Here is a 72,089-nt window from a genome sequence, read left to right on the forward strand (position 1 = left end):
ATTCATCATATCCCTTTGGGACTCTAGCACTTGGTCCCTCATATCTTGCTGGATTTTTGCTAGTTGCTCTTGCATTTGCATTTGCAGCAGGTCTTGCGTCTCTTTTTGAAGTTGTTCAAGTATTTCCAATATTTGATCCATACCTTGTATCCTTTTCCGTGTACCGTAAAGATGCCTAGTCGTTTGACTTTTATCGGTTCCCAGGTTAACTGAAATAATTTTACCTAATTAGGGTCATTTAGTGAAAGTCTAATGCAAATGATGTTATGCAATGCAAATGCATGGAATGAATGTAAAAGAAAGGAAGACGTTGATTCTGAATTCAATTTCATTGGAACAATTTTTCTTGAAAACAAATTCCTTTACATAAAACAGATTACATATACGGCCTTTCTCTTATATTCCAAGCGAAGACACCTATCTTCCTCTTCATATCCGGATATTATGGTCGAGTTTTGCGAATTCTCCAAAAGATGTCCATATTAACTCCTTTTTGCTTGATCTAGGCCACGACTCATTGATCACTTATCCCACAATACTCGTCAACTCCTTTAAGAAAGTCAAGACTTGACGGCTCTCAAATAATCTTTGTCAGCTTGAATCCTCAGGCAATGAAACAAAGTTTTGTATTACTCCGCAGACTATCAGCCTTCTTTCGTTGTGTTTACTTGGACCATATTCGGATGGCCGTATTATATTCCACTTTATCAAGAAATCTATTTTCTTATGACAAGCTCTTCTATTTAGCAATCGAATATGAATCAACACCTTTTTTCTATGATGATGTAATGCAATGCAATCACAACAAGAGAAAACATGTTAGCACAGGAGAAATAAACTAAATAGAATACCTATCTGGGTGACCACTAGGGGTTCGGAGTGGCTCTACCTAGGGAGGGCTCTTAAGGCTCGCTATATGGTGCTCGGTTCTAAAGTAAAGGTACCTAAACCAGCAAATTCCTCGATCCTCATCCATTATAAGCTCATATAGATCTCACAGAATACATAGCACAGCAAGTTATCCCGAAAGCGATCCATATCTACACGGAGGTGAAAACCTCACAGGAATAGTTTCTCATCCACTTAAAGGGTGCACCATGTATTATGCAAGCATGTGCATATAACAAAAAAGCTCAAGCAGAAGAAATTGAATTAAATATGAAGATTGTACACACAAACGGAGAATGAAGAGAAAGATCGTATATCAAAAACTAATTTTTATTTTCACAAAAAGACAAAAGTTAATCAACTTGTGCTTAACTCTCTTATTGGGTCCCCAATGGAGTTGCCAAGCTGTCGAAACCATCTTTTGAAAAAACGAAAATTGGCTTTGGTTTTGAAAATGAAAACGAAAAAACGAGAGTCGCCACCCAATCCTTTTTGATGAGGTGTGATACCGAATCACCTCAAATTAATCGTTTTAATAAATTAAGATTTACTAAGACGATAATTTTTGTCTACGAAAATCAGAAAATGAGTTCGGGAGTCGTTACGCACGAGGAAGATAGCACCCTCGATACGCCCAAAAATGTACCTAGTGGTTAATTAGTGTCTTAGTGTCGAAAATTAAAAAACTTGAAAACTTGAAATACGATCCCTCTTTGTAAAAAACGCTCAAATGTTAAAGACCTTCTCGTCTCAAAGTGATTAAATGTCACATCCAATAAGTTAGAACTGACATCTCGAACTTTGAAAATAAGCCTCCCTTTACTTAAAATCATGTATTTTAACCCCCTTTTAAAAAGATATTCGGTATTAGGGTAAACGAGAAAAATTGAAACCCAGTAAGTTAGGCACGATCTCTCGAACTTCCAAATACTGAATATTGCCTTTATTTATTTTATTTTTTTTAAAAAAAATCTTATCTCGAAGTGACAAGATGTCATACCCGGTAAGTTAGGCACAACGTCTCGAATCTCCAAGAGTAAGCATTTATTCGAAATCATATTGCAATTTAAATGAATATTCTGTATTTAGGTTAAACGAGAAAACGAAACCCAGTAAGTTAGGGCACGATTTCTCGAATCTCGAAATACAAAATATTTCTTATTTAAAATAATATTTTATGTATCGAGTAAAAATATATGACATGATTTATAGTGAAATATAAAGCAAATTATAGTACTAATACGTATAATAACATAATAATAGTGCGACAGTGTCAATAACAATAATATGACAATTATAAAAAGATAAATAAAGCAAGGCTAGGAATATAAAAATATAAACAAATGCATAAGAAAATGAAATAAGCAAATACATAAAAATATAAAACATGACAAAATAAAAATGACAATGATAATAATAATAATAATAATAATAATAATAGTAATAATAATAATAATAATAGTAATAATAATACTAATGATAATAATAATATAATAATAAGAATATTAATATAGTAATATAATATAAAGTAATAGAAAAAAAAATAATATATGATATAATAAAGTAATAAAGTAATTAATAGTAATGTAATAGAATAATAATGTAATAATAAATATAATATAACAATAAACAAATAATAAATAATCTAAAGTTAATTATTTACAAAATATAATAAAAAAATGATGAAATGATAATAATAAGAGTAATATATATAAACAAATAAGTGGCTAAAAATATATATATAAATTAGTTGATATAAAATAATAATGTATAAGTAAATACAAAATATAATAAAATATAATAATACAATAGTAATAATAATAATAACAAAAATAGTAATAATAATGTATTTGTACAGGCCAATTTGGCCACCCCAAAACCCAATAACTAACCTACTTAAACCCCATACCCATCTCATCCTAAACAACCCACTAAACCAAACAACCCAATAACCCGTCAGCCCAACTAACCTGAACCCATTACAAATTAAACCCAGATACATTACATTCATAGCCCAAAACCCCAAAACCCTAATCAGCCGAACCACTCGCCGTTGCCCCATGTGCGCGATCACTCAGCCCCCACTCGAGCTGCCAGACCACTCCTCCTCTGCCCGAGACCTGGCACTGCCATACCGGTCTGACACTCCCACCACCAACACCGGCCATGCCCTGCAAAAACAACAGACAAGCAAAGCAAAGCAAGAATAGAAAAAAATAATAACAAAGTATGTAACAAAATAGGCTATAAAAGCCGAAAAAAATTGAGAGGGGACCCTTTTTTTTTCTTCTCTCTTTCGATTTCTAACCAAAAAGCAAACAATTGATATCCGAAATACTACGATCTTAACATCAAAGGCAGAGATTCGAACACCCAAAATCAGTGAATCAACAAGTCAAAAATCAGAACCGAAAACCTAAGGTGATTGTGAATCTATTCTTGTTTTGTCTTCTCTTCTATTTTCCCATATATATACTAAAATATATAAAAATAATATAATACAAACAATAAAAAAAAGAAAAATTGACCTTTCGAATTTCCGGCCACCGTGCACGTGGCCGCGCCGGCGCCGGTGAGACTCCGGTGACCGGACCGGTGACCGGCCCGTGGCCGGAGCTCCCTCTTCTCCCCTCTTCTTTCTTCCCTCTCCCCTTCTCTCCTTTTTTTTCTCTCCACGGTACAAAATGAATTTTTTTTAGAAAATTTTGACTTATATAGGGGTCCAAAACGCACCGTTTTGGACCCCCTTTGTTTAGACTAAAAACGACGCCGTTTTGGACGCGGGTCGGGTCGACCCGACCCGCACCAGGTCAAATCCGCGTGTTTTTTAATTCAATGGTATATTTGCGCATTAGATCCTTCCGCATTTCCAGTGTTTTAAATCAGGTTTATTTTGTTTATAATCTGGCCCTAAAATTTAATCTGACTTGCAATCTACTCCCTGTTGATGCGCTGCGCTTTGATAGAATGGGAATATTACTGATTCCGTCCCCCATGTTTCACGCGCGTACAATTAAGTCCATTTTCTTTGTTTTCATTTCAAATCGTCCCCACAACTTTGTTTTTAATTCAATTTTAGTCCTTTTTTTTCGTTTATTTTTATATCTTTATTAAATATCCTTGTTATTTTTATATTATTAGTATTATTAGTATTACTATTATTATTATTATGTATTAGTATATATTTTTATTATGTACATGTATACATATATATTTTCATATTTAATATTTTTATTTCACTTTATTTTAATATTTTATTAATGTTATGTTTGTTTCTTTTATATTCCAATGTTATCATTATTATTATTATTATTATTATTGTTATTTTTATTAGTTTATGCTTTGTTATATATTTATATATTTATAATACGTATATATACTTGATATTTGTATATACCTCGGTAATATTATTACTAGTTTTTTTAATATACGCATATATTACCTAAATATTTTAGTATTATGTATATTCTTCATGTATTATATATATGTGTTCTAAATACTATACTTTATTTGTGTCATGTTTTTATGTTGTATTATTATATTTTAATATTATATTATATAATTATATATACATATATCTTTATATATATTATCATTGTATATATTTTAGTATTATTAGTTATATTTTTTCTTTTACACTATTGTACACATATTTCTAATATTATATTGTATATACTATTGTTTATATATCTATATATATGTGTATGTATTTATGTAGTGTACAAAATAGTTTTATTATTATTCTTATCATTTCTAAGGTATGCATATACTGTATATGTTCTATGCGTGTTGTATGGATTTTTAATATTGCTAAATATACATATATCATCTTACGCACGCATTCTTAATATTATTATTACGTGTATACATTCATTATTTTCATTTCGTGTTCAATTCCATTATACCTTCATCTTTTCTAATATTATTGTCACCTCGATTATCTATTTTAATATATTCCTAGCTCTTTCATTTATTGATTTTTATTTCATATTATTTTACTTTGCATTATGTCGAAAATATTCTTATTCATGATTTAAATCAATAATCAAGGTAATATACCGATTTAACATTAAGTCATCGAGTTCATCGCTATGTTGGGTGAACGTCAATTGACTCATGTTAAAGCGATATACCCTTAAAAAAACGAAATAAACCAAAATTTCTCGTTCTTTTAATCGGATTATGATTAAATTTTATATTGAACTCGTATTTTGTGAAAATCAAGACAACACATGTTTATGAGATACCAATTTTGGGCGTCGCGAGGGTGCTAATACCTTCCTCGCGCGTAACCGACTCCCGAACCCTAATTTTTCTCTGGCTTTTAACGTAGACCTAAATTCAGCCTTCCTTTTGTTTTAAAAAATGAATCTAATAGGTGTCCGATCACACCTAGGAAAAAGGATCGGTGGCGACTCCCTCTTTATTTTAAAATCGAACTTCAGTTTCCAAACTTTTTCACTAGATTGCCACAATTAGCGACCCCGAAATCAATTTTTACGTCGCTACAGCTGGCGACTCCACTGGGGATAGCCTTGTTGAGAGTCGTGTCTGGAATTAAACATATTTTGTCAAAATTTTCAAATTTCCTTGTTCAAAGTAAATATTTGGTCATGATCCGAAAATCTCGTTTTCAAAATTCATGCATTTGTATCGTGCTGTAAATATTTCTTCTAACTTGCTTATTTGGTTGTTTCTCAGTGTTTCAATTTTTATGGTTTTAATTTTGGTTTAGTTTCTTTAAGTGAAACGTAAAGGTTTATGAGTTGTTCCCCACACACCGTGTACTTGCATTTTCGTATAACATGAGCTCTCTACCCGGGCTCCGTCCGTTTAAGTGAAAGTAAACGCTACGCCTTCGTGAGTTAACTCGTCCCTCCGCACAGGCTAGTGAATACTTTCGGGTTACATATGACTTATGCTTTCGTGAGTTAACTTGTCCCTCCGCATAGGCATAAGTAAATGTAATCCCTCGAATTGAACTCGTGAGCCTGTGATAGGTTATGACCGAGGCTTCGTGCTGATCTTAGCAGATGATAGTACGAGCAATTCGAGTACCTGTCTAGAACCGAGACTGCATATAACAAACCATACGAGCTATCCAATTAGAGCCATGCCGAACCTCTGTCCGCTTATAGTCATCAAAATAAGTACACAGGGAAAATGCCTTTTGCCTTTCATTTACACTGTTTATGCAAAATTATTGGATTGGGTAGTTTATTTGTTTTTCAAATTATATTTGTTGTGTTTACTAACCAAGTTTGTTTGTTTTTACTTTTATTTTCATCATGCATCATAGGCATCATATTAGGAAGGTGTTGATTAAAAGTTGGTTGCCAAAAAAAAACGGGTTTCTGATGGAGGAGTTAATTACACAATAACCGAGAAGATGTCGTGATTCGGGACTGGTCTCTAAAAATTCAGAGAGAAAAGGGGATAGTCTAGTGGAAGGGTGTGTCGCCAATTTGCCCGACCATATAACTGTAAATGTTCGCCAAAATAACTTTGAGGATTTGGTTCGAATTTGGAATCAGTGAGATTCAGACACTAGAGACATTTTCACTGAGAGGTATGGAGATATAGCTCACCTGATCACCATCCGTGTAGACGAACAGTTGATTCAAGCCATGGTTCGGTTCTGGGACCCAGCTATCAGTGTTCACCTTCAATCAAGAAGACTGACTCCAACATAGAAGAGTATGTGCTTTACTTCGCATGACAATGTACAATCGGCAAAATATATGTGAAGGAGCCTAAGCGATGACATTCAAGAAAAGTAGTGAGACTGACAGACATGATGATGCATGGGCCGAAAAAAGATAAAGAAGAAGAATGAAACCATTTGCATTCATGGTCCTCCCTACGAGATTGGCTTGAACCATCCAACATGCTGAAAGGGTAATCTATTCGCTTTGGCCATTTACGGTTTGGTCATTTTCCCAAAAGTTCTCGGACATCTCGAAGTTGCAGTAGTTGATTTCTTTCGAAAGGTTAAAACAAGGAATCAACCCTGTCCCGACCATCCTAGCCGAGACCTTCAGGTCCCTAAGTAGTTGTCGAAGAAAAGGGGAGGGACGATTTATCGGATGCGCGCAGTTGCTCAATGTTTGGATTTTGAGTCACTTTGGAAGGTAGAGCGTACTCCGTTCCTTATGTTTTCTAAAAATTCTCCCCGCTAGGCTAAAAGATGGCGAGGAAGTCACCGAGCAATTGGGTATCAGTTTTCAGATCTTCGCGCGGTTATATGGGACACCTGGATCCGTCCAGTTGCCTGTGGGAGTGGGTTTTCGGGTTATGGGGGATTGGATTGCCCGCTATGTCCAAAGGCATTTTTTCGACAATCCTGCAACTGAGGATTAGCACAGTTCGAGTTCACTTTCGCGGTGAAGGATATATGAAGAGAGTCCGAGACACTGCAAAGTATTGGAAGGAAATTCATTTCATGAAATTAGCTTTGTATGTTGATACCCTTACCCCAAGATACGACATATGGAGGAAGCAAACGGGTAAATAGTCAGCAAATCCATCAACAAACTACACCATTCACAATCCTTTCTCGGAGGAAACGCCATCTGAGCTAGAAATGGCAAGACAAGATTCGAACGAGAAAGGCCAAGATGTCTCGGGACCTTAGTGCCCTTCAGAAGAAAACTATCAACTGAAGATTGAAGTTCAGGTTGAAAGGTCCAGGACTGAAAAAGTACAAAGAGAAGCGGAGATTGTGAGAAACGACTTAAGGGACCTTCATTGGAAAACAAGAAATTAAGAAACACTATAAAGGAATAGCGGGTTGGGCAAGTCGACAGCAGAATGGAAGGAAGAAATTAGCAATATCAAAGGGAGGAATGGAGTTTTCATGGGAAGAAGAATTGAAAAATGCAACGATTGATCAGATGAGAAGAACGCCGAATGTTCTCAGTTGGGAACTAGTCAATTCCCTCCGCAGCCAAAGATCGAGCATATCAGAGTTTTTAGAGCAAGTAAAGAACAAGGCAATGTGGCTAGGAAATTGTGTAACTGTTGGAAAAATGAGAACTTTGTTAATAGACTATGTGATAAATGAATGCCTAAATATGGGGCTATCTTGAAATCAACACCAATTTCTTGCATTTCATTCATAACTACATTCATTTGACATTCATGCATTCATTCATGCATCAATTCATTCATTGCATATCCCATACTCGTTCGCTGAGTTAAAATGTACAATTGCAGTTGCAGACTTCAAGACTGGAACCACGTCATCCGTATAAAACGCGCCGACAAGCTAGAGTAATGGAGAATAATTTCAATGAGAGAATTGAAATGGATGGAAACAGGGGCTCCAAAAGGGGAATATTATCCAAGAGCAAATCTGGCCAAATCCTGCAAATAAAGAAGACAAAAGATAAAGAACATAATGTTGCATTGAAATAATGATAGTGAACTAAAATATCTTCACAAATGAAGTTTTGCATATTACTCTGAAAATTTCTGGATAATACAAGAAACTGAAACAAGACAATTGTTTAGGAATTCACATATGTATGGGTTGGAAATACTCGGAGAGATTTTCTTCTTCAGTCCAAAAGGTGGTTGGACGTTTTAACAATATTGATCTTAAGAAAGGATCATTTTATAAACATCTTTAGTGGGGTAGTAACATTCGGGGAATGGTACGGTAGACCAAATTGAGGAGAAGATTCGAGGTATACGAGTAGAGTATGATTGATATGTCCGAAGGAAGATGAGGTGGGAGCTCGATAGATGAATGAGTGATGACGTCCGAAATAGGAGTTATTCATAAACATTTTGCATCATAATATGTCTAATTAGGAGCATTTGACTCATTTCGATCATGGCATCTTAATATTGGCATAAGCATAAATTCCAGGAAATCAATTCTACAAGTGGATTCCCCATGGACATGTAGCAAGATTGATTGAAATACAATTTAACGCCTAATCCCTAAGCAGTGGGACGGTCAAAATTGCGAATCTTATCTCCCTAAGCAGTAGTGGAGCAGATCCAAGATGCGACTTAACCCCCTAAGCAGTAGGGTAACAGGTTAAAATATAGCAGATCTGGCCTTCAGGTGTTCACGCTGAAGCAGATCCAAGATGATTTGCGTCTCTGTATTGTCAGAGAACAAATCGAAGAAACAGATTTGGCATCTCCATATTCGACGGAGAGCAAATCGAAGACATAGCTGATTTGGCTTTCACGTGCTTACGATGAAGCAAATCTAAGATGATTTGGCATCTCTGTATTGTCAGAGAACAAATCGAAGTTTGGCGTCTCCATATTCGACGGAGGGCAGACACATAGCAGATTTGGCCTTCAGATGTTTATACTGAAGCAAGATCCAAGATGGTTTAGCATCCTTGTGCTTACAAGGAACAAATCGAAGGCATAGTTGATTTGGCTTTCACGTGTTTACGTTGAAGCAAGTCTAAGATGATTTGGCATCTCTGTATTGTCAGAGAACAAATCGAAGTTTGGCGTCTCCATATTCGACGGAGGCAGACACATAGCAGATCTGGCCTTCAGATGTTTATACTGAAGCAAGATCCAAGATGGTTTGGCATCCTTGTGCTTACAAGGAACAAATCAAGACATGGCTGATTTGGCTTTCCCGTGTTTACGTTGAAGCAAGTCTAAGATGATTTGGCATCTTTGTATTGTCAGAGAACAAATCGAAGTTTGGCGTCTCCATATTCAACGGAGGACAGACATATAGCAGATCTAACCTTCAGATGATTAGACTGAAGCAGATCCAAGATGGTTTGGTATCCTTGTGCTTACAAGAGCAAATCGAAGACATAGCTGATTTGGCTTTCGCGTGTTTACGCTGAAGCAAATCTAAGATGATTTGGCATCTCTGTATTGTCAGGGAACAAATTGAAGAAGCAGATTTGGCGTCTCTGTGTTCGATGGAGAGCAGATCGAAGATATCAACATGACAGTTATAGTTTGCAAGAAGCAGATTGAAGTCGTCAAGAGGCCATATAAAGAAGATCAAGACTCAAGACTCGACAAGACCGGGCAAAATTGGTCTTTTTATAGTCTTTGTTCTATTCCTGTTACACAGCAATGAGCAAAGAGGGGTAGTTGTAGACACTCAATTTGCCCGGGCCTAAAATAAGTCCAAAACAAAAATAATAAACCCCCAAAAAAACGAAGTCCAAGTTCAGTCCAGAATTACAAATATAATTTGGCCCGATCGGAATGACCCATTACTTGAAAAGATTTAAGGTCCATCTACAAGTTTGACTCATATGGAAATATAATCTTCAATGATATGCAATCTTAGATGTGATATGCAATCTTAGATATGATACAATCTTAGATATGATTGCAATCTTAGATATGATACAATCTTAGATATGATTGCAATCTTAGATATGATATACAATCTTAGAAGATATGATTTGTAATCTTGAAGATTTAATTGTAGATATCCTTTAATCTTAACCGTTGATGTAATTGATCTGTACCGTTGGATTTGGGGAGGCTTAACTATAAATAGAGGCCTCTCCCTCATTGTAAAACAACTTGACTTCACTTGAGTTTTGGGAAGCAATAAGAATTCTTGAGAGCATTCACTCAAATTTCTCTCCCTCTCGCGTTCTTATTTTCTACGGTTTGTTCTTATTTATTCTTTGTTCATCTTCGTTTTCAACCTTTGTTATTTAATCCCTATCTCCTTGATTTTTTAATTCTCTTTTATATTTTATTTTTTAATAATTTAGTATTATATCAAATTATTTTTTATTAAATTCTATATTATGCATTGTTTTAAAAAATATATTTCATTTAATTGAAAAAGTTTTTTTTTCTTAAATAAGGCAATGTTTGGTGTTTGGAAATTCGGGAAATAGTGCCTTAACATGCTGGGTTGCGATTTTTCGTTTGACTAAATAACAAATATCCTTTTAATAAATTTTCAAAATTATAAGATAATTTAATTACGAGGATTTAAAACATCGTGTCCTAACATGCTGGATGTAATGTTTGTATACTTTCGGAACAAAGGAATCTCAAGTTTCAACTTTAAATTGTTCAAGTTTAAAATCTTTTCAAATTTCGACATTAGGACAATAAATAATCAACTCGGTACCAATTTGGGCGTTACGAGGGTGCTAATCCTTCCTTGTGCGTAACTGGCTCCCGAACCTATTTTATTGAATTCGTAAACCAAAATGTTTATAAAGGTGATCTAATCATACCTAAAAGGTTGGTGGCGACCCCCATTTTCAGTTTTCAAAAAGTCGAACCCCGTTTTTCAAACCCCTTTAAAAATGGTTTTGACAAATATGAAGGAGAACTCACATATTTATATAGAATAAGAATTAAACTTAAAATTTTAAAAATTTCAAAGCCTTAACATTATCATTTCAACTCAGGTTTTTTCTTAAATATTGAAGTATGTCAGTAGAGTATTGAGTTGTGATTAAAATAGGTAAAAATAAAAGTTGACGCACCCTATCTCATTCCCATGCTTGGTCATTATAAATATGCTAACAAGTTAGATTTCGGTTTTTAAAATTAAAATAAATTTTTCACTCTAAAATTAAGTAATCATTTAAGTATTTTTTGAAAATAAAATATATGGTTTGTAATGAATGATTGTTCTAATATTGGAATTGATTTGCTAACATTAGAACTTTCAAACAAGTGATTTTAAATGTGAATTCTGGGTTTTAATAAGTGTTTTCGAACTTGAATTTTCTAAATATCTATGGGAGTTTTGTCAAAATTTTATGTTTTCAAACATGCATTGAGTTTGATTTAAATCGAAGCTTTGAACGGATTGATGTAATTCCTCAGTATTCGATCATAACTTCTAGGAAGGGTTTAAGCTGTTACATTTAGTGATATCATAGTTGAGTTGAAAAACTCAGGCTATGATTTTTGGGTTTAAAATGAGTTTTTGATTTATATTATTTAAAAAAGCTAAGTTTTTTAAATAGTTTTTGCAATAAATAATTATATTGATTTTTGTATAAAAAGTAGAGTTAGAAGTTTATTTTTCTTTTGTTTCATTCTCCAAGTGTATCAAATATAAAAAATGATATTCAAATCCTACCTCATTTAATTTATTTGATTCTTTTTTGAGTCTTACGGATTAATTGTTGTAATAATAAGATTGAGTATGATAAATAAGATTAAAAATAATGGTGATCATATATATCACGATAATAAATATATTAAAAGAAATTGAAAAAATAATTTGAGTAGTTAATTTTTTGCAATATATTTACAGCTAAACCTATCCATTTTGATTGCGAATCAATTTAGGTTTTTAAGTTATAATTATATTAATATAGTGAAAAAGTTAATTTTTTTTAAAAGTATTAAAATTAAGTTGTATAATTTTATGAAAAATAAAATATAAATTTAAAATTTTAAAAGATTAAATTATAATTTTATTATTTTTAGGAGTCAATTTTTTTTTGTTGATATTTAAGAGTCAAATTTAAGTTTCTAATTTTACAATGTCGGACCGTTGCCGACAGGATGGCCCCTTGCTGCCGCTCTTGTATTAACATTTCAAATAATTACTTATTATAAATAGTACAGTAAATAATTAACTTAACAATTATAAATTGAATAACTTGAAATTAAATATAATAAATAATAAATATGAAATACAACTCACATATTATAAAAAGTTTCATTATTATTTTTTAAAATAGTATGAAATATATGAGGATTGTTATGTGAGCTACTATGTTTAAAAATTAACAGTTTATTTCCATTAAAAAATATTAATTCAACTTTTTTTAAAGATTTATGGTCAAATATGATTTTTTATAGAAAAAGATTAAGAACCAAATTTAACTCTAGAAAAAGGGGTCAAATTGACAAAAAAAATTAACTGTTGAGTACTAATTTTGATGTTATGCCAATTCTAATTAGTTTTTAAACTTCAAATTACGTTAATTGGGTCTTTAAAATATCAGCATAGCTAGTAGTTAATCTAAGTGTTAAACGTCAATTAGGTTATGATGTGGAACATACTTAAACACGCGGATTAAATTAGAAACTTATGTATATCTATCACATGAAAAATTTAGATTTGACATATTGAAAAAAAAATGTCAATTAAATTTGATCTATGCAGTAGATATATATGTCTTTCCAATTTGATCTATAAACACACTTCAACTCAAATTTGAATTGGCATCTAATATCTAAGGTAATTGTATGGAATGACTTGATTGATATGATACTAATACCTTGAGGACTGAATTAAGATATTTTAAAAATTGAAGATGAATTTTAAATCTGTATAGATTGAGAACATTAGGCCGTAAATTAATGTGTTTATTGTCAATTAGTCACTAGAATAGTATAGTAGTAAACAAGTTACGTTGCTTAGTCCTTGTTCCAACCTATAAATACATGCAAAAGTTGCACTCTTATCCTCACAGATTTTGTGCCAAATTTCTCATATTAAGCTTTTGAATATTTGCTTTTGATCAATCGAAATGGCTTCACAAGTTTCTCAAATGCCTTCTTCATCACCCCTTTCTTTCAATAAGGATGAAATGCGTCCCAAAGCCGATTTTCCGCCTAGCATTTGGGGAGATTTCTTCCACAACTGTCCCGACAAGGTATACGTACATATAAGCATATTGATATATAATCTTAACATATTATTTGTTTAATTATTTAGTGATTCAATGCGAAGAAAATTTTCATTATTTTGAGCAGAATATTGATGCTGAAACTGAAAAACGCCACCAACAATTGAAAGAAGAAGTGAGGAAGATGATTGTGGCACCAATGGCTAATTCAACCCAAAAGTTAACCTTCATTGATTCAGTTCAAAGACTGGGTGTGAGTTACCATTTCACCAAGGAGATCGAAGATGAACTAGAGAACATCTACCATAACAACAATGATGCCGAGAACGACCTCTACACTACATCTCTTAGATTTCGAATACTCCGAGAGCATGGATTCAATGTTTCATGCAGTAATTATTTGAACAACAACATATTGTTTTTAAGTTTCTTGAGTATATCATAGCATGGAATGTTTGATAACGATATTTCATTTTGGTTAATTTGATCTCAGACGCATTCAACAAGTTTAACGACGAGCAAGGGAATTTCAAGTCATCTGTGACAAACGATGTTCAAGGATTGTTGGAACTTTACGAGGCCTCCTATTTGAGGGTTCATGGAGAAGATATATTGGATGAAGCAATATCTTTCTCCGCCAACCATTTAAGCCTTGCGGTGGCATCTTTGGACTATCCTTTGCCCGAACAGGTTTCTCATGCTTTGAAACAATCAATTCGAAGAGGCTTGCCAAGGGTTGAGGCAAGGCACTATCTTTCAGTATACCAAGATATTGAGTCCCATAATAAGGCTTTGTTGGAGTTTGCCAAGATCGATTTCAACATGTTACAACTTTTGCATAGGAAAGAGCTAAGTGAGATTTTTAGGTATGTTTTATTAATATTTTTCACCTCTTCTTTTTTTTCTTTTTCATCTATTTTAATTTTTGGGTGGATGGAGTTGAATTTATAGGAGGCATCATCCTCAATATAGGAGACTAGTTGCAAATGCTAATATTTGAATTTTAAACGTATTAAATAGCAATAGTTAAAAGTGACGACATGAACCTTAGATTCATCTTTTTCACCTATTTCATTCTAGTTATATATATTTTAAAATTTGAGATTGCCAATTGAATCAAGAATCTAACCATTTACTCATCCAAAACATGAATGTGAAACTAATTAAACCTTTAAAGATTCATTTTTTAGGTGGTGGAAGGATTTAGACTTTCGAAGAAAGTTGCCATATACAAGAGAAAGAGTCGTTGAATGCTATTTTTGGATCTTGGGAGTGTACTTTGAGCCCCAATATTCACTTGGTAGAAAGATGATGGCAAAAGTGATAATAATGACATCTATTTTAGATGATACATATGACTCATATGCAACATATGATGAGCTCATTCTCTATACAAGTGCTATTGAGAGGTATGTTTTTAATTTTTTTAATAGGTTAGATTTCTTTAATTGGAGATTAACATTCAAATATTTATTATGACAAATGATCGAATATAACGATGAAGTTGGATTCAGGTGGGAGATCAAATGCATATACCAACTTCCAGAATATATGAAACTGAGCTACAAGGCACTATTAGATGTTTATGAAGAAATGGAACAACTGGTGGTTGAGCATGGGAGACAATATCGTGTCGAATATGCGAAAAATGCAGTATGTATCCAGACAAACATTTATTTGGTACAAAAGAGATAAGATACTAGCTAAATTCTAGATTTGAAAAAAACAATTAACTTGAATAACAATATATAGTCATTTAAATATTATTATAGAATTTGATTTGATATTAGTGATAATTGTTAGGATTTTGTTGCCTCAGATTATACGACTTGCTCAATCCTACTTTGTGGAGGCCAAATGGACTCTTCAAAACTACAAACCATCATTCGAGGAATTTAAGATTAATGCATTGTCATCTTGTGGTTATGCCATGCTTGCTATTACATCTTTCGTCGGTATGGGAGATATCGTAACACCAGAGACCTTTAAATGGGCAACCAGTGAACCTAAGATCATTCAAGCTTCCACAATTATTTGTAGGTTTATGGATGATATTGCTGAACACAAGGTATAATAATATGTTTATATAATCACAAGAAATCAAACTCTAACTCAATAATTAAATATCTTTTTACTGAAATCAAACGATGGTTTTTATCCTGATCTGAAACAAATGAAGTTTAATGTTTATATGTCAAATGTTTAGTCCAATAAGAAAAAAAAACTAGTTTTATTTTAGGGTTTATGTGAGGAAGTATTGTCAATAGAGGTATTTTATCATCACTATACAAATAAAGTTTAATATATTGACAAATTTTAGGGTATATATTGATAGAATAATTTTGATTTATTACGGATGCAGTTTAAGCATAGGAGAGAAGACGATTGGTCAGTAATCGACTATTACATGGAAGAATATAGCGTAACAGCACAAGAGGCATACGATGTATTCAACAAATATATTGAGAGTGCTTGGAAAGATATGAATCAAGAGCTTTTAAAACCAACAGAAATGCCAACAGAGGTTATGAATCGTAGCCTAAACCTTTCAAGGGTAATGGATGTGCTTTACAAGGAAGGAGATGGTTATACATATGTTAGAAAATCGATCAAAGATGCAATCACTTCGTTGTTGGTTGAGCCAATCACACTTTGAAATTATATTAAGCTTGTTGTTTAAGGGATGGATATTAAGTTTTAACTAATAATGTCTTATAATATTTATACAATAAAAGAAAGTACAAGTCGATTGTCTTTCTACTTATAGCCTTAATAAATCAATAAAGTTCTTTTCAAGCTTTTCGTTGTGAAAATTTTTCTATTTTATTTAATTATGTTTCATATATTTCTTTTGGGTATAAAAGAATATGTAATATAAAAATAGGATGAGTTATAAATACAAGAATTAAGATAAAAAGACCCACTAATCATTACCAAGAAAGGATTGTATGAAACAGTGACGCCACGTCATCTGTATCCCTTTCCAATAATTTTATGCCATATCAATATTCTTATCCTGAATTTCAGGATTTTATCCTGAATTTTAGTATTTTAATTTGGATTTGATTTTTTTTAGGATAAAATCCTGAAATTCAGGATAAAAGTACTGATGTGGCATAAAACTATTGGAAAGGGATACAGATGATGTGGCATCACTGTTTCATACAATCTTTTTCCATCATTACCACTTGAAGTCTATTGAGATAAATTTTGAATTCTTTATTAAATTAATTTTGTAATTGATTAATTACCAATTAAAACCTCAAATTTATAGCCAATCCCAAAGGATTACTAGTCAATTTCAAATTTGTGTACATGTAATAAATTTTTTAAAAAGATAATATATTTTGTAATGAAACAATTCAATACAAATAATATTATGTAGGTGATAAAAAATATTGTAATCAAATAAAATATATTATAATTTATGTTATACAATGTGGAGACACATGCTTTTCAGGGCGGTAATCAGGAAATTGGGGACGATGTTGTGTCTCAAGAGTTGCCAAGAGAGGCTTAATCTGTATATGTGGGTTGAGGGTTTGTGATTGAACAACTTTTTCGAATGAGACCGAGTTAGTGAAAGAGATTAATCACTTAGAGAGCGAGGAAAAGGGAAAGGACTAAGTACGAAATAAGAGGAGTTCTAGTCCTACTGACTTGAATTTTTAATCTAGGAAACATGACATAATAGTTAGGTCTCAAAGGGTTGAGGCATTTGTGAGCATGTGTTAGGTTTCGATTTGTGTTTTTGTGATAAGAGTCGTCGGGCGAATGTTAGCAAAAAACGAGAGCATGTTTTAGATGTAAATCTGTTGAGCACCATGTTAGGGATTATTCATGACATTCTTTTAGCCAGTTGCAAGCTTCGGCTTAGAGTGGGAATCAAAGACTGATTTGTGCAATTAGGTGTCAAGAGGATCGAGATGCATCTGGCTGCAATACAGATACATTTGCAATTCATGTCAAATGTACCTTGCATTGATTAAGTGTTTGGTAGTACTTAAGCGTTTGATTGTCATTGGAGTTTCAGTGACTTTGAGATTGCGGAATCGTTAGTGCTATTTCTGTAAAAAGTTTCTGGAGACAAACCGAGTAATTGAGTAAGGAGTTTGTTAGAAATATTTTCTGGATTGGGAGTGAAATATAGCAAGTTTCATTGGAATCAGAGTTGTGCAGCGATAGCGTGGTAATCAGTGCGAATGAGAAAATTTTAAATTTGGTGTTTAAGTATATGGTGTGCATTGTAATTAGAGTTGTGCAGCGATAGCGTGGTGATCAGTGTGAATGAGGAAATTTTAAATTAGGTGTTTAAGTATATGGTGTGACAACGTGAATTTCGAGGACGAAATTCTTTTAAGGAGGGGAGAGTTTCCACATCCCAAAAATTAGGTTAGAAGAAATTGGGTGGTCACGTCTTAATTTTTAGTTAAGATTGTGAAAATTTTGTTAAGTGAATTAATTTGGTTCAGTGATTAAGTATTGTGTTTGTGTGTAAAAGATTTTGGGTTTGAAACATTTTCCTTGTATTTTTGCTATTTTTTCCCTAAACACTTATGTCGAAACCATTTTTTTGAAAGACGGGGTCAACTTTATTTTGGAAATGAAAACGAGAAAATGGGAGTCGCCACCGATCTTTATTAGGTGTGATCGGATCACCTTTGTTTTAATAAAACAATTTTAGTTTACTAAAACAGCATTTTGGTCTACGAAATTCAAGAGAACAAGCTCGGGAGTCGGTTACGTGCAAGGATTAGCACCCTCGACACGCCCAAAAATTGGTACCGAATTGATTAGTTAGTGTCTTAATGTCGAAAATTGAAAATCGAGAATGGATTTAAAATACAATCCTTTTTTATTAACGTCGATTTTTTAAAAAATGCTTGAATTAGATCAAAAGATTGCTAAAGATTCCTTCGTCTCGAGATATCGAAGTATCACATCCCGTAAGTTAGGACACAATACCACAAACTCCCAAACGCAAGTTTGTCTTTAATTTTAATTAGAAATCCATGTATTTTAAAACTCAAAAGGGTATTTGGCAATCTAGAATCAACAAGAAAACCGAAACCCCGTAAGTTAGGGCACAATTCTTCGATGCTCCAAATGCAAAACATTGCCTTATTTTGAAATTTTTGCTTTTGAATAATAGTGAGTGCGATATTTAAACAACGTACGTTATTTGTTTAGGTTAAAATAAAACGATCTAAGTTGGATAAACATGTTGAAATTACATCCATGACACGATGATACGAAAAAAAGAGTAATGAGCGTGGACGATAGTACATGAATTCAACATTATACGGATGACTAACAATAATACAAAAGTACAAAATGAACGAATTAAAATACACACAATGAAAATAATCACATGGCATATGTCACTTAAATACCAACAATAATAATCAAAAGAATGAAATAAATAACATAAAACCATTTAGAATAAATAATGAAACAATTTTAAATGAGTAATACATAAAAAATGGGTTTAAAATAGATATTATAAAAAACAATTTAAAGTGGATAACATAATACAATCTAAAATAATTAATATATAAAGTAATTTAAAATAAAATAATGTAATCTTAAAATAAATAATATATGTAACGATTCAAAAGAACACATAGAAAGTCTAAAATAAATAATACATGAGGAGTAATAATAAATAATACATATAAAAACAATATAAAAAAAAGTTTAACATAAATAATGTATGAAATCTTAAGATAAATACTAATAAAAGGGTTACAATAATAAAAGAATTTAAGATAGTTTTCATATAAAATAGTGTAGCTAAATAACGTATGAAAAGAAACTTAGAATAGATAACATATATGATAATTTAAAATAAATATCGTGTAAAAATATTTCAAAATAAATAATATGTATAGTAGTTAAAATAAATAATATATATAAAATATTTCAAATAGATAGTAATTTAAAATACATAAGACGTAAAACGGTTAAACTAATTAACAATGAAATGATTTAATATAAATAATATAAGATAAAACAAACTTAAAATAAATAATAAAAAAAAGCTGAAATAATAAATAAATTAATTAGTTAAATAGCCTAGGACTAGGTTGAAACTGAATTGAATTTAAAGTATAAATCACAAAATAAATGAGAAAGAACTAACAAGGATCGAAACAAAACATGCCAAAACAGGCGGGGACTAAATGGAAAAATATTCCCTAAGTTCCCTGCGCCATGTTCAGCATGGTAGCTCGAGGGACTAATGTAAAAACAGAGCAAAATCAAATGGCCAAATTTAGAAAAGAAAAAAAGGATAAGGACCCCAACAAAACACGCTCTATCTAAGGAATGAGGGCCTAATGGGAAATTATTCCCAATCCACAAAATGCGCAGTTTCATGGGAATTGAAATATAATAAAAACAAAATTATGCGGGCTAATTTCAGATATATAAAATAAGAAAAAGGGTGAGATTAACTAATATAAAAAAGGCGGAGGGGTTGAAGAGGCAAATAACCCCTTTTGGTCCAAAACACGCCGACCTTGTCCGCCCGTGGGTCGAGTTCGAGTTGCGCCTGGGCGCATATAACCCCAATTTTTTTTTTTAAATTCATTTCAGCCCAAAAAAAAAACAACAGAGAGCTTTTGCTCTCTTTTTCCCCTTTTGTCTCCGACGGTTGGGGTTCCCCATTGCCCGCCGAACCGCCATCGTACCCGGTGGCCGATGAAGCGCGAAGACGGGCTTTTTAGCCCCGTTTCAAAAGGAAATCGAAGGTCTAGCCTTCTTGAGCCAAAAAAAACGAAAGAAGAGATCCTCGCTCCTTTTCGATCCTGACGACGGAGGAAAGACCTCTGACGTCGTAACCGCGGGCGATCCCAGTGAGATCCCCCTCTCCTCTCCTTTCTTTTAATTGTTTTACCCACTTTTATTTATTAGGTTTGTAGTAAAAAAATAAAAAAAATAAAAGAAGAAACTAAAAAATGAAATGAAAACAAAGAAAAGAAAATCAGAGATCAACTTCAAACCTTGGTTTTGTTCTTTTGATTCCAAAAATGTGTCTGTTACATTTTTTGTGTTTGTGGCTATATAGCCGAATACAAAGTGCTTTAGTCTAATCTCTGTTGCTGTTTTGCTTCGTTTCTGTTTCCTGTCCTTTTTTGCCTTTTTGTTCTATTTCTGCTTCTTTTTTTTTCTTGCAGGTAAGGTCAACGAGGCTGTAGATGGCCATTTTGGTGCAACGGGGCCGAATCTCGGGCGTGTGCGTGCCGAGGGCGCACATGGAGGCGCGGCGCCTTGGGCGTAGTAGGGTTCCTGTGTTGTTTTATTTTTGGGCTATTTTTCTAGGCTAGGTTTTTTTTTTAGTTTGGGCCTGTATTTTATTTCTTTTGTTTTTGATTTTGGTATCTGATGGGTCCGGGCAGTTTTGGCCCATTACAACTTATCCTTGAACATCTAGGCCACGTTTGGTTCAGTGTAATGGAATAGGGTTGTAATGGAATAGAACTGTAATGGAATAGAGTTGTAATAGAATAGAACTGTAATAGCAATTCAATTGTTTGGTTGAATGGAATGGAATAGAATTGTAATAATATTCTTGTGTTTGGTTGAATGGAATAAAGTTGTAATAGCATAAGAAAAGAAGCTGAAATGACCAGAGTACCCTTAGCAAAAATTTTGTTAAAAGGATGTTTATTGTTATTAAATTTAATAGGATTATTATTAGATATAATTTAATAAAATAATAATACATAATTTAACCCTATTTTAATAAATTTATTATTAATTATAATTTAACAATAATAATATATAATTTAATAATATTCTTAATATAGCAATTATTAAAATATAAATTAATAAAAATAATATATAATATTACGAAAAATAATATACAACCTACTTTATTATTTTTAAAATATAATGCATATTTACTGTGTTAGAATATTATTAGTAAAACAAATAATTTAGCATATATATCATAATCTCTATGTTACTTAAAGAATAATTTAAAAGAATAATTTAAAGAATATATTGTCTCAAATATTTTTACTCATAGACAGATATTGATATACAGCAAAAGAACTAATGAAATTGTTATATTGTGTATATATATTTTTAACATATTTTCGTTAATTTATTTATGCTGCTAGACGTGTATAATATAAAAATTTCATGTAAAAGTGAATATGAACAATATAGATTTAAATTTGTAGTCACAAACTCTCATACAACTTCATTTTTACATGTGCCAAACTTCACAATGAACATTGATTAAAAGTATCTATTCACAAAGAATAGCATTAAGGTTTCTTTAAAATATTGACCGAGAGTATTCTATAGAATCAAATATGATAATACAAGACTATTTTAATATAATATATATTAATAGAAAATTATTAAACATATAAAGCTTCCCTGCATCAATCACTGAATGTATTTTAGAAGTTGGAAAATACAAAGCAAGAATACCAATAGACTAAATATACTTGAATAACATGCAACCATTGGCTCCTCTTCTTGAAAATTTGTAAAGCTTTTGCAGTTGCAATCAATGGAAACTCAGTATCCTAAGCTACCCATTTATTAAATCCAAGAAATTAGTTACAGCAATTGGAAAAGGACCAACGATGGCTACTGCATACACTTCCCTGTAAAAGAAAATAGTAATAATAACAACTCAAGGTCAGGGTCAATACAAGCCAACATAATAACATACAATAGTGAATCAAGGCAGAAAAGTAGTCACTTGAATATCTTTCAAGTAGCCTCTAAAATGAGATAAGATACAAATCAAAAAAAGAAAAGAAAAGAACATATATAATGAGAAACCAAAAAGTGTTTGAATTCAATCATGGCAGAACAATATTCACTTTGGCATCTTTCCCCCAATCCGTAATGTAAGATATAACATAAATGTGAATGAAACATAGAATGTTGAATCAATGGTGAAATACATCTGCATTGTTCATTAGATAAACAAAGGCATTAGAATTCAATCATGGCAGAGCGGTATTCATTTCGGCATCTTCCCCCAAACCGTAACATAAGATATAGATACAAGTTGGCTAAAAGAGTGTCCAAATAGTAAAAGATGTGAGACAAGTTAAGTACGGCCATTGCAAACCAATCTGTTACTGCATCAACAGAGAGCTCTCCCTCAAACCCATACAATAGTGTCAATTTAATATATCAGCAGTACAGAAAAAAATTGTAACAAGTACAGAAGACATTTAATTACAGTAATTGGAGATATAGAAAAATGTATAATGTAAACATAAAAACAAAGATATTGCTTTTCACTATATAAAAAAACCAGTGCTTCATGTATTTTACTTATCCTTTATTAGTATTTATCCTTTTTCTCTTTTGAATTCAAACCTCAAATGTATCTTACCGGATAAGACAGTCTGAAGTTTTACACCTTGATGGGAAAGCAACCAACCACTGAAGGAAGACTTATATACATTATTATTAAGTTAAACTGAAGGTAGAAGTGCTTGGTCATGCTGAATTTAAAGTTTCAAAAGGATAAATGAAAAAACAGCAGTTTCCAGTTGTGAGTGGTATAGCATGTAGGCCGAAGAGAACTGAGCTAGTTCATACAGAAAGAAACATAAATTGCTTCCATTCAGAGAATACAATCTGAATTCCTCCATCATTTGGCTGCTTCATGGCACCAACATTTCGCTCAATAATTGGCATAATTGGCAGCACAATAGTGGGGATTATATCATCTTCATCACAAAACCATGACTTTGTCATTCCAGATTGCTAGGTATAAGGTGTTGACACCATTTTTTTTGGATAAAACGGGGTCGACTTGGATTTTGAAAAAAAGAATGAAAACAGGAGTCGCCACCAATCTTTTTTGATGAGGTGTGATCGGGCCACCTCGAAAAGTGGTTGTTTTTAATAAACAATTTAATTTTTATTAAAACAACGATTTTGGTCTGCGAAATTCAGAAAAACGGGTTCGGGAGTCGGTTACGCACGAGGAAGGGTTAACACCCTCGATACGCCCAAAATTGGTACCTGGTTGATTACTTAATGTCTTGGTGTCGAAAATTAAAAACTCGAAAAGAATTTAAAAATACGATCCTTGTATTAAAACGTTGAAAATTTTCAGGAAAAAGGAAATATTTCACATTATTCGAGAAAGAGAATCATATCCAGTAAGTTAGGACAATATCTCGAATTCTCGATACGCGAATGAAAAAGTTTATTTAAGACATCTTAGCCATCTCGAATTTAAAATGAGATCACAACCAGTAAGTTAGGATGCGACCCTCTTTTAATTTCGAGATCATTTAAAGCTTGATTTTGGAAAGATTCGTGTATTTAGATTTATCGAGAAAACCGAAACCCAGTAAGTTAGGGCACGATTTTCTCGAATCCAAACACGAAATGCCACTTTAAAAAAAGATGTTATTATATCAAGTAAAATTAAACACAAAATCCTAGTGAAAGCAAATTATATTTTTTATGCATGGTAAAACCATGACGAATATGAAAGTATAAAAATGATATGAAATGCGATATCAACATAAAATAAATAAAAGTTGACCTTACAACATACAAACAATAAAATATAAAAACGAATAAAATTAATATATTCAATTAGAATAATAATAAAAATGAAAAATTAATATATTCAATTAGAATAATAATAAAAATGAAATAAATAAATAGTAAATACAAAATAAAACAATGGTAATGAATAAAAATATAATATATATATACATATGTTAGAATTGTAAAGTATAAAATCATGAAAATATCAAAAATCTATATACATGAAAATATATGTAAGTATGTATATATATATATATTAAAAGGTACGTATGAATATGTATGTATATACATATATATATTTTGAATTATCTAATAAAAAATTTTATGTAAGTACACATATGCACGTATATGTATATAAAATTAGTGTATATATAGATATATAGATACTTTTATAAATTATAAAATAGATAAAATATGAGTATTTATATGTATTAAATGAATTATATAAGATATATATGCACTTATATAATAATAATGATAATATAACAGGAAATATAGAAACAAAAATAATAATAACATTAATAAATATAGCAATAAAACAATGAACTAAATAATAATAATAATAAAAAGGACTAAGTCGAAATGAAAACAAAATACTGGGCGAAATTGCAAAAATAAAAAAACTAAAAGGACCAAATTGTGACGTGCACTGAAAGAGGGGGGACCAAAATAATAAATAAACCGAAGCCATCAAAACGCAGCGTAGCAATAGACTAAATTGAAGCAAAAATAAAATTTTGTGACCAAATTAAAAATAAAAGGAAATAGCAAAATAGGACCAAATTGAAGCACGCCACAAATCGGAGGGACTGCGCGCATCAATAGCCCGAAGATTAAAACACGCGGATCCTTCGGGTCGGATCGGGTCGACGCGCGGATCCCCTTACCCAAAACGACGCCGTTTTGAAATTAATATAAATACTAAAAAACCTAAAAACAAAGTTTAGAAACCATTTTTCTTAAAAAACAGAAAGAAGCTCTCTCTCCCTCATTCTCTCCGGCCCAGGGGCTGGTCTAGGGCTCCGGCGAACCTCCGCCGAGGCGCCACCGCATGTGGCGGCCGGAGGTTCAAAATGGAACCTCTCCGATTCCTTTTTGAAGCCAAAGACCTCTTAAACACGGATCCAAGGTCGAATCTGGTGAAAGGTGAGCCCAACCCCGCCAAACGAGGAGTATCCGTCCGTCTCCTCCTCCTCCGGTGCGGCACAGGTATGGTTTTCCTTTTCTTTTTCTTTTTAGTTTCCCTTTATTTTTATTTATGTATGTAAAACAAAAAAGAAGATGAAAATCGAAATAAAAAAACGAAAAGAAAAGAAAGAAAAATAAAAGGATTCACCTTAAAAATTTTTTGTTGCTATACTTCTCTGCTAATATGCGTTACAAAGGTCGAAAAAGAAAAAAGATTCAGAAAAAAAAAAACCCCCCTGTTACAATTCATATTCGGCTTATATAGTCGGTTCTCCCTTCCTATTTTTCATTTGCATCCTTTTTTATTATTTTGTCTTGGCTGTTGCGTGTTTGGTTTCATCTTGCAGGGAGTCAGAGGAGTTGGTGGAGCAGGTGAGGCCGTGCGTCGGTGGTCAGAGGAACGGCGGCAGTAGTCAGGACCGATTAGGTTTTCTTTCTTTCTCTATTTTTTGTTTATTTTGGGCTGGTAGAAATGGGTTTGGGTTAATTGGGTTCTTGTTTTGTGTTGAATTGGGCCTCGGGCAAAATGGCCTGTAACAGCTGCCCCTCTTTGCTCGTTGTCGTGTAACGAGAACAGAGCAAAGACCAAGAAAGGCCAATTTTGTCCGGTCTTGCCGAATCTTGACTTCTTCTAGTGCTTCTTTTCTTCAAATAGCCTCCTTCCAGTCCACTATGTCTTGTTGCTTCGATCCACTCCACTGCACTTCAGAGTGATGCGTCCTGTAGCCTTTATCTTCTTCGTAGCAACTTCAGGGGGACGAGGTTTGTGGTTTTCAATCTATTCCACTGCATCTTCAGGGAAATAAGACTTGATGCGACCTACTCTGCTGTAACCTCAGAGAGATAAGATCCTTTATTTTAACCCACTCCACTGTAACTTCAGGGAGATAGGATAGTGTCCTTAATCTGCTCCGCTGCAATCTCAGGGAGATAAGATCTCTGGCTTCAATCTACTCCACTGCAACCGATAGATGCAAGGCTTTGTTTTCGATCTGCTTCGCTGTTAATGTAGGAAGGCAAGATCTGCTTCTTTAACCAGCTCCACTACAACCGAGAGAGGCAAGGTTTGTGTCTTCGACCTGCTTCACTATCAATGCAGGAAGGCAAGATCTTTTGTCTTCAACCAGCTCTATCACAACCGAAAGAGGCAAGGTTTGTGTCTTCGATCTGCTTCGCTGTCAATGTAGGAAGGTAAGATCTTTTGTCTTTAACCAGCTCCACTGTAACCAATGAAGGCAAAGCTTGTTTTCGATCTGCTTCGCTGTTAACGCAGGAAGGCAAGATCTACTTCTTTAACCAGCTCCACTGTAACCAATGAAGGCAAAGCTTGTTTTCGATCTGCTTCGCTGTTAACGCAGGAAGGCAAGATCTGCTGTCTTCACTGATCTGTTCTCTAAGGAACATGACCTGTATAATGAACCTAATTATGCCTAATGATTAGGATGGCATGATCAAAATGAATCAAATACTACTAACTAGATGTGAAGGAATAACATTCAAAATGTCATGAAAATGATTCCTTAATGCTTAGTTTATCATCACACAAAAGCTTATTAAGGCTTTATTCACTGACGTGCTGCACCGCCTTCTTGCTCGGCTAGCATATCCAAAGAAACACTTAATCTGATTGCCCCCCACTGTGCACGTCAAAGTTTAATCCACTGGGACATAAAATTTGTACCATCAATCTCCCATTGTAACCCGATGGTAGAAAGGTATGGCTTTTCTCAATCTTCTCCTATCGCAATTCAATGATATTGAATGTGAAACTCTTTGGTCATTTACCTCATTCCCAAGGTGTCATACCAAATGCTCATGCACAATTGCAAAATTTTCTTCTCCCAGAAGACCTTTTCCTTTTGCTTGGTAAACAACGCTTGTTGGCTCATTGAAGCTTTGCCACCAACACGACATCTTGTCATTTTGTTCAATCAATGCATTTGTCATCAAAATCCAAAGAGAAAGTCCAAACTTAGACTCTTCCTTCTCAAATTTCCAACCTTCAAATTTGGCATGTTCTAAACAATAGTCCTGTTTCAGGTTCCTGTATTATTTAGAAACTTTTCAGAGTAATATGCAAAACTTCCTTTGTGAAAGTTTTATTAGTCCATTAATCATTATTCCAATGCTTGCAAAAAGGTCATAACAATGGATAAGAATAAAGTTGGTTCTGAGCATAGCTCGAAAGAACAAATTATCGAAAATAGTGAAGAAGGACAACAAAAGAATTAATTGGGAATGTATATCTTGGAAAGAAAGAAAAAGTATTCCAAGAACAACAAATAACATGAGAATTGGGTGCCCCAGATATCACAGCTTGGACTTCTCTATACAAACTTTCTGAAGACCCTTTTGAGTTGGACATGTGTTTAGAAGATCTACAATGCTCTGTCGATGCCTCCAAGATGTCGCCTATCCTTTCCTGTTGATTCAGGCATGGCAAGGTCAACACATGCCTCAATATGAACAAAACTTGAGCAGCTTATATCACCTCATGCCCCATTTTGATCAGTATTTGAGCCGCCCTTTTCGGGTTTTCAGCTCAGATCCCCTTTGGCCTAAGGCGCCCTTTGCGGGTTTTCCCCTTAGCCTCTCCATTTTTACTCTTTTCATTTTCCATTTTCATTCTTCATCTTTTTCTTTCTTTTTTTTTTTTGAACTTCATTGTCTTACAATACAGTGACAAACTGTGATGTCTGATTTTGAACCGATTACAGCCCTCAACTATCATGTTGTCATTCCAGTTCAATACATTTTCCCATACCATCATCTTTGGAATTCTATATTGGCATATGATGACATTGACGCATGCTGTAGCCTTTCTCCATTTGATGAAGTAATTAATGATCTCAATAGTGAAGCAATGCCCATTAGAAGCCTTCGATAATGGTGATGTCCATGCCCCATTTTGCTCAAAATTTGAGTCACCCTTTTTGGGTTTTCAACTCGAAACCACTTTTGGTCACAAAGCGCCCTTTTTGGTTTTTCGCCTTGGCCTCTTCTTTTCTTTTCTTTGCTTTTCATATTTTTAGTTTGACTTTGATTAATTTCTCTTTTTCTTTTTATTTTTTTTATTTTGATTTTGATTTTGTTTTTTTTCTTTTCCTTTTCCCTTGTTTTTTGAATCGGATCTAAACTCTTGGGATTAGGCAAGTCCTTGTTATCCCCTTCAAAGGATCTTCTCTGATATCGAATTTCCTTTATAGAGCCTTTTAGGGCAAAACTACAACTGGAAACTTTTGATCTTCTTCTTCCATCGGGATAAAATCCAGCAACATCTTGAAGGGATAGAAACTCGACTTCAAACGGGCAGAGCTATGCTGAATTGACGAGAACGGTATTGCCCCGGCAAAGAATTGCATCGTTCGCACTGTAAATTTCTGACATCGTGCTGTTGTGCAGGTTTTATTATAAGAATCGAGGCATACCCTGGTATGATCATACAAAGACATCTTTGAATTTTTCGTCTCTGTAGGCAGGTCAATTCTAGTCTTCATCGAGCTCACAATTTCTAATGATTCACTGAGAGGTAGGATCTGTTTATCCTTTTGTTCTACCATCCTCAACAAGTTTGGAGATAAGCTACGATCTGTGTCATCTTCAAAGTCGTGAGATCCCTCAAAACACATATCTCGCTCAAAAGGAGGTTCTAAGTCTGTAGCAGTGTCATTCATGTCGTTGATATCCAGGGACCTATTGTAGGTACAAAATAATATATAAAGAATGTATGAATTTAAGAATAAGTATCTGCACAGTATGATTATGAATGAACGAAAGAATGATTTGGATGGAAGAATAAAAGAATGATCAATGAAAAAATATTAGTTCAAAAGATCGCAAAGATGCATTCCATTAGAATAATGACGTTCAGACATAAGCCTTTTTCACAAAAGACTTCTTGTTGCTCTAGGCTGAAAGCAACAAGTGTGTTTTGAATATTACTCTGAGTAAGCTCTAAATACTACAAAGGTTTCTTTAGAACACTCCCAGGTTTATAAGGGCGAACATCTAATAAGATCCCTTTTCAATTATGCCTTCATATATGGTATTGATGTGAAAACTTCCCAACACTTTCTCATATATTGCGTTCACCCCATTGTTAATCATGATTGGGTGGCGAATTTTCTGCATTAGATGAGTCACCAAACTTGACGACACCCATGTTGATAAGCTTTTCAACCAGTTTCTTGAAGGCTATGCAGTTCTCTATGGAATGCCCCGTATTTCCCGCATGATATTCGCAATGTGCATTCGCATCGTGCCATTTGGGGTACGGTGGCTGTGGAGGTTTCGTGTAGAGAGGGGCAACAACACGTGCGTTGAATAAGCTTTGATACAACTCCTTATATGCCATCGGAATTGGCGTGAATTGAAGGTTCTCAGTGCCTTGCTTCACATACGATTCTTGTCTAGATGAACCTTGCTGACTAGTAATCACCTTTCTTGGCTGTGTAATCGATTTGTTGTAGGTGTTCACATTGCTCACATCATTTTCCTTCTTCTTTAAGTCTGACCTTCTATTATTCTCCCCAGCATCAATCTTTCCACTTCTCACGGCACTTTCAATCATTTCACCGCTCATGACTATGTCTAAAAAACTCATCGAAGCACTTCCCAACATGTGAGTGATGAACGGGGCCTTCAATGTGTGGATGAAGAGCATCGTCATTTCTTTCTCTAGGAGTGGCGGCTGAACTTGGATAGCGACCTCCCTCCACCTTTGTGCGTATTGCCTAAAACTTTCATTAGGCTTTTTCTCCATATTTTGAAGGGTAATTCTGTCAAGGACCATATCAGCTACATGACTGTATTGTTTCATAAAGGCTTGTGCTAAATCCCTCCAAGAGCTAATCTGGATACGCGTCAATTGATTGTACCACTTAGACGCTGCCCCTGTGAGGCTATCTTGAAAGCAGTGTATGAGCAGTTGGTCGTTGTTGACGTATCCGGCCATACGCCTACAGAACATAGTAATATGAGCTTCTGGGCAGCTGGTCCCATTATATTTCTCGAATTCCGGCATCTTAAATTTGTAAGGAAGTACCAAATCCTGAACTAAACTCAGATCTTTCGCATCTATTCCAAGAATGCCGTCGATACTTTCTATCGCCCTAAACTTCTCTTCAATCCATTTCCATTTCTCCTCAAACTGCTTTGGTAACTCCTCCTTCATCTTGTCTTTCTCCGCTACTTCATCGAAGTCCGGGACAACCAGATTATCGTCAGGATTAGAACCAGATCTGACCTGAAGGTTCTTCGGTATTGAAGCGTCACCTTGAAAGTGCTGAGGTCTAATCGAGACAGAAGATCTTCGTGGATGTGGTTCAATCTGAATTTGCGCTTGCGGTGGCGTGTATCCTGGAGAAAAAGTGGCTCATCATTGTTTCCTTCTTCATCGCAAACCACAGGATTTTTCCCTTTATCCACTCCCTTGGTTATTAATTGCGTCAATTTAGTCATTAGTTCATCCTGAGACTCCTTCATCTTTTGTGCCATGTCTTTCTGGATCTTTTCCATATGTTCTTTCATTTGCACTTGTAACTGGTCTTGCATCTCTTTTTGCGTTTGCTCCAGTTTCTCTAATCTTTGATCCATTTCTTTGGCTTTGCGACGAGTACCGTAAGGATGTTTGGTTGATTGGTTTTCCAGATTAGCTGAAATAATTTTACATAATTAGGGTCACTTCGTGAAAATCTAATGCATATGATGCAATGTAATGCAAATGCATGAAATGAATGCCTAAAGAGACGTTGATTCTGATTCAATTACATTTAGGAAACTTTTCTAGAAAGCAAATTCCCTTACATAAAACGGATACATGCACGACCTCACCCTCGTATTCCAAGAAACAACATCGATTTTTTCTTCATCCGCATGTTTGAGGTAATCTCACCAATAGATGCCATTGCTAGCTCATTTTCTTGATCTTGGTCGCGATCCATCATCTGCCCATCTTCATAAGGCTCGTCAGCTTGTTGAAGGCTTTTGGACAATCGTCTCGAATCCCCAGGCCACCAAGCAAGGTCACGAACTCTTCCATCGCCATTCTTGTGTTTCTCAGAATATGTTTGGGAAGTCGTATTGTTTTCCACTTTATCAAGGAATTCGTATTCCATGACAAGCTTTCTAATTTAGTAATTGGATTTGAATCCATATCTCTTTCCTAAGATGCAAATGCAATGTAATGCAATCATAATCAAAACACAACAAGAAGGGTTAGTACAAAACATAAGCAAGCACAGAAAACAAAAAGTACCTAATCGGGTAGATACTAAGGGTTTGGAGTGGCTCTACCTAGGTTAAGTTCCTAAGTCTACTATATGAGGGTTGGTTCTAAAGTAAGGGTACCCGAACCAGCAGATTCCTCGATCCTCACCCATTATAGGCTCATACGGACTGAGTTCAGTTCAGGGGAATACATTTCCCTATGGCCATGCGGAGATGAAAATCTCACGAAGACATAGGTACGGATGTATCCCGAAAGCGATTCACTATCCCATGCGGAGGTGAAAACCTCACGAAGGCGTAGCTTCTCACTCCCACTTAAAAGGGTATGACCAACGGTCATGCAATGCAATGTGCAAAAATACATCTGAACTTAAACACAGCAATTATGAATCACAATGACGAAGATCATAATAAAGATAAATAAAAATACAATGAAAGGATCGTATATTTAAACTAGGTTTTTGATTTTTGACAAAAAGACAAAAAGTAATCAACTCATGGCTTGACTCTTGTGTTTGTTCCCCAGTGGAGTCGCCAAGCTGTTGACACCATTTTTTTTGGATAAAACGGGGTCGACTTGGATTTTGAAAAAAAGAATGAAAACAGGAGTCGCCACCAATCTTTTTTGATGAGGTGTGATTGGGCCACCTCGAAAAGTGGTTGTTTTTAATAAACAATTTAATTTTTATTAAAACAACGATTTTGGTCTGCGAAATTCAGAAAAACGGGTTCGGGAGTCGGTTACGCACGAGGAAGGGTTAACACCCTCGATACGCCCAAAATTGGTACCTGGTTGATTACTTAATGTCTTGGTGTCGAAAATTAAAAACTCGAAAAGAATTTAAAAATACGATCCTTGTATTAAAACGTTGAAAATTTTCAGGAAAAAGGAAATATTTCACATTATTCGAGAAAGAGAATCATATCCAGTAAGTTAGGACAATATCTCGAATTCTCGATACGCGAATGAAAAAGTTTATTTAAGACATCTTAGCCATCTCGAATTTAAAAATGAGATCACAACCAGTAAGTTAGGATGCGACCCTCTTTTAATTTCGAGATCATTTAAAGCTTGATTTTGGAAAGATTCGTGTATTTAGATTTATCGAGAAAACCGAAACCCAGTAAGTTAGGGCACGATTTTCTCGAATCCAAACACGAAATGCCACTTTAAAAAAAGATGTTATTATATCAAGTAAAATTAAACACAAAATCCTAGTGAAAGCAAATTATATTTTTTATGCATGGTAAAACCATGACGAATATGAAAGTATAAAAATGATATGAAATGCGATATCAACATAAAATAAATAAAAGTTGACCTTACAACATACAAACAATAAAATATAAAAACGAATAAAATTAATATATTCAATTAGAATAATAATAAAAATGAAAAATTAATATATTCAATTAGAATAATAATAAAAATGAAATAAATAAATAGTAAATACAAAATAAAACAATGGTAATGAATAAAAATATAATATATATATACATATGTTAGAATTGTAAAGTATAAAATCATGAAAATATCAAAAATCTATATACATGAAAATATATGTAAGTATGTATATATATATATATTAAAAGGTACGTATGAATATGTATGTATATACATATATATATTTTGAATTATCTAATAAAAAATTTTATGTAAGTACACATATGCACGTATATGTATATAAAATTAGTGTATATATAGATATATAGATACTTTTATAAATTATAAAATAGATAAAATATGAGTATTTATATGTATTAAATGAATTATATAAGATATATATGCACTTATATAATAATAATGATAATATAACAGGAAATATAGAAACAAAAATAATAATAACATTAATAAATATAGCAATAAAACAATGAACTAAATAATAATAATAATAAAAAGGACTAAGTCGAAATGAAAACAAAATACTGGGCGAAATTGCAAAAATAAAAAAACTAAAAGGACCAAATTGTGACGTGCACTGAAAGAGGGGGGACCAAAATAATAAATAAACCGAAGCCATCAAAACGCAGCGTAGCAATAGACTAAATTGAAGCAAAAATAAAATTTTGTGACCAAATTAAAAATAAAAGGAAATAGCAAAATAGGACCAAATTGAAGCACGCCACAAATCGGAGGGACTGCGCGCATCAATAGCCCGAAGATTAAAAACACGCGGATCCTTCGGGTCGGATCGGGTCGACGCGCGGATCCCCTTACCCAAAACGACGCCGTTTTGAAATTAATATAAATACTAAAAAAACCTAAAAACAAAGTTTAGAAACCATTTTTCTTAAAAAACAGAAAGAAGCTCTCTCTCCCTCATTCTCTCCGGCCCAGGGGCTGGTCTAGGGCTCCGGCGAACCTCCGCCGAGGCGCCACCGCATGTGGCGGCCGGAGGTTCAAAATGGAACCTCTCCGATTCCTTTTTGAAGCCAAAGACCTCTTAAACACGGATCCAAGGTCGAATCTGGTGAAAGGTGAGCCCAACCCCGCCAAACGAGGAGTATCCGTCCGTCTCCTCCTCCTCCGGTGCGGCACAGGTATGGTTTTCCTTTTCTTTTTCTTTTTAGTTTCCCTTTATTTTTATTTATGTATGTAAAACAAAAAAAGAAGATGAAAATCGAAATAAAAAAACGAAAAGAAAAGAAAGAAAAATAAAAGGATTCACCTTAAAAATTTTTTGTTGCTATACTTCTCTGCTAATATGCGTTACAAAGGTCGAAAAAGAAAAAAGATTCAGAAAAAAAAAAAAACCCCCCTGTTACAATTCATATTCGGCTTATATAGTCGGTTCTCCCTTCCTATTTTTCATTTGCATCCTTTTTTATTATTTTGTCTTGGCTGTTGCGTGTTTGGTTTCATCTTGCAGGGAGTCAGAGGAGTTGGTGGAGCAGGTGAGGCCGTGCGTCGGTGGTCAGAGGAACGGCGGCAGTAGTCAGGACCGATTAGGTTTTCTTTCTTTCTCTATTTTTTGTTTATTTTGGGCTGGTAGAAATGGGTTTGGGTTAATTGGGTTCTTGTTTTGTGTTGAATTGGGCCTCGGGCAAAATGGCCTGTAACATAAGGTATACACACTGCTGATATTAATGCAACTGACAACTTTAATATAAATAAGTTCAGTCTTCATCGAAGAAAATCAAGCGAAGTTATGTTCATCTAACAATTTCTACCAATCAGGGAACTCCCTCTATATTCCAGTAAACTGTCTTAAAAATTAACACTAAAAACAGTAATAGGGAGCAAAGTTATATTTTAGCAGGTTATAAGAGTACCACTAACCATTCCTGAAGAAGAACCGGCCCACTGGTTTTCTCTCAGAAAGGTAGGCCGGAACTTGAACCTCACCATGTCATAGATAACTAAGAACTGTCACATCTACATTGTAATGAGCAAATAAATATTCTTACTAGATCCCAAACTTTAAGCAAAAGAGCATACCAATTCTTTTCCACGAATTAGCAAATTGAGCAGATTGACTGCTGCCAGATGAATACACCTAAATGTAAATATCATTAGAATTTATTATGATTTAGTAAATCATTATGGGGGGGTTGAACCGCAGATAATCCATGATAAAATTGCATAAGCACTAACTGGTAATAATAAATCTAAAATCCATAACCATAACCAAAAGCAAACAGAACATGCATATTCACCAGTGTAAAGGCTCCATAAGAATTCAAGCTAAACGAGTAGTGTGTTAATTCACAACTATAAAATCTACTGCATATCTGCTCATATAATTCACAACTGATACAAGACTTGAGTTTAGAAATTCAATTGAGAGAACTTTACTCATTCAAATTGCATCTCTACATGCATGTATTTCCTCATGAGTCGAATAATAGATGAGGTGAATTTGGCAAATACCTGGCATTCCTTGTGTGGCTTGGCTTTTGAAATAACCCTAAAAATAATAATTTTCTTAAGATTTGGGCATCGTTTTAGTAGCTCCTCTACTCTCCTCCCTTTTCCTTCTCCTAAAAAATACGAAAAGGTATACATATACAAACAAATATCCGGTAGGGGAAAATATGTGCAGAATAGATTAGCTTCAGGTACTGTAACTGAAGGAGAATCAAATTGGATGACTTGATTCAATTTGTCTATGATTTTAGCCGAATCTTTGAGAGGAGGAGTTGACTCGAATAATGAATCGATCTCCTCGTGAACAGTTGCAGAATCCATTTCAATTCCCTTTGGACAAATCATCAGAAACAAACAAAAAAAAATTCAATCAAAATGCAAAACAAACCCTAGTTGAATTGAACTTACAACAAAATCCAGTTGATTTGGCCTCCAAGTTGATCTGCTTCCTTTTAGATTGATTTGAGCTTGAGATTGTCGAATGACCAAAAGAAAAAAAAAGTTGAAACCGTTAGAGAAAATTTAATCTAAGAAAGGGTATTTTTGGAGGAGAAAAAAAGGGTCATTCGATGGAGAGGTTGGAATAGCCATTCGGCACCTCCTCCCCGGAATGGCTATTCGGCGATTTTTAGAATGAACCTGTAATCTCCATTCGATGTTTTGAGCATTCAGCCAACCAAACGGCTATTTTCCTTTAAAGTTTTGAACCGTGTCGTAATGGAATAGCAATTCCATTGAACCAAACATAGTGCTAGTTTATATATTATTTTTGTTCAATTGATAACAATGATGAGCCTAGTGGTTTAATGGTAGGGCTTTAATTAGCTTAACATTTGGTCTTATGTTTGAGTTTTCATGTGTGCAAAGTGGGAATTATGTTTTTATTTTAAATTTGGAAGAAAGATCTATTTGGATGATGACTAGATAGTGGAGTTGGGTAATTAGAATTTGTTTTAATTTAATTTTATTTTATTTTATTAAAAAAAGGATATATATTATTTTACTTTACTTTTCTTTTCTTTTCCCAAAGTTCCCCCTATTCCCACGTTCCCATTTGTTTTGTTTTATTTATTATTATTGTTTCTTTTCTTTCTTTTCACCTTATGCTCTTCATCTCTTCTTTTTGTTCTTTTTGCCATCGTTTTCAATCGGTTTTGATTCTATTGCTTCTATTTGATCGGTTTCAATCCGTAGAGGTAAGGTCGTATCGTTTTTATTCAATTCTTTTGTTGCAAGTGTTCGTTGGGGGTTTAGGATGTTGAATTTCAAGGTTGTGGTGCAAAAATTTGTGTGTTATGTTAACTAATTAAATTTGATACGTTTAAGGGGGAGATCGAGAGGCGATTGTGTTCCTCCAGCGACATAAACTTCGTGTAGTTGTTGTTCTTTAGTAGTAAGGGTTTGAATGTGTTTTTGGAGGGTTTGATTAGTTCGTTTGCAATCAATCTGTGATTAAGTTGTGCGAATTATAATTGTAATTGGTCATTTGGATGACACTCTTAAGTAGTAGAAGTCTCATGGTTGCATACACATCAAAATTGGATCAGGTGTGTAACGGAAAACTCGAAAAATAACAAACGATAGAAAGCTGAAAACTAATTTGTTGACGCCACATAGCAGTGTACCAAACCATGTGTCACACTATGTGTAAGTTTCTTTTGCTATTAAATAAAGTCATTAGTTCTTTTTATACTAGGAACTAAGAATAAGTATTATTGGGACAAACAATCATATGTTTCATAAAAAATAACAAAAATATTCAAATGTTTCAAAGCTGGGCTTAAACTTTTGAAATTATACTTACATTTTATGTTGAATAAGCATGGAATTAAAATAAAGCATAAATGATTTATTTTTCATAGCATTATTAACATTAGTATTAATTTGCGTAAGTCTAAGAAAATAGATTCTTATTTGATGACTTCTGAAAGTTAATTATCGCTCGAAAAGGTTTGAATTTTATCAAAAGGTTTTGGGCTTTACGTAAATATATATAGGTTTAATATATTACTTGATATCTAAGTTTACTAGTTTTTTTAAATTTAGCACTTATGTATTTTTAATCCAATTTTTGTGTGTGTTAAACCGTGTCTCAGGTTGTATGGACCACACGGACTGGACTATTTAGGCCCTGTGGGCCACTGGGTATGTGGGCTCATTTTTTGAAAATTTCACTTAAGTCCGTTAGACTTTGAAATTTATAATTAAATCTTTTGTGGGGTCTGTTTGACTTAAATATGATTCTACAATATGAAATTTGATATTTTGTGAATGTACGTGATAGGGATAAGGTATGCATTACAATTGCAAGTATGTTTAAAATATGAAATTTGTATATGATCTGATAATTTTGTTAGTATGTTTTGATGTGAAAAGCATGTATAACATATGTGCATATGATGTCAGTTAGTATTTGCATGAGCATTGAAGTGAGATATGGTATGTGCTGGAGAAAGTGTGATTCTGGCAGTATTATTGCATCTTTTAGCGATGTAACCGCAATATCAGTTATGGCAGCTTGATTGCAATTGTAGTGGCTTGACCACATATATTTGATTATGGCGGATTACCGCAATATTTTTGTTTGGCAGCTCAACTGCACTTATATGAGTGACATATCACCACGACCCGGTGTGATTGGATGGATAGACTTTTGTAGTCCTAATTGGTGTGATTGGTTGGATGGAGTTGATTTGTAGCAGATAGGGGTAGAATCTGTGTCTGCATTTGTTCTGGTCTAATATGACATTCTTATATGATATATATGTTTCTGAAAACATGACATTCTAGTTTGATATATGTTTATGAAAATATGATCTCTGATCCAAAATATGTTTAGAAATATGACTTTATGATCTGATATATGTTTCTGGTAATACAACATTTTGATATGATATTTGTACATTATATGTAAAATTTTGTGATGACATTTACATATGTGCTTGTTAAATAAAAATTCTGCTTCTCGGTCGAGTTACACACTAGACTCCTAGCTCACCCATTTGTTTAATACGTTTCAAGTGGTCTTCTAACTTAGGGTTGGATGGCATGTGGGAGCTCAGATTGTTTTATCAGTTAATTAAAATATTGTGATTTTTGTAATTTTCTATTTTGGACTTTTGAGATTATAATTTGTTTTTTTAGGCTTGTTTTAGTTTTTGTTTAAATCATTGATAATTAATATTTTTAAACAGAAAATTGAAAAATCACATGAGTTAACAAATGGATTTCTATTTACAAAATTAAAACTCTAAATGAATTTAAATTAAATTTTGGGATTTTCTATTCACAGTTTGGAACTCTATCATTACTGAATTTTCTCCTTGAATTTTTTAGCATTTCCCTAGCATCTTGTAACTCCTCAACATTCTCACCGTCAGAAAAGTTTCTAATATTTAGAAGATAAACATCCTCCTTCTCATCTACTGATTCATCATCATTATTTGATTTTTCACCCTTATCACAACTCTCAACATCACCATCAGCAAGCCCCTCACCAGCCTCACCAACCACCCCAACACCCTTACCCAAGCCAATTGAACCTTCACCAAGGCCCTCCCTAGAACCATCATTAGGGCCTTTCGCGACACCCTCACTAAGGCTTACTGAACTCATCAAATCCCTGCCCAGTGCCCACCACCCTCACCAAGGCCCTCAAAAAGAACATCCCCTAATCCCTCACCACCTAAACTAACATTCTCACATTCAACTGAACCAGAACCCGCATTATTAGATTGATCAACATTGGGTCCACCCAATAGCTATGGCACTTCATCAGCTATTATAGCATTGTCTATCCTTTGCTCCACATATATATCCATCTCTTTATACTTGTACCAACAATTAATAAATGTGATTGTACTTTGGTCATCCCAAATGACCCTAAGATTTTGATCTAAAGCCATACTTGGAGAGATACGAAAATATATAACTTGAACATTACTATAAAATAGCCCCTCTTTCTCTATGTTACATAACTCAATACACCCGGATCCTCTCTTATCCCAACCTTTGTCCTTCGTCATACCTAAGCTTTGGATCCTCACAAAGTTTCCACCCCCGCATACACATTGAACCAGTAATCATCGTCACCCATCTACAAAAAATAATAATCAATAACCATGAATATCATGCACTTCTTTTTCAAATTTAGGAAGAACCGAATCGATGGCTTCAAAAAATTATCAACCGGCGGGATTTAATAATGAAAGGTGTCGAAACCATTTTTTTGGAAAAAACGGGGATCGACGAAAATGAAAGAACGGGAGTCGCCACCAATCCTTTTTGGTGAGGTGTGATCGGGTCGCCTCGTAAAAGTGGTTGTTTTTAATAAATGTTTTGATTTATTTAAACAACGATTTTGGTCCGCGAAATTCAAAAAAAGGGGTTCGGGAGTCAGTTACGCACGAGGAAGGATTAGCACCCTCATCACGCCCAAAAATTGGTACCTAGTTGATTAATTAGTGTCTTAGTGTCAAGAATTGAAAACTTGAAAGACTTTAAAATACAATCCCTCTTTTTGCAAAAATACACGAATGTTAAAGACCTGCTCGCCTTGAAGTAATAAAATGTCACATCCAGTAAGTTAGGACACGACATCTCGAGCTTTTGAGAATGAGCTTGCCTTTTATTTAAAATTTGTGTACTTTAACCTATTAAAAGGGTATTCGATTATTTAGAATAAACGAGAGAAATCGAAACTTAGTAAGTTAGGGAACGTTTTCTCGAATTTTTAAATACCGAATATTGCCTTTATTTGCAAAAATTCTTATCTCGAGGTAACAAGATATCATATCCAGTAAGTTAGGACACAACACCTCGTATTTCCGAGAGTAAGAATTTTATTTAAAATTCGTATTACAATTTTAAAAGAATATTCCATTATTTAGATTAAATGAGAAAAATCGAAACCCAGTAAGTTAGGGCACGATTTTCTCGAATTTCTAAATATGGAGTTTGCTTTTATCAAAGAATTATTTTAATGTGTCGAGAGAAAAAAAATATGACGTGATTCATAGTGAAATATAAAAGCAAATTATGGTACTAATACGTATAATAGCATGATAATAGGTGCGACAATATCAATAACAATAATATGAGCAATTATAAAATATGAAATAAAAGCAAGGCTAGTAATAAAAAATATAAAGCAAATACATAAAGAAAATGAAATAAGCAAATACATAAGTATACATATAAATATATATATATATAATATGACAAAATAAAAAATACAATGATAACGAAAACGATAGTAATAATAATAAAAAGGTATAATAATATATTAGATAGTAAAAAAATAATAAATAAATAAAATAATAATAATAGTAATAAAAAATGATAATAGTGATATTAGTAGTAATAATAATAATATGGAATAATAATATATACCAATAACAACAATAATATGAAAAATAAGAAATAACAATACAGTAATAAGTTTAGTAATAGATCACTAATAATAATAGTAAAAAATAATAATAATATATTAGTAAGGGTAATGATGATGATGATGATGATGATGATGATGATGATGATGATGATGGTGATGATGATAATAATAATAATAATAATAAGAGTAATAATAATAACTTATATTAATTAATCTAATTGAAATATCGAAAACAGCAAAAAGAAAGGAATAAATTGAACTTAAAGTAAGAGTTCGGGGCCAATTTGAAAATTAATAAAGAAGGAAAGGACTAAATCAAGCGCGCAAACAAAGAAGTTGACTAGATTGGGCAATAAACCCTCCCTCCAAAACGCGCAACATCGCAAGGGACCCGATTGAAATCCAAGCATAAATTTGGGGCAAAATTAAAAATCCATAAAAACTTAATTGCGAAGTAACAGAAAAGCGGAAGGGCTAAAAGTGCAATTAGCCCTTCCAATGAAAAACGCACAGATCCTGAGTAGAGCGGGTCGGATCGGGTCGGCCCCCATAAAACAATGCCGTTTTGGGCGTTTGGGGGGCCTAATGAAACGGCGTCGTTTCTCAAGTACTATAAATGCAACATTTTTTAACAAAAACTCATTTTTTCCTTGTTTTAGAAAAAAAAACTCCCTGTCTCTCACATTTCTCTCTGGACGAGGCCAGAATCCGGCGAGGGGACCGTCATCGACCGCCGTCGTCGGCCAAAGCGTCGTACGTCTTTTATTCTATTTTTTTATATTTTTATATGTTTTTAATATATATACACGTGAGAAAATGGATCCGAAAACAAAACGAAAATAAATTTAAAATCACCTTAAGTTTTTCAGTTTCGGTTTCTGGTATTTTGGTTCTTCGATTTAGGACTATTCTTCTGTTTTGGAGCTGCTAGAATCACTGTTTTGCCTCAAAATCGAGTACTTTTTTTTGTATTGATCTATATCGCCCAATGTTACAAATGTTCTTGGCTTGGCTTTTTAAAGCCATTTACATGATTTTTTTATTACTTTTACTGTCTTTTCTTCATCTACCCTGCAGGTACAAGTGGCAACGTGACAAGGGCGGTGGAGTAGGTGCCGGTGGCAGATGGTCAGAAGGCCCTAGGTGCGGCACACCTAAGGTTTGAAAATTCTAATTTTTGGGTTAGGGTTTTAGGTCTAGTTGGGCTTGGGTAGTTAGGTTTGATTTGGTCTAAAATTTGGGCTGGGGTCTATTTAGTTGGTTGGGTTTTATTAGGCGGGGCAAATTGGGCTTGTAACAAAAGGGATATGTGATATGGATGGAAAGTTTCAATTCAAGTTGAAATATATATATATATATTTTTCTGTTAACCCTTAACTACCGGTGGAAAATTTTTTGGGTTTAATTTTATTAGGTTATCATATTAGGGTTTAGTTATATCATGCACTTTTTTTTCAAATGTAGCTTTCCACGTAAGATTAATAATTTTTTTCATGTGTGCGATGCAACATGTTCTACTATTAATCATATTTGACGTGACATTATAAATTTAACAATTGATTTAACTTTTTCCAATCCATTTTCAGGAAAATGACCAACACTATTATTTGAAGGGTTAAAAAAGATTGAAAGAATTAAACGGCAAAAAGACATTTTTTTTTTCAAAGTTGAAGGGCTAAATTAATCTTTATGTCTAAAAAAGAATGGTAAAAAATTGGCTAAAAAATGGTAAAAAAAAAGGCTAAAATAACCATTATGATCACAACTGGAGGCTGCAATTTCCAATTGCATCTCTCCCCTACAATGCTGGAAGAAATTTTGGTAGGGCTTATTGTTGATGATGTTGAAGAAAAGCCATGGCAAATAAATCTAGGTGAGGAAGCCATTTCAGTTAACTATAAGCATTGCTTAGTGGGATGCTTTGTTATTGCCAGTATTTGAGCATTTCCAAATAATAAAAAAACACTTTGGCAAACTATTAAGGGTGTTACGATATATGTTTCCTTTTCAGGTTTTATTAAGATTGATATTGATAGGGTCAAATGCTGAAGAACCATGAACTTTCAATAATCATTTGTTGTTAATACACAAACTATTGGAGGGGTATGATGAAATGGAAGTTCCTCTATATTCCATGGATTTCTGGTTCAAATTCTTGATTCCCAACATATTAATGTCAGAAGTAATGGCAATTTTCATTGGTTTCTTTATTAGATATTATTTTAAATCTGTCCTACATGGCTTGAGGGGATATATGTGGTTTCGTATCTAGTTGGATGCGAGAAATCCACCAAAAAAGGACGAATATTATCTTATAAAAAATTTTAGGTTATAGTGCGACTCCATCCAACTCATGTACAAAAGCTTGTTTATAAGCCTAAGGCAATTCATTAGGATGAATGATTCCTTTATGGGGAAAAATTAATTTTTCTATTATTAAAAATGGAAATTTAGTTATTTACATTTAATTTTGAAGTAAATATGTAAAATTATAAATGATGGTGAAGTTGAATGTAAAAATGTGATGAATTAACATATTTTAAAGTGATGTGAAAAAATAAATAATTTTTAGCCTTTTAAGTTGTATATAATTTTAAATTAATAAATGATTAAATTATACTTTGACCTTTCTAAAATAAAAAAATTTAATTTAATTTTTTAAAAATTACAAATATATAAACTATTAAAATGATAATTTATATTTTAGCGGGTAAAAAAGTTTTCTTCCAGTTATATCCAATTAGTGTCGCCAATGTATATCTCAAGATAGTGACTATGATTTGAAATAAAATTCCATCTAATTTGCTCTTTGTTAACTTTTCTATTAATAATTTAGGTTAAGTTATAATTATATTAATATAGTGGAAAAGCTAAAAAAAAAAATTAAGGCTTATATAATTTTATGAGAACTGAAATATAATTATAAAATTTTAAAAGATTAAATTATAATTTTATCATTTTTAGGAGTCAAATTTTAACTTTCCAATTTTAAGGTGTCGGCCTTCTGCTGGCACCCCTTGCTGTTGGTCCTATACTTATATTAACAGTTCAAATAATTAATTTAACAACTATAAATTGAATAACTCAACAATTAAATATAATAAATATAAATATGGAGTATATTTATATAGAAAAAGACTATTTTAAAATTTTCAAAACCTTAACATTATCATTTCAACTCACATAATTTTTAAATTCCAACATCTATTTAATTGTGTTTTTTTTAATTAAAAGCTTAAATATAATAACAAATGTGCGTGTGTATATATATATATATATATATATGAACTCTTCAAGGATAATATCATTTAACAAACGTGCATATATATGTATGAGCTCTCCATTGATAATTTTGTTTTATTTTTGCATTCTATATTCATTTATAAGATAAATCCATATCAATAGATTGCTTTGAAGCGATACAACGTGGGAATGAAATAAAACTCGAATTTAATTAGGTCAGAGTTGAGTTTTCTATCAATTTTTAAGGCTGAATTTAGAGTTGGTTACCTTTTCTTTTATAGAGATCACGGTATGACAGTAGAATATCGAGTTGTGATTAAAATGGGTAAAAAGAAAATTTGACTTGCCGTATCTTATTGTTATTGCTGGTGACTATGAAGGTAAAATATTTAAAAATGAATTAATAAATTTTTAAAAATAATAATTATTGATAAAAGAATATGAGAAAAAGTAGGGGAGTAGTTGTTTTTAAAATGAGTTTTTTTTTATATTATTTTTAGAAATTAATGTGAGTAGTTGATTTTTTCTTTTGTTTTCAAGGAATTTCGTAGTTATATATGTCGTGAGAATCCCGTCACTAAATTTGACTAATTTGTATTTTTAGAAACAGATGATTGCAATCAACCGCAAACATCGTATGGTTAGTGCTCCAGCGGTTTAGTACACTTTAGCGGTTGTTGTTGTCGACGGTAAGTTCTTGCATTATTTTGGAATTATGAGTTGATTCGTAAATTGATTGCTAAGTGGTCAATAGTTTACTGTTTCTTAGGTTTCGGTGGGCTCGGGGTTGTTGTAGCATTTTAAACGAACTAGATGTGTACCCAAAATGCAGAAAATCAAACTTCGGTAAAAGCCAAAAATCTGTTCTGTCGACGCCACACGGGCGTGTGGTCTCCCGTATGGTTGGTCGTGTGAGCTACACAGGCTAGGCCAAGATAGGTGTGTGGGCCACACGGGCAAGGCGAATCTGGGCGTGTGGGCCACACGAGAATGTGGGCTCACACGGGCATGTGGGCCCATATTTTTGAAAATTTTCCTAGGGTTGCATGGGTCGTTTCGATCGACTGTGGGCCTACCGATTATATGATCTGCTATTCTGATAGTATGCTCTAAGTAGGACACTGTTGTAGGCCAATTTTAGCCCATTTACATCAAAACCCAATTTAGCCTTACCTAACCCACCAAAATTAAACCCAAAACCCAAAATATTAACTATCCAAAGCCCAATTTACATCAAAACCCCAATGGCCCAAACCCTAAGCCCAAATCAAAATAAAAAAACCCTAGCCCACAACTTAAATTTTTCTCAACTAAATCTTAGCTTTTTCCACCACCAACTCCACTAGCCACACCTTTTCCACCACCAAATCCACTAGCCACACTTGCTCCATTACCTACTCCACTAACCACACTTGCTCCACCACCACTTGTACCTACAAATGAAGATATAAACAATAAAAAAATATTTTGTAAATGGCTATATAAGCCTTATCATATTTTGTATAGGAGGGGGATTTTTTTTTAGAGTTTTTGGGAGAGAAAGTTATTGTAAAAGATTTTGGAGAGGTTTCTTTTTAAAGTAATCAAGGAGAAGAGTTATTGTGAAGGCTAGTTTTTGGAAAAGCTAGTTTTTTTTTAAGATTAATCAAAGATCAAAGCAAAAGAGGTTTCTTTGTCTATTCTCATTTTAAGTTCTTTGTTTACTTATTGTTTTCCTTTCAATCTTATTTTGTTTCTTTTATACGAAAGTAAAATAAAAAAATAAAAGGAGAAAGCTTACCCATTTTTATCGAAAAATTTTTTTGAGGTCCGGCTGCTGTGTACGGTGGCGCCGGCGGCGGTCCGGCGACCGGACGATGGCCGACCTTGTGGCCAAAAATCATCCACCCTCTCCCTCTCTCTCCTTTTTTGTTATTATTATATTTCTTAATATTATATTATATATATATTCTTTTAATATATTAGGTATATTTTAAATTCTATATTACGTATATATATATTATACTATTTTATGTATATATATTTAATATTATATTATTTATATATATATATATTTTTTTTACATGTTATCTTATGTATATATCTTAACTATATTATGTATGTATTTTTAACACTATATTATGTACATATTTTTAATATTATCACGTATTTATTTTTTATATATGTACATATTGATGTAGTATTATTAATAGTATTGATTTTTAAACATCATTATTATTTCTAATATATATATTATGTACATTTCTTTATTTATTTCTATTTTATTTTTTATTTGTCAATATTAATTATTATTATTCTAATATTTTGATATTTTAATATTTTATATTTTATATATTTTATTATTCACATCATTATTCGTATTTTTTTGACAATAATATTCTTGGATTTTTTTTACTATCATTTTAAAAACTTTTTACATTTTAATTTTAAGAATAAGGCAATGTACCGATTTTAACATTAAGTCATCGATTTCATCGCTATGTTGGGTGAAATTAATCGGCTCGTGTTAAAAACGAGACATCCTTCTAAAAAACAAAAAAACTTGCAACTTCTCATTTCCTTCAATCGGATCACACTTAAATGCCAAATTGAAATCGTATTTTTGAAAATCAAGACAACATGTGTTTAATAAGATACCAATTTTGGGCGTCGCGAGGGTGCTAATACCTTCCTCGCGCGTAACCGACTCCCGAACCCTAAATTTTCTCTGGATTCTAATGTAGACCTAAACTTAGCCTTTTATTTGTTTTAATAAGAGATCTAATAGGTGTCCGATCACACCTAGGAAAAAGGATCGGTGGCGACTCCCTGTTTATTTCAAAAATCAAATGTCAAATTTCAAACTTTTTTTTCAATAAATCGCCACAATTAGCGACCAAGCTAAGCTAAAATTTTTACGTCGCTACAGCTGGCGACTCCACTGGGGAAAGCCTTTTTGAGAGTCATGTCTGGAATTAAACACGTTTTGTCAAAATTTTCAAATTTCCTTTATCAAAGTAAATATTTGGTCGTGATCCGAAAATCTCGTTTTCAAAATTCATGCATTTGTATCGTGCTGTAAATATTTCTTCTAACTTGCTTATTTGGTTGTTTTTTAGTTTTTAATTTTTATGGTTTTAATTTTGGTTTAGTTTCTTTAAGTGAAACGTAAAGGTTTATGAGTTGTTCCCCACACACCGTGCACTTGCATTTTCGCATAACATGAGCTCTTTACCCGGGCTCCGTCCGTTTAAGTGAAAGTAAACGCTACGCCTTCGTGAGTTAACTCGTCCCTCCGCACAGGCTAGTGAATACTTTCGGGTTACATATGATTTATGCTTTCGTGAGTTAACTTGTCCCTCCGCATAGGCATAAGTAAATGTAACCCCTCGAATTGAACTCGTGAGCCTGTGATAGGCTATGACCGAGGCTCCGTGTTAATCTTAGTAGATGATAGTACGGGCAATTTGAGTACCTATCTAGAACCAAAACCGCATATAATGAACCATACGAGCCACCTAACTAGAGCCATGTTGAACCTCCGTCCGTTTAGTAGTCACCAAAATAAGTGCACGGGAGGAACGCCTCTTACCTTTTGCACTTTCGCTTTCTATGCAAGGGAATCGAGTCCATTGGACCAAGTAGCTTAATTTGTTAGATTTTGCACAATTTTTCTCTGATCATATGTGTTTTGCTAACCAATGTTGTTTGTCTGTATTTCTATTTTTCATCATGCATCATATACATCTTGTTAGGAAAGGGTTGATTAGAGATTGGTTGCCAAAAAAGGGTTTCTGATAGAGGAGTCAATTACACGAGTGACCGAAACGTTGTGTAATAGACTCTTTTGATTAAGGAAATGCCTAAATAGGGGCTATCTTGAAATTAACACCAATTTCTTGCATTTCTTTCATGACTAACGGTCATTTGACATTCATGCATTCATTCATTCATTGCATATTCCATACTCGTTCGCTGAGGTTAAAACATACAATTCGCTAGTTGTGCATACCATACGGGAAACCAGGGACATTCCACGAAAAACTGCCTAGCCTTTAAGAGAAGAGTTCAAGGACTCATTGATGCAGGTATCCTACGATTCGATAGTGCCAGTAATGCAATTGGGAACCCATTCCCTAACCATATCGAAAGGGATGTGAGCATAGTGGGGAAAGTGGACGAATGGAAAGTCAGAAGATGTGTTTCGGAAATAAGGACGCCTCTACAGAAAATCTGGGAGGTACTGGTTAAGAAAGGATTGCTCTGTCACCCCGATAGAATTCTCGGAGAAGAAGGTCAAAGTTTTTGCAATTTCCATGGAATTGTAGGACACGACATTCAGTTGTGTGAGGAATTTAAAAGGTTGCTTCAAGACCGGATGGATAATAAGGAGATTAAGATCCTTAACAAAAGGGAAGAGACTAATGAAAGAGAAGTATGCGCCTCTGATAGCCAGTCATCAGGTCCCCCTTATAGCGCTGATCAACCGTTAGTAATTTATTACGATGCGACGAAAGAGCCGGTGAAACCAAAAATGATAATCGAAGTACCATCTTCTTTCCCTTACAAGGACAATAAAGCAGTACCATGGAAATATGACGTTAATATCGTCACACCTGAAGATGAAAAACCCAAAGCCATGACTGGAAGCGTCGGGGAATTAGGTCATTTCACTCGTAGTGGAAGATGTTATTCGAAGGAGATAAAGAAGAACAGTGACTTGAAACAGAAAGGAAAAGCACCGATGCATATGACCGATGATGAGCATGAAACTGCGCCTGAACAAGAAGCTAAAAATCCTGTGGACGAGGAGGAAGCACAGGAATTCTTAAAATTTATCAAGCACAGTGAGTACAACGTGGTAGAACAATTGAGTAAGCAGTCAGCGCGAATCTCGGTATTATCTCTACTGTTGAATTCAGAACCACACTGAAACGCTCTGCTGAAAGTGTTAAATCAAGCTTATGTGGCAAACAATGTATCAGTTGAAAAACTGGATAGGTGGATGAACAACTTGAATGCGGATAATTTCATTTCTTTTAGTGATGATGAAATACCGCCCAATGGTAGAGGCTCAGTGAAAGCATTGCATATCACAACCCGTTGCAAGGGCTACATAATACCGAACGTGCTCATCGATAATGGTTCGGCACTCAACGTTATGCCTTTGGCCTCGCTTTCTAGAATTTCGATGGATCTGTCCCATTTAAGGCCCTGTCATTCTACGGTAAGGGCATTCGACAGGACAAGGCGTGAAGTCATGGAAAAAATTGAGATCCCTCTGGAAGTGGGTCCCTACATATATGATGTCGAGTTCCAAGTCATGGACATTACATCCTCATATAACTGCCTTTTGGGAAGACCCTGGATCCATTCTGCTGGAGCGGTCCCATCATCCCTCCATCAAAAGGTGAAATTTATCATGGATGGCTGTTTGGTCACTATCGAGGGAGAAGAAGACATTGTCACATCTATCTCTGCTGATGCGCCATACCTTGAAGTGAGCAAGGACGTAGTGGAATGCTCCTTCCGATCCCTTGAATTAGTTAATGCCACATTCTTCACTGAGGGAAACAAAATTCCCGTGCCTAAATTGTCGAGAAATACTAGAATGGGTGTCAAGTTGACTGTAGGAAGGGGAGCTCGAGTGAGAAGAGGTTTAGGGAGATATCTGCAAGGAATAGTCAGGGCTCTAAAACCAGTGCATCATAAGGCCCGATACGGTTTGGGGTTCCAGCCGGACATGCGTCAAAGAAGAAGACAGTGGAAGAAAGATCAAGAAAGAAGGATCGCGAGAACCTTAGGCCGAGAACCAGAATGGGAGCCTATGGAATTCCCTCCTTTGTCAAGAACATTTACGTCTGCGGGAATGATATACCCGAGGCAGGACAATGCACAAGGCACAATGTTAATGATCGAAAAGGGTTTTCAGAACATCAGTATAAATGTCATTGACAAAGGAGCTGACACAAGTAAAGATGTCTCAAGGATACGCCTTTGTCCCCCTGGTTTCATGTTGAACAATTGGACTGCCGAGGACCTTCTTGTAGTTTATAAGTCTTCAGAGTAATGCTCAAACATTAACATTCTATTGTGTCCTTAGATATAATAGAATTCTTTTCTAGGAGCTTGCATTCACTCTTTATAATTTAAGTGAATATCAATGAAGATGCATTTTGTCACGATTTTTCGCATTATCACTAATTTCATAATCATTTTCTCATTTCATAGCCTATCCTTACATTTGCCTCATTGCCATGACATAACATTTTGTTTGTTGTTTCCAATACTTGGATGTCCCCCGATAGCTTCCTTTTTCATTCAACTTTCAGGTGCTCAGATATTGACGACATGAATAAGCCCGTTACGAATCTTGAAATTGATTTTGAGAAGGCTGTTTGCTTAGGAGAATTTGAAGCCGAAGAAAATGCTGAAGATTATGTCTCGTCTCCTGAATTGTTAAGAATGGTGGAACAAGAGGATAAACAGGTTCTGCCTCATGAAGAATCTGTGGAAACAATAAATTTGGGCACTGAAGAGAGGAAACAAGAAGTGAAGATTAGGACTTCTATTTCAGAAAGTACCAGGCATAGTTTGATCACTTTACTCCGCGAATACAAAGATGTTTTCGCGTGGTCATACCAGGACATGCCAGGGCTAGATGAAGATTTAGTGGTCCATAAGCTCCCATTAAAGCCAGAATGCAAGCCCATCCAGCAAAAATTAAGACGGATGAGGCCCGAAATGCTATTGAAAATAAAAGAGGAAGTCAAGAAGCAATTTGACGCTGGCTTCCTACAAGCCTCCAAATATCCAAAATGGGTGGCTAACATAGTCCCGGTACCAAAGAAAGATGGAAAAGTATGAATGTGCGTGGATTACCGTGACCTGAATCGAGCAAGCCCAAAAGATAATTTTCCCTTGCCACATATTGACACGTTGGTGGACAACACAACAAAACATTCATTATTTTCTTTCATGGATGGATTCTCGGGGTATAATCAGATCAAGATGGCTCTTGATGATATGGAGAAAACTACCTTCATAACAATGTGGGGAACGTTCTGCTACAAGGTGATGCCATTCGGGTTAAAGAATGCTGGGGCAACATATCAGAGGGCTATGGTGACATTATTCCATGACATGATGCATAAGGAAATAGAGGTCTACGTCGATGATATGATTGCTAAATCTCGAGGAGAAGAAGAACATGTAATGAACCTCAAGAAGTTGTTCGAAAGGCTGGGAAAGTTTCAGCTAAAGCTTAATCCAGCCAAATGTACATTCGGGGCTACCTCGGGAAAATTGCTAGGCTTCATTGTCAGTGAAAGAGGTATCGAAGTTGATCTAGATAAAATAAAAGCCATCCAAGAATTACCTCCCCCGAGCACACAAAAGGAAGTCAGGGGATTTTTAGGGAGGTTGAATTACATTGCTCGATTCATTGCTCAACTTACCAATCAGTGCGACCCAATTTTTCGACTCCTTCGAAAACATAACCCGGGAGAATGGAACGAGGAGTGCCAAGTGGCCTTCGATAAGATAAAACGGTATTTGTCTAATCCTCCTGTGCTAGTACCACCGACCCCTGGAAAACCCTTAATTTTGTACCTGACCGTGTTTGAAAACTCAATGGGTTGCGTACTGGGGCAACATGATGAGTCAGGGAGAAAAGAATAGGCGATCTACTACCTCAGCAAAAAGTTCACTGAATATGAGGCAAAATATTCGTCCATTGAGAAATATTGTTGCGCTCTGGTTTGGGTAGCTCGGAGACTCAAACAATATATGTTGTATCACACGACATGGCTAATTTCAAAGCTGGACCCAATAAAATACATGATGGAATCGCCGGCACTATCAGGAAGAATGGCACGATGGCAGCTCCTCCTTTCAGAATATGACATTGCCTATATAAGTCAGAAGTCAATAAAAGGGAGCGCAATAGCTGACTTCTTAGCAACTCGAACGACAGAGGAATATGAGCCTTTAAGATTCGATTTCCCAGACGAAGACTTAATGCGCATCACAAAAATAGAATCCGAGTCATCAAAAGAGAAGTCATGGAAGATGTGCTTTGATGGTGCGTCAAATGCTTTAGGGCATGGAATTGGAGCAATCCTGGCATCACCAGACGGGAATCATTATCCGTTCACTGTAAGACTGAACTTCTTCTGTACCAATAATATCGCAGAATATGAGGCCTGTATCATGGGGCTTCGTGCAGCTATCGAACGAAACATCGAGATCTTGGAGGTGTACGGGGACTCAGCCCTAGTGATTTACCAAATCCGTGGACAATGGGAAGTGAGGGACTCAAAATTGATTAAGTACAGCGATTTAGTGGCTGGATTGATCAAGGAATTCAAAGAAATAACTTTTCATTACTTCCCACGAGAAGAGAACCAACTGGCTGATGCCCTAGCCACTTTGGCTTCAATGTTCAAAGCAAGTAGAGAAGCAGAAATAATGCCCCTCAAAATGAGCATATACGAGGTCCCTGCACACTGTTGTAGCATTGAGAAAAAAGTAGACGGACGGCCTTGGTTCCATGATATCTTAGAATATACCAAGAATCAAAGGTATCCCGAACAAGCGAATGAGAACGATAAAAGAACAATTAGAAGAATGGCAGCGGGATTTGTTCTTGATGGGGATATCCTGTATAAAAGAGGAAAGGATCAGATGCTTTTGAGATGTGTGGATGATGTTGAAGCCAGAAAAATACTTGAAGAGGTCCATGAGGGAATTTGCGGAACGCATGCCAATGGTTTCAATATGGCCAGAAAGATCATGAGACTCGGTTATTATTGGCTGACAATGGAAAGTGACTGCATCAATTTTGCCAGAAAATGCCACAAATGTCAAATCTACGGCGATACAATTCATGTAACCCCTTCACCCCTTCATGTCATGACTTCTCCGTGGCCTTTTTTCTATGTGGGGCATGGATGTCATAGGGCCAATTTCTCCAAAAGCTTCAAATGGACATCGATTCATTTTTGTGGTTATCGATTACTTCACAAAATGGATTGAAGCCGCTTCGTTTGCCAATGTGACAAAGACTGCAGTGTGCAAGTTTTTGAAAAAGAAAATCATTTGCCGATATGGTTTGCCTGAAAGAATCATCTCAGATAATGCCACGAATTTGAACAATAAGATGATGAAAGAAGTGTGCGAGCAGTTCCAAATAAAGCATCATAATTCCTCACCCTATCGCCCAAAGATGAATGGGGCTGTTGAAGCAGCTAACAAGAACATTAAGAGGATCATTGGGAAAATGACTGAGACATATAAAGATTGGCATGAGAAACTTCCATTTGCTTTGTTTGCATATCGCACATCTGTGCGAACATCTACGGGAGCAACTCCTTTCTCTCTAGTCTATGGAATGGAAGCTGTGCTACCTATCGAGGTTGAGATCCCCTCTCTGCGAGTATTGATGGAATCAAAGTTAGAAGAAACAGAATGGGTTCGAGCTCGATATGATCAGTTGAACCTCATTGAAGAAAAACGTCTAAGGGCAATTTGTCATGGGCAAATGTACCAAAAGAGAATGATCGCAGCCCATGACAAGAAGGTACGACCAAGAGAGTTCCATGAAGGAGAACTCGTTCTGAGAAAGATTCTCCCAATACAAAAAGACCTGCAAGGAAAATGGGCACCAAATTGGGAAGGACCATACGTTGTAAAGAAGGCATTTTCAGGAGGAGCTTTGATCCTTACCGAGATGGATGGCAAGGAGCTACCGAATCCAGTGAACTCAGATGCTGTGAATAAATATTATGCTTGAGATGAAAACCCGAAAAAGGCATCCAAAAAAAAGAGGGATCAAGGCGAAAACCCGCAAAGGGCGTCTTGATTAGCACAAAAGATTAGGATGAAAACCCGAGAGGGCGTCCTAATGAGGTAAACCTGGCTTAAAGAGTGTGGCGTTTTAACAGCGGGTCAAACAGTGAGACTACAGTATTTGAAGCATTTCTGAAAGCTCGAAATCTTCTACGCAAAGAGCCAGACTCGAAAAGATTCTTGATTGAGGAACGTGGAAGAGTTCATGTGTCGAATATCTAAAGTATTTGTATCCATTGAATACGATCCTTTCTTTCTTTTTGACATTTTTTACTCTCATTGGTTAACTTGCTTTGTTTGCCACATTTGAAATAGATGAATATGAAATATCATTTTTTCCTACCTGACCTTTTTCATGCATCTCATTATGTGTTTATTTACATGATAAGCGGAGAAATGACATACTCTAAACAAAAGAAATGTTAAGCATTACCTGGATGAAAATTTGATAAGCACAAGAGTCTCAAAGTAAGAACAAAGTTCAATCAGGGGCAGAAGAGTGATATCTGAGGAACGTCGATTACTCGTGAAGCTTGAAGGTAGGTATAAGGCCTGAAGAGAAAGTCGAGAATCAAAACAATGAACACAGATCCTCAACAATCGTGGCTAAATGGACATACGACAAACATGCTTAAGGAGCACTGCATAATCATGTAGGCATAAAAGCATTTAAGACAAACATGTGCATATCATGATAACATCATACATAGGATATACAGGTACTCCAGCAGAGCAAGAAATCTTGAATGAGAGTCGCACTGAATCAAAGGAAAAGACACCCGAGTTCTACCAAAGGACAGGTTTTGGGTATTTTGATGTTTTTAATTCATGCTTTTCAAGGAAAATCAACTCATATTGCGAGAGATGAGTTGAGCCTCAGGACACGCTGAGGTATTTTTAAATTTCTGTTTTTCAAAAATCAACTCATATTGCGAGAGGTGAGTTGAGCCTTAGGACAAGCTGAGGTATTTTTAAATTTCTGTTTTTCAAAAATCAACTCATATTGCGAGAGGTGAGTTGAGCCTCGGGGCACGCTGAGGTATTGTCAATTTTTGTGTTTTAATTTATTTTTCAAAACTCAACTCATATTGCGAGAGGTGAGTTGAGCCTCAAGTCACATTGAGGTATTTTCAATTTATCATCAAAAAAATCAACTCATATTGCGAGAGGTGAGTTGAGCCTCGTTTCACACGTTGAGGTGTTTTCAATTTCTGTCTTTTAAAAAAAATCAGCTCATATTGCAAGAGGTGAGTTGAACCTCAAGACGCTGAGGTAATTTCAATTTTTATTTGTCAAAAATCAACTCATATTGCGAGAGATAAGTTGAGCCTCAAGACACATTGAGGTATTTTCAATTTCTGTCTTTCAAAAAAAATCAGCTCATATTGCGAGAGGTGAGTTGAACCTCAAGACGCTGAGGTGTTTTCCATTTTTGTTCTTCAATTTCTGTTTTTCAAAAACATCAACTCATATTGCGAGAGGTGAGTTGAGCCTCGGGACACGCTGAGGTATTTTCAAATTCTATTTTTATCAAAAAAATCAACTCACATTGCGAGAGGTGAGTTGAGCCTCGGGACACACTGAGGTATTTTCAATTTCTGCTTTTCAATTTCTACTTTTCAAAAGAATCAACTCATATTGCGAGAGGTGAGTTGAGCCTCGGGTCACACGCTGAGGCGTTTTCAATTTCTGCTTTTCAAAAGAATCAACTCATATTGCAAGATGTGAGTTGAGCCTCGGGTCACACGCTGAGGCATTTTCAATTTCTGCTTTTCAAAAATCAACTTATATTGCGAGAGGTGAGTTGAGTCTCGGGCCACACACTGAGGTCTTTTCAAATTCTGTTTTTAATTTCTGCTTTTCAATTTCTATTTTTTCAATTTATATTTTTCAAAAATCAACTCATATTGCGAGATGTGAGTTGAGCCTTGGGTTCACAGGTCGAGGTATTTTCAACTCATATTGCGAGAGGTGAGTTGAGCTTTTTAATTTCTGTTTTTCAAAAAAAAAAACTCATATTGCGAGAGGTGAGTTGAACCTCAAGACGCTGTGGTGTTTTCCATTTCTGTTTTTCAATTTCTGCTTTTCAAAAATCAACTCATATTGCGAGAGGTGAGTTGAGTCTCGGGCCACACGCTGAGGTCTTTTCAAATTCTGTTTTTAATTTCTGCTTTTCAATTTCTGTTTTTCCAATTTATATTTTTCAAAAATCAACTCATATTGCGAGATATGAGTTGAGCCTTGGGTTCACATGTCGAGGTATTTTCAAAATCTGTTTTTCAAATTAAGTTTCAAAAAAACCAACTCATATGGCGAGAGGTGAGTTGAGCCTTAGCTCACGTGCTGAGCTATTTCTATTTTAATGTCTGTTTTCAAAAAAAGCCAATTCATATTGCGAGAAATGAGTTGAGCTCAGGATCACATGCCGAGTAAAGAATAAAGATTGGAACTGATTGAAGACACCAGATTTTTGTTTCTTCAAAATTTTCGTTGGAGCTGATTGAAGATATTAGATCTTACCTTTCTGAAGTCAGAGAAGAAAACACCACAAACCTTATCCCACTAAAGCGATAGAAGAACGGATTGAAGTTGTAGATCTTATCTTTCTGAAGTTACAGTGAAGCGGGTCGAAGCCACAAATCTCATATCCTTGAAGTTACATTGGAACAGATTGAAGCTACAAGGCATATCTCCGAATTTGCAGTGGATTGAACCAAAGCTACAAGATGCGATGGACTGGAAAGAGACTATCTGGATGAGAAGAGCACCAAAGAAGTCCATACTTAGCAAGACCGGGCAAAATTGGCCTTTCTTTGTATCTTTGCTCTATTCTCGTTGCACGATAATGAGCAAAGAGGGGCAGCTGTTGTAGGCCAATTTTAGCCCATTTACATCAAAACCCAATTTAGCCTTACCTAACCCACCAAAATTAAACCCAAAACCCAAAATATTAACTACCCAAAGCCCAATTTACATCAAAACCCCAATGGCCCAAACCCTAAGCCCAAATCAAAATAAAAAAAAACCCTAGCCCACAACTTAAACTTTTCTCAACTAAATCTTAGCTTTTTCCACCACCAACTCCACTAGCCACACCTTTTCCACCACCAACTCCACTAGCCACTCCTTTTCCACCACCAACTCCACTAGCCACACCTTTTCCACCACCAAATCCACTAGCCACACTTGCTCCATTACCTACTCCACTAACCACACTTGCTCCACCACCACTTGTACCTACAAATGAAGATATAAACAATAAAAAAATATTTTGTAAATGGCTATATAAGCCTTATCATATTTTGTATAGGAGGGGGATTTTTTTTTTAGAGTTTTTGGGAGAGAAAGTTATTGTAAAAGATTTTTGGAGAGGTTTCTTTTTAAAGTAATCAAGGAGAAGAGTTATTGTGAAGGCTAGTTTTTGGAAAAGCTAGTTTTTTTTGAAGATTAATCAAATATCAAAGCAAAAGAGGTTTCTTTGTCTATTCTCATTTTAAGTTCTTTGTTTACTTATTGTTTTCCTTTCAATCTTATTTTGTTTCTTTTATACGAAAGTAAAATAAAAAAATAAAAGGAGAAAGCTTACCCATTTTTATCGAAAAAGTTTTTTTGAGGTCCGGCTGCCGTGTACGGTGGCGCCGGCGGCGGTCCGGCGACCGGACGATGGCCGACCTTGTGGCCAAAAATCATCCACCCTCTCCCTCTCTCTCCTTTTTTGTTATTATTATATTTCTTAATATTATATTATATATATTCTTTTAATATATTAGGTATATTTTAAATTCTATATTACGTATATATATATTATACTATTTTATGTATATATATTTAATATTATATTATTTATATATATATATTTTTTACATGTTATCTTATGTATATATCTTAACTATATTATATATGTATTTTTAACACTATATTATGTACATATTTTTAATATTATCACGTATTTATTTTTTTTATATATGTACATATTGATGTAGTATTATTAATAGTATTGATTTTTAAACATCATTATTATTTCTAATATATATATTATGTACATTTTTTTATTTATTTCTATTTTATTTTTTATTTGTCAATATTAATTATTATTATTCTAATATTTTGATATTTTAATATTTTATATTTTATATATTTTATTATTCACATCATTATTCGTATTTTTTTGACAATAATATTCTTGGATTTTTTTTACTATCATTTTAAAAACTTTTTACATTTTAATTTTAAGAATAAGGCAATGTACCGATTTTAACATTAAGTCATCGATTTCATCGCTATGTTGGGTGAAATTAATCGGCTCGTGTTAAAAACGAGACGTCCTTCTAAAAAACAAAAAAACTTGCAACTTCTCATTTCCTTCAATCGGATCACACTTAAATGTCAAATTGAATTCGTATTTTTGAAAATCAAGACAACATGTGTTTAAGAAGATACCAATTTTGGGCGTCGCGAGGGTGCTAATACCTTCCTCGCGCGTAACCGACTCCCGAACCCTAAATTTTCTCTAGATTCTAATGTAGACCTAAACTTAGCCTTTTATTTGTTTTAATAAGAGATCTAATAGGTGTCCGATCACACCTAGGAAAAAGGATCGGTGGCGACTCCCTGTTTATTTCAAAAATCAAATGTCAAATTTCAAACTTTTTTTTCAATAAATCGCCACAATTAGCGACCAAGCTAAGCTAAAATTTTTACGTCGCTACAGACACTATTATGCATGTCTGACTATTCTGTTATATGTACGTCTATTTTCTGTATATAAGCTTGTTGAGCATGTCTAATTTCTAATTTCTATATTTGATTTCTATAGTTGTTTTTGGGGTGGGGTTTGTATATGTGGAGGATGTGCTTTGTATGGCAACCATCGCCTATATTCTAGCAACATGGCTGCATATTATCTGATATGTGTTGTAATGGCATGATATGGTGTGTAAGGATGGGTGGGTGTTTAAAAAAAAATTGTGTCTAAATTAATCAGTGTCTAAAAAAGAATTGTAAAAAAAAGGGCTAAAATAACTATTATGGTCACAACTGGAGGATGCAATTTCCAATTGCATCTCTCCTCTACAATGCTGGAAGAAACTTTGGTAGGAGTTCCTGTTGATGATGGTGAAGAAAAGCCATGGCAAATAAATCTGGGTGAGGAAGCCATTTCAGTTAACTATAAGCATTGCTTAGTGGGATGCTTTGTTATTGCCAGTATTTGAGCATTTCCAATTAATAAAAAACACTTTGGCAAACTATTAAGGGTGCTAGGATTATGTTTCCTTTTCAGGTTTTATTATGATTGATATTGATAGAGTCAAATGCTGAAGAACCATGAACTTTCAATAATCATTTGTTGTTAATACACAAACTATTGGAGGGGTATGATGAAATGGAAGTTCCTCTATATTCCATGGATTTCTGGTTCAAATTCTTGATACCCAACATATTAATGTCAGAAGTAATGGCAATTTTCATTGGTTTCTTTATTAGATATGATTTTAAATCTATCCTACATGGCTTGAGGGGATATATATCGGTTCGTATCTGGTTGGATGTGAAAAATCCACCAAAAAGGAAGACGAATATTATTTTATAAAAAATTTTAGGTTATAGTGCGACTCGATCCAACTCATGTGCAAAAGCTTGTTTATAAGCCTAAGGCAATTCATTAGGATGAATGATTCCTTTCTAGGGGAAAATTAATTTTCTATTATTAAAAGTCTTTAGTTATTTACATTTAATTTTGAAGTAAATATGTAAAATTATAAATGATGGTGAAGTTAAATGTAAAAATGTGATGAATTAACATATTTTAAAGTGATGTGAAAAAATAAATAAATTTTAGCCTTTTAAATTGTATATAATTTTAAAATTAATAAATGATAAAATTGTACTTTGATATTTTTAAAATTAAAATTTTTAATTTAATCTTTTAAAAAACATAAAAATATAAGCTGAAATTATATTTTAGCTGGTGAAAAAGTTTTCTTCCAAGGTATATCCAACTAATGTCGCCAATGTATATCTCAAGATAGTGACTATGATTTGAAATAAAATTACATCTAGTTTGCTCTTTGTTAACTTTTCTATTAATAATTTAGGTTAAGTTATAATTATATTAATATAGTGGAAAAGTTAAAAAAAAAAGTTAAGGCCGGAATTAAATTGTATAATTTTATGAGAACTAAAATATAATTTTAAAATTTTAAAAAATTAAATTATAATTTTATTATTTTTAGGAGTCAAATTTTAAATTTCCAATTTTAAGGTGTCGGCCTTGCTGTTGCTCCTATACTTATATTAACTGTTCAAATAATTAATTTAACAACTATAAATTGAATAACTCAATAATTAAATATAATAAATATAAATACAGAGTGTATTTATATAGAATAAGACTTAAACTTGAGATTTTAAAATTTTAAAATATTTAAAAATTAATTAATAAATTTTTAAAAATAATTATTATTGATAAAAGAAAATGAGAAAAAGTAGGGGAGTAGTTGTTTTTAAAATGAGTTTTTATTTTTATTATTTTTAGAAATTAATGTGAGTAGTTGACTTTTGCTTTTGTTTTCAAGGAATTTCGTAGTTATATATATCGTGAAATTCCGTCACTAAATTTGACTAATTTGTATTTTTTGATGATTCAAGTGACTTTTCAACAGTCTCTACGTCTTATATATCAATTTTCAAAGTAGAAAGATCCGTCGATGCACGTCGATGCCAAAAACTCAAACAGCGCAAAAACTCAGTCATAATTAAGACTAAAATAAAATATACCAAAAATTCAGTCATGCACGTCGATGCCAAAAACTCAAACAGCGCAAATGTTAGGTTTCTATTATAAACAAATGATTGCAATCAACCCTAAACATCGTATGGTTCTCATATATCAATTTTCAACTCAAAATATGATTAATGTGCTTTTTTTTTTCCCTTGAAATGTTCATTTGTAATCAGAAATATCTCCACATATATAAAATAAAAAATAAATATTGAGTAGTTTTTTTCATCTGAACTCAAAAATTTTACCTAATGAATTTAAACCTGAATTCGACTTAATTATAAAATGTTAATAACTTAAATTCTGATCCAAACCTAAATTATCATCAACTAGAAAGAAATCGATTTTAAATGATCTTACTAAAATTTAAAATTAATCTAGAACGTAAACTTATTTAAAACTCGAATTAAATTAAGTTTAATTTAAATTTGTTTTTATGTATATTTCAATTAATGTTTTCGATGTCTTATAGTGTTTTTCTTCCAAGGTATATCCTATTCATGTCGCGAATATATATCTGACTATGATTTGAAATTTTCAATTTTGTTAATTATTTAATGTTTATAATTATATTAATATAGTGGAAAAGGTAAATAAAACTTTTTGAGCTGGTAATATGAGTAGTTGAGAAATTTTTATGAATACAATGAAATTTTTATTTCATTTTTTAGTGACGTGTTATTAAGTAGTTACAAGATTAATTCTCATAATAATGAGATTGAGTATTATAAAATAAGACTAAAAATGATGGTACCACGATAAGATTTGAGCCAATCAATTTGAATTGAAACTCAATTAAACTCGATTTAATTATTAAATAATGGATTACTATATGAATATTATGTAAATAAAGTTAACAAACGTTAATTTTTTATTTATTTTGGGGTGATTTGACAATCAATGCAAATTCAAGGATTAAAAAGAAGTAAAAAATTAAATAGAGAGTTAAATTTTTTTTTTATAAAATTAGAGGGCCAAATAAGTCATTATATTTTTTTATTTCATTTTAATATATTGTTTAGCCTTCAAAGTTAAATTAAATGTGAAGGGAATAAATTGCTTATTTTTATAATTAAAGAAGTAAGTTGCTCTTTAGTTTATAATACAAGGATCCACATTATAAATTTTCCATTTCTTTCCAACATTCTATACTAGCCGAAATTCAGTCATGCACGTGGATATACTGTTTTCTGTTTTTGGCCATTATTAAAATTGAAACAACGTAAATGTTGGATTTTTATAATTTTATATAATATTTAATATTTGGTACACTAGTAATATGTATTTTTTGATATTTTACTATACTCCTATAAAACAGTTGTTAACCCATCCTGGTCCTGTTTGTAGAGTCTAAAAATTCCGTTGACAATGTATCAAATATTATTCCATAATATAATATAATACACAATTAGTCCTCTTTAACCCGCTATAATAACATTTCACTGTAATAGCCAAAATTCTAGTAGAACTAATTTTTTATGTTTTATTTTAACTCTCTATAACAACTTTTAGATTATAACATCAACATTCATAATTATGAAGTACATTTTTTATTAAATTTGTTCTCTATAATAGTATATAGTCTAAATTTTTTAAGTAAAATTATAACTATTTCATGTAACACCTCTGACCCGGCCGAGAAGTTTTGGCTAAGTCGAAGATGTTACATTGATCACCAAAGTGATCTTGTAAAGCTATTCTTTTTTACTCGAGTGGATTTGTATGAAAATCGCTCTTTTGTTTTTAGGAAATATATTAATTTAAATCAACCTTACTTAACAATTCAATTACGATATTTATTGAGGTGAAATAGTTTTATTTTTAAAATAAGTTTTTTATTTTTATTATTTTAAAAAAGCTATTTTTTGGAATAAATAATTATATGTTATAAAATAAATAGACAAAGAGGAAAGAACAAAGAAAATGGGAGAGCAAAAGAGAGCATATTTTATTGATCAATAAGAATATTTACAAAGCTTCTTCAAAGTCTCTATTTATAAGCATAAAAAATATAAATTAAATAGAGATCTAATTCTAATGACTATTAGAATTTAAAGCACATCAAAACTTATCTTGATCTTGATGAACATCCACTTACTAAGATACTCATAACACTTCCCCTTGGATGTCCATTGGTAGATAATGTGTCTCGTTAAAACCTTATTAAGATAAAAACCTTGTGGAAAAAAAAATTCCTAGTGAATGATGAATAAATAAATAAAGTTAATTTCACATTTCACTATTATGTCTTTTGTATTTCTTTCTATTTTGCATGAATAGCGGAATTGTGACAAGTAAATATTAGCTCATTTATTGTCTAAGTTCAAACTAAAGATAACTGGCATTGTAAGAACGTTTACATTGCAAGAAAGGTAACTTGCTTTAGTAGATAATCTAAATGAGTTTGTAATCCCGTAAAAGAATCAAAGTGATTGATTCAAATACTGAGAAGGATTATTATGTCGCCTACAATTCCAATTGGGGAGAACTAGTCTTGGCTATTGGTGTAGTTGACTCCACGAGTAGAGACGTAGATGTATTCATTGGTAGAATGATACATTAAACTGAACCTAAGATAAATTAATTCTGAATCTATTTGTGAATAAATTCACTTGTGATGTTCATGGTGTAATTTACCTAAATCCTAAGTTAGTCACTAACCATGCGTATGCAACTGACGTGCTTTGATATAAGTGGAGGCTTATGCTCTAAAGATGATTGACATGCTGTCGTTATGATGTAAAAAATAAATAGCCTTAATCTCGATACAATGATTGAAATAAGTAGAATAGAGAGAGTAAGGGTCGATTCCACAGGGACTAGGAGTTTGTTGATTTTCTTGCTTTTAACTTTGCTTAGGCGTGATGAGTAAAGGGAGGAGTAGAAGAGGGGTTTGTTTGAAGTGAAGTAAATGATTGAAATTAAACAAGTAAATTAAAAAGATTGAAATTGAAATCAAGAGATAAAAGTCAGCCTTGGGCTAAAGACCTTGCCTCGATTTAAATCGATCCTCGAATGGGATTTTACCTCTAGGCACATGCCGATTACAGCCTATAGGGCCCAACCCCTATAACTTGTTTTTCTCTCAAGTGAATCGAGAATCTAAAATCAATTTTTAGATCTTAATTCTTTATGAGCTAATAGCATCAATCGCTTATTAATTCAATGCTTTGAAAATCTGGAAAACCCCGACTCGGATTCTGTCGTCTCAAATAAGAATCTAACCCGATTTCAGTTTCCCTTAGCGGACCGCCGCTAAGTGTGTTCACAGGAAGTCGAAGTGCCACAGGCCGATCCTTCCTCCCAACTGTTAATCGAAACCGAATTTTATTCCAACGTGCACTTTTTGAAATCAAACCGATTTGATTATAAAAGGATGGTCGATTACCAATCCTTGATTCCCGAAAACTAAAAATGTAACCCTCAAGGGTATGAAGTGCTTTTCGATTCTCATGACTTAGAATCGAGTCATCGCTTTAGCCTTTGGCTATGGAAAACTTACCTAAGCATGGTAGAGACCATACTTAGCATTTTAAGAAAATAAAGTAAATACTAAATCAAAAAGAGAAATTTATTAAAACTAGAAAGAAACAAAGAGTTTAATAAATGCAAAGTGAAGAATGCTCGATGGATCGGTCCCCCCACTTTGAGGCTTACCCTAATGGGGTATTTATAGTCCTCAAAAATCTTAAAAAGTAGTTTTCAAAATTAAGAGAAAAATCCTAAATAAACAAATAAATATAAATCTTAATCCTAATTTGAATTCAAATGGGCGGTTAAGTCTCTTTCTCCATGCCAAATGCCTTTTAGAAATTGCTGACTAGACCTTCTAGAAATTGCTGACTGGATGCCACGTCAGCAACATCATGCCTCAAGTCACACCCAATAATTCGGCCATGTATCCAGAAAATCCAAAATTGCTCAATTTCATCGACTTAAGCTCAATTTCTACAATTCAATGTCCTGAATAAAAAAGGAATGAAAATGCCAAGTTAGCAACTCAACATAGCTAATAAAGGAGTAATCAACCACGAAATAATGTATAATTTAAACACTAATCAATGATCGAGCCCATAGTTGGTATGTTGGGTACATGACTTGTGTATGGCATGAATTTACTAGCAACAGTGGAATTCATAACTCAATAAAAGAGTTAATGATATCCTCTGAATTGGTATTGTATGGATTGATAAATATGGAACATGGTAATGGGTTGTTTGTTCTCAAACGAGCAATTTATCACTGTCATTTGTTGATAGTGGCCATACTAATCATTAAGGAGACACAATGGTGATAATAAGATAAAATAAGATTGTATTGAATGAACAGATTTAACTCAAAGAAATCAATGATATCATATGAGAGTAACACACACATGATGAGATCATTGGACAAAGCAGTTGGATGAGTTATTTTCATAAATAGTATACAACAAGGAGTTTCCAATCATGGTACTTCTTCTGGATTGACTCCATGATTAAGTAATTGTGAATTATCGGAATGATACTTCTAGACATAATGGCAATTACTAGAGCCTAATTGTATAAGTCTGATTGGTCCCTCCGCTAGCTCAACAAAAGCTCGATCAGACTACATTTGAATCAGAAGAAAATTTTACGACTTTGAAAATAATTTAATTAAGTCGGGATATTTTATATAGAATTAAATTAAGTGGTCGCGAGAATTGTTCAACTAGAGAATTTAGTTAAAGAATTTTCCAACTCTAGCTCTTGTAAGAAGACCTCTTTTTCCAAAACGATCATCCCTTTTTCGCTCACATGGTCGAGTTGCATATGTCATAAATAGGTTGATATTGATTCTAAGTCTTGATAAGTGCTAAAAGTAACATGTTTTAATATTGTTCTTAATGTGTTTTGGGGTGATTATTTGATGTTAAATTGTGAATTTTATGCTCCCAATCCTTTAAATTCATGTTTCTATACTTAAGAGTGCATTTTGGAGCAAAAGGAATGAAAATAAAAAAAACTGGAGTAAGTTACAAGAGCCACACGGGGTGGACTATTTCACACAACCATATGAGCCATACGACCATGTGATAGGCTGTGTCGATTTCACGAATTACACTCCGAACAGTGGAAAAATGCAATTGTTATGGTTTTTCAGGCATTTAGTGTATTATATTATAGTATTGTATATCCGACTTCAGTTTCCTAAAGTTCTCTCGGGGCGAGGAAACTATAACTTAATGGAAATGAAATTATTGAAATAATTAGGATATGAATTGCATAGTATATAATGTTATACTAAATCATTTAATATATATATGTGATTTGTATTATAAGTTCTTGATATCTAAGTAAACTAACTATTGGTTGTATTTATTGAAATGCATATGAAAGTATAAGGATGTCAAAGGATGCCATGTTACATACCATTGTGTTTTAATGTTAAATTGTGAAAAATCAAGGTAAGTTAAGTAAATTTCATATGACATTACTAAGCATTCAATATACTTACTTCGTTGCCTCCCCTTTTCCTTGTGGATTGCCAACTTGTAGACCGTGTCAAACGGGTTTACGAGAAGCTCACACCATCCCATTATTGATTTGATAGTTTTTCCATTGTGTTAAAGCTCGGTTTTGTGGCATGTACATAGGTGTTATGTTTTGGGTTAACTTTGAATAATGACATAGCTTGGAATCCTTGTTATGTATGACTTTGCAATATGATAAGGCTTGTTGATATGATATGTTTTTGGTAATGATCAAATGGTTTTGTTTGAATGCCATGATAATGAAATGTTATGTTTAATGGTTGAATTGGTAGTATAAAGTGAGGTAAGGATGCTTATGGATGTTTATACATGTTTTTGTATGTGTTTAGAAAATTTTTGTGTAAAAAAAGTTGTACAAATATGCACCAAATACGAATTTTGGTAGGTAACTATGAAATAGGTATGAAATGACTTGAAACTTACCAAAAATAGAGTCCATGTCGCAACGCCAAGTGATGGTCGTCACAACGAGCTCTAAACTTCAAGCCACAGCGTGACGAGGAACTCCGTCATCACGACGAGACCAAGTCAGTATGTCACGTCGTGACGAGGAACTCCCTTAAGTCACAACTTCGACCCAAAGTTTTGTAACTTCTATAAATTGATCCTTGTTTGATCTTGAGTTAACTTGAGAGCATATGTAAGCTCGTATAAGACCCGGAAAAGGTCGTATAACATATCTATTGCTTGAAATGCTTATGTTTTCATATATTATGTTTCAGCTAGGATATTAAATGAATGTAGTTACTTCGACAATGGATGTGGCATCCTGTAGCTCAGACCCAACGATCGGGTCGGGTAAAGGGTGTTACAACTATGGCCAAAACTTCTAACACTTCTACAATTTACTCCATTTCTTAAATTATTTCCCATAAGTTCGAGAGTCTTTTTTATTTCTTATAATACCTAATCACCTTCTTCACTAATATTAATATTTCTATTTTTAGTTGCTCCAAAATTTTTGAACATGTTCCCTTCTCAAGTGTTACACCAATATCAACAATGATTTTCTATTTCACATTCTGGAACTCTATCCTTACTGAATTTTCTCCTTGAATTTTTTAGCATCTCCCTAGCATCTTCTAGCTCCTCAACATTCTCACCATAAAAAAAAGCATATAATATTTAGAAGATAAACATCATCCTGTCATCTAATGATTCATCATCATCTTCATCACCATTATTTGATTTTTCACCCATATATCACGATTCTCAACATCACCATCAGCAAGACCCTCACAACCACCTCAACACCCTCACTAATTAAAGCCAACTAAACCTTCACCAAGGCCCTCCCTAGAACCATCACTAAGGCCTTTCGCAACACCCTCACTAAGGCTTACTGAACCTTCACCAAATCCCTGCCCACCACCCTCATCAAGGCCCTCAAAGAGAACGTCCTTAAAACCTCACCACCTAAACTAACATTCTCACCTGAACCAACATACCCACATTACTAGATTGATCAACATTGGGTCCACCCAATAGCAATGACATTTCATCAACTACTATAGCATTGCTTATCCTCAACTCCACATATATATCCATCTCTTTATATTTGTACCAACAATTAATAAATGCGATTGTAATTTGGTATCCCCAAATGCCCTAAGATTTTGATCTAAAGCCATACTTGGAGGGATACAAAAATATATAATTTGAACATTGCTAAAACATAGCCCCATTTTCACTATGTTACATGAAATTATTCTTGGATCCTCTCTCATCCTAACCTTTCTCCATCATCATACCTACATGCACATTCCACCCGTAAACATCATCAACCATCTACAAAAAATATTAATCAACAATCATGAATATTTCTGACCACTCTCAATAAATTATAAAAAAAATTAAATACATACTAAAGCCATAGGACACACCAACCAAACACATCAACTTTATTCTAAAAAACTATAATTAAAAGCATTAGATATTGACAAACTCCTTAAGGACTACAATATGGAATCCATCAAATATTAAACAAATCAAACTGCTGTCACAATAATACAAAACCTTGAGGACCATAAATTAATTAAAATAATATAAAATAGTATTTTCAATTCCAAACTAGTTGGTAACTAGCAAGACAATTTTTATTTAATTTCAATTCCAATCTAGTTGCTTTGGAAATGATTAATTAATTAATTATTTAGTCCCAAACCTACCCACACACTGGAAAACAAGTAGAATATGTGGGGGGAATTTCTAATTCAACAGTTAAAGTTTAATATTACTAGATTTGGTCAACTATTATCATAATGTTCAAACTTAAAAACTAGGTGACAAAGGGAATGTATTTTAGGTATTCTAATTGTCGTAACCATTTTTTGGAAAAAACGGGAATTGACTTGGATTTTGAAAATGAAAACGAATAGAGGAGTCGCTACCAATCTTTTTTTGACGAGGTGTGATCGGGTCACCTCATAAAAGTGGTTGTTTTTAATAAATAGTTTGATTTATTTAAACAACGATTTTGGTCCATGAAATTCCGAAAGACGGGCTCGGGAGTCGGTTACACACGAGGAAGGATTAGCACCCTCGTAATGCCCAAAAATTGGTACCTAGTTGATTAATTAGTGTCTTAGTGTCGAAAATTAAAAAACTTGAAAGACTTTGAAATACGATCCTTCTTTTTGTAAAAAAAAACATTCGAACGTTAAAGACCTTCTCGTCTCGAAGCAACAAAATGTCATATCCAGTGAGTTAGAACACAACATCTCGAACTTTTGAGAATGAGCTTGTCTTTTTAAAAATTTGTGTATTTTAACTACTTTTCAAAAGGATATTCGGTTAGTTAGGGTGAACGAGGAAAATCGAAACCCAGTAAGTTAGGGCACGTTTCATCGAATTCCCAAACACCTAATATTGGCTTTACTTGCGGAAAAATCTTATTTCGAAGTAATAAAGTGTCATACCCAGTAAGTTAGGGCATAACACCTCGTATCTCCGAGAATAGCATTTTTCAAAAACTCGTATTGCGATTTAAAAGAGTATTCCGTTATTTAGGTAAAATGAGAAGAAATCGAAACCCAGTAAGTTAGGGCACGATTGTTTCGAATTACCAAATACGGAATATTACTTTTATGAAAGAATTTTTTAATGTATTGAGTAAAAATATAACGTGATTTATAGTAAAACACAAAAGCAAATTATGGTGCTAATACGTAATAATAAGTACGACAGTGTCAATAACAATGATATGGGCAATTATAAAAAGATGAAAGCAAGGCTAGTAATATAAAAATATAAAACAAAAGCATAAGGTAAATGAAATGATCGAATACATAGGTAAATAAATAAACAAATAAAAATAAATAAAACATGGCGAAAAATAAAAAATGACAATGATAACGAAAACGATAATAATAGTAATCTAAATAATAATAATTGTGGTAAAATATACTAATACTAATTTAATAGTAGTAATAATAATAAAGTAATAAATAATGATATTAGTAATAAGTTAAATTAATTAGTGATGAAGTAATAGATAAATAAATATAAAAAGGAAGGTGTATAATATAACAATAATGATGGTGTAAATAATAATAAAAATGGCATTAGGGTAAAATAAATATAAATATAAATATAAATATAATGATAACAATAATAATAGTGATAATAAATAAAAATCTCTTTTAGGTCTAAAATGATATAAAAGGATACATAAATAAATGAATAATATATGGTGCAAGTAAGGAAAAAAAATGAGAGCATTTAAAGAGTAATAAGTAAGAAACTATAATGTTAATAATATAAACGGGATAATAACAGTATAATAATAGTAGTAGTAGTAATAAAAATAATAAAAAATAATACCAAGGGTAATAATAATAATAATAATAATAGTACTAATAATGATGATAGTAAATATAATGGTAATAATATTAATAAGAAAAATGGTAATACTAGTATGTTGAATAAAAATGAAAATATAATAATAATAATAGTTACTAAAATGATAATAAAATAACAATGATACTAGCAATAAAGATAGTAATAGTAATAATAAAGCAATAAAAAGAAAGAGAGATAATAATAATAATAATAATAATAACATATATATAAAATAATAACAGTTAGAAATAAAAAATAATAGAAGTAATAATAATAATGGTAATAAAAATAAAAATAATAGTAATAATAATGAGTTAAGTTATAATAGTAAAACAATAAAAATTATGATAATAAAAATATATTATATAATAATAGTAAAATAATGATAGCAAATATAATCACATTAAACCAATTAATTTAATTAAAATATTGAAAAATAAAAAAGGGACTAAATCGAACCCAATATGAAAGTTCGGGGCCAATTTGAAAATAAATGAAGAAGAAAGGGACCGATTTGAAAGCGCGGACAACATGCGGGGTCCAAAAGTGTAATAATCCACGCCCTCCTAAGCGACGTCATTCGAATGGGGACCAAAATGAAACCAAAATAAATTTTAAGGTAAAATTGAAAATAAAAAAAACTTAATTGCGACATCAGGAAAAAGCAGAGGGGCCCAAAGCGCAAATAACCCCTCCGCTTCAAAAACACGCTGATCTTTCCGTATAGCGGGTCGGGTCCTCGGGTCGGCGCCTAAACAGCGTCGTTTTGGTGCTGTGAGTTAAGGCCCAAAACAACGCCGTATTGTATCACTATAAAAACCCAATTTTTTTTAAAAAAATCAGTTTTCTCTTTTCTTCAAAAAAAAAATAGAAACCAGCTCTATCAGTTCTCTCTCAGCCCCAGGTCTCCGTCGCCGGACCGATCGCCGTCCACTACTCCATCCGCCGCGCCGGCCACCGTACACGGTGGCCGAAAATCGTCAAAAATTATATATTTTTTATTTTTTATTTATATTTAGTATATCTATGTATATATATGTATTGCTTTCAATAGGATAGGGATTACATGCAAATAAATTCGAAAAAAGAAGAAAAAAAGATAAAAAAAAGGTAAATAGAACTTTGATTCGGTCTTTGATATTCCTTGTTGCGATTTTGAGTATATATTGAAGCCTTTTGATGTTATTCACCTCTTATATTTCGAAAAAGGAAAGAAAAATCAAGAAGCCCTTACACCCCATTCTCATGTGGCTTATATAGCCCATTTTTTAGAAGGATTTTTTTTTCTGCACACTGTCCTTCTTCTTTTAATATTGCAGGCAAACGGTTGGGGAGGCAAGTGCCACTTGCACTGTCGACGTGACCGGGGCGGTTGGAGTCAGAAGGCCGCAACTAGGGTTTGAAATTTTTGCTATTTTTTGTTAGGGTTTGGGCCACATTGTTTTGGGCCTAGTGGGTTTAGGTCTGCTTAGGGTTTGGGTAGTTCTAGGTTTTATTTGGGTTTTGGTATTTGGGCTGTGAGGTTATATTGGGCCCGGGGAAGGATTGGGTTGTACACTAATGGTAGAATCACGCAACTGACATATATAACTATCCAAGTAACAAAGCTCAGAATGAAGACTCATCAATCTTTGTGGGACAGTAATAATCATAGAAAGTTGAGTACTCATTTTTCATTTGAACCAATCTGCTACATGCCATTTCTTAAAATAAAAAAAAATTGACAAACACTCTTAATTGAAGGGCTAAAAGAAAATCGAAAAAATTAAAGGGCAAAAAAGAATTTTTTTCAAAGTTGGAGGAGCAAATTAATCATTGTGTCTAAAAAGAATGGTTAAAAAAATGAAAAAAATTATAAATTTATTTTTTAGGAGTAAATTAGTTTTTCTATTATTAAAATTAATAATTTAATTATTTACATTTAATTTTGAAGTGAAGATAGTAAAATTATAAATGATGGTGAAGTTAAATTAAAAAATGTGATGATTTAACATATTTTAAAGTGATGTGAAAAAAATAAATAATCTGATGATCATCATTGATATTTGGCTTTTCTCATTTCTTTCAAGTCATTTTGAAACATGACATCCATATTTTTTAACATTTAAACAAGGGATGAGGGAGGGGGCAGGTAGGCGCCCGTCTTCTTAAAATATGAAATTAAATTTTTAGTCCTTTAAATTGTATATTATTTTAAA

At 33.5% G+C, this 72,089-nt stretch overlaps 2 protein-coding genes and 1 long non-coding RNA gene across 9 annotated transcripts; 2 read left to right on the top strand and 1 right to left on the bottom strand.

Annotated features, from left to right (window-relative positions):
• Positions 1 to 13,295: 13,295 nt before the first annotated feature.
• LOC107918992 ((+)-delta-cadinene synthase isozyme XC14) lies at positions 13,296 to 16,273 on the top strand. Its single transcript, XM_041110768.1, has 7 exons — positions 13,296 to 13,487; positions 13,588 to 13,852; positions 13,954 to 14,326; positions 14,651 to 14,869; positions 14,975 to 15,113; positions 15,280 to 15,528; positions 15,823 to 16,273. Exons 1-7 carry the CDS (start codon positions 13,362 to 13,364, stop codon positions 16,114 to 16,116), a joined length of 1,665 nt encoding a protein of 554 aa, XP_040966702.1. The 5' UTR covers positions 13,296 to 13,361; the 3' UTR covers positions 16,117 to 16,273.
• Positions 16,274 to 19,710: 3,437 nt separating this feature from the next.
• LOC107918500 (uncharacterized) lies at positions 19,711 to 21,028 on the top strand. Its single transcript, XR_001690124.2, has 2 exons — positions 19,711 to 20,317; positions 20,639 to 21,028. It is a non-coding gene; the product is annotated as an uncharacterized lncRNA (long non-coding RNA).
• A 1,062-nt stretch (positions 21,029 to 22,090) lies between these two features.
• Positions 22,091 to 36,030, bottom strand: LOC107920369 (uncharacterized). Of its 7 annotated transcripts, XM_041110769.1 has the most exons (5): positions 35,493 to 36,030; positions 35,296 to 35,405; positions 34,864 to 34,921; positions 34,705 to 34,784; positions 22,091 to 22,392 (listed from the first exon to the last, which is right to left on the bottom strand). In XM_041110769.1, the coding sequence occupies exons 1-5, from the start codon at positions 35,635 to 35,637 to the stop codon at positions 22,303 to 22,305; spliced, it is 483 nt and encodes a 160-aa protein (XP_040966703.1). In that variant the 5' UTR covers positions 35,638 to 36,030; the 3' UTR covers positions 22,091 to 22,302. The 7 variants fall into 7 exon arrangements, 6 of the variants coding, with proteins under 6 accessions (XP_040966703.1, XP_040966708.1, XP_040966705.1 ...); XM_041110774.1 differs by lacking the exon at positions 34,705 to 34,784 and having other exon boundaries at positions 35,493 to 36,021; XM_041110771.1 differs by lacking the exon at positions 34,705 to 34,784 and having other exon boundaries at positions 22,091 to 22,564; positions 35,493 to 36,020.
• Positions 36,031 to 72,089: the final 36,059 nt, after the last annotated feature.

This window comes from Gossypium hirsutum, chromosome A04 (genome assembly GCF_007990345.1).
Source record: "Gossypium hirsutum isolate 1008001.06 chromosome A04, Gossypium_hirsutum_v2.1, whole genome shotgun sequence".
Classification (NCBI taxonomy): domain Eukaryota; kingdom Viridiplantae; phylum Streptophyta; class Magnoliopsida; order Malvales; family Malvaceae; genus Gossypium; species Gossypium hirsutum.

Bases quoted from the DNA above. Each gene is read 5' to 3' on its own strand.
- LOC107918992 (XM_041110768.1), top strand. From the start codon at position 13,362: ATGGCTTCACAAGTTTCTCAAATGCCTTCTTCATCACCCCTTTCTTTC. The intron at 13,488-13,587 runs GTATACGTACAT...TATTTTGAGCAG, and splicing joins TCCACAACTGTCCCGACAAG to AATATTGATGCTGAAACTGA. The intron at 15,114-15,279 runs GTATGTATCCAG...TTGTTGCCTCAG, and splicing joins TCGAATATGCGAAAAATGCA to ATTATACGACTTGCTCAATC.
- LOC107920369 (XM_041110769.1), bottom strand. From the start codon at position 35,637: ATGATTTGTCCAAAGGGAATTGAAATGGATTCTGCAACTGTTCACGAG. The intron at 35,406-35,492 runs TTACAGTACCTG...CGTATTTTTTAG, and splicing joins CCAATTTGATTCTCCTTCAG to GAGAAGGAAAAGGGAGGAGA. The intron at 34,922-35,295 runs GTATTTGCCAAA...ATTTACATTTAG, and splicing joins AGCCACACAAGGAATGCCAG to GTGTATTCATCTGGCAGCAG.